The sequence below is a fragment of the Nicotiana tomentosiformis genome, chromosome 6 (genome assembly GCF_000390325.3).
Source record: "Nicotiana tomentosiformis chromosome 6, ASM39032v3, whole genome shotgun sequence".
Classification (NCBI taxonomy): Eukaryota; Viridiplantae; Streptophyta; class Magnoliopsida; order Solanales; family Solanaceae; genus Nicotiana; species Nicotiana tomentosiformis.
The window spans coordinates 28,092,872-28,164,960 of NC_090817.1; the positions used below are offsets into that span (position 1 = coordinate 28,092,872).

Consider the following 72,089-nt stretch of genomic DNA (forward strand, 5'->3'; position numbering starts at 1 on the left):
AGAATACTGTCAAACATTTAGAAATGTCCCAACAAGGAACGAGTCGGTATAAATTGAGACAGGGGACTGCTAGTGATAGATAAGTTTTCTGTATTAAAGAATAGTCGTACCAACTTTTCATCCTAACTGTACCAAAATTTCCTAGAAACCGAATATCTGTTCGTCTGACTGTATACGGACAAAATCGGGCTCATGGTACTCCCGGCCTCCGACAAAATAAGCTAAGCTCGAGACACGATGACAGGGGACCGAAATCGGGGCAAGAGTCTCATCGAGTCATGGTTCGAAATCGGTCCTAACTTTAAATGACTTCGAAGAACATGGTCGGGCAGTCAAGCACGACCAACAGAGGGCCGTTATATCCTGGACAGGCTGGATATACCTCTCGTGCTAAGTCAATAACATAACGCTTACCACCAGAGCCATCGAGATCACGCCACCCGGATTCGGTTCGAGCTCCAAGACCTCGGAAGAGCATTACCTAAAGGTTGCACACGACTAACGAAGGGCCCTAATATCCGTACCCAACCGGATATTACGGTGTGGATCTCGGCCCGTATCGGCAACAGATCAGTGATTAACGAAAAAGAATTTTTTTACCTTTTTTAGAATTGTACTAGGGATGAAACTCTGCTACTATATAAAGGAGATGATTTTTTTTCAATGGCGACATTGTAACAGGCATTCAAAAGTAGTACATTATTATATTCTCTGTGATTAGCTATTCCTCTTGTTCATCAGTGCTGGCTATAGCAAGCCCGGGTGGATGGTAAAAATTTCAATAAATCTGGAATTATCCTCCTCGTATGGTTTGAATCTATTTTATCTTTATTTGTTCATTTTGACTTAATTTATCGCTTTGTATTAAATTAATCTGCATATCTTTAAAACCACTTAGAAATTTAATTGTTATCCGCTTTTGTGGGTAAACAGTTTGGTACCCACCATGGGGCTAAGGATGATAGCGGTAATTTGATAAAAGTTTCCATAACACACCCTATTTTACACTTGTTCTGTGGAGTATCGCTAGTTTCAGGTTAAAATTTGAAATGTCGAACTCTCAGTCTGCCCCTCTAAACGTGGATGCCGAATCCGTCCACCATGGAGAGAACAACAATGCAGCACCCAGTAGCGAGGTGCCCCTCGTCGATCTCAGCAGAGTTCCAGCCACGAACCCAATCGACGTTAGCTCGCATGTGGCCATCAATGCAAATTTGCCTACCAATCCTGAGAACAGCGTCTGTAGGGAAGTTCGATTGATTGCCCAAAATACGCACAATGGTGAAGATGATGGGATCAATTTGTGGGTGATCTTCGAAATGTTACAGGCTCAACAGGCAGCGATAGCCTAGTTGCATAATCAAAGCCGCGCACCGAGCAGAATTGGGCCCGAGCCATCCGGGGAAGTCACCCGCAGAAACGAACCGGTCACAGAGAGACTGAATGGAAATTAATCGGGGACCAACCCCGAGATCATAAAGTTGCTCGAGGAGCTGACAAAACGGGTAGAATCGGGAGAGAAGTAAATCGAAGCCAACGACAAAAAGGTGAAAGTTTGTTCGCCGATATTAAAAGTCTTGGATTCCAAGAAGTTTGTTCAAAAACATTTTCCTCCGAGCGCAGCTCTAAAGCCGATCCCTAAGAAGTTCCGCATGCCCGAGATTCCTAAGTACAACGAAACAACTGACCCAAATGATCATGTGACCTCCTACACGTGTGCCATCAAAAGGAACGACTTGGAGGATGATGAGATTAAGTTTGTTCTACTGAAAAAGATCAAGGGAACTCTGTCAAAGGGAGCTATGATTTTGTATCACAACCTACCTCCTAATTCTATTGGCTCATTTGATATGCTTGCAGATTCCTTCGTAACGAGGCTATCAAGGTCGAAACCAGGAAATCGGACCTTTTCAAAGTGAAGTAGAGGGATGATATGCTCATAGAATTCGTGTTCCAATTTCAAATGGAATGGATGGACCTGCCTCCGGTCGCGGACGATTGGGCCATTCAGGTCTTCACCCAAGGACTCAATGTTCGAAGCTCTTTGGCTTCACAGTAGTTGAAACAAAATTTGGTAGAATATCCGGCTGTTACTTGGGTCGACGTGCATAACCCCTATCAATCAAAAATCAGGATCGAAAATGATCAGCTTGGGGCCTCTTCCAGGCCCATTTAGCCCGTCATAGCCATCGACGGAGTCAAGAGATACGTTGATCGTGAATCAAGATCAAATAGGGATCGGTATTAGCCGTACAATGGAGACCGTAGAAGTAGTGGGGCTAGGCGAAACCCTGTGAGAAGGGAAATAAGGAGTGATCGAGGTCAAAAGAACCAGCGACTCATGAGCAAAACCAATTTCGGCAGGCCCATCGGGCCTCAGGAAGCGCCAAGGTTATCGGAGTACAACTTTAACATCGACATCACCACCATTGTATCTGCCATCAGACGTATCAAAGACACCAAATGGCCTCAACCTCTACAGTCCAATCCAGCCCAAAAGGATCCTAACCTAGTGTGCAAATATCATGGCACTCACGGCCACCGAATAGAGGATTGCCAACAACTAAGAGAGGAAGTAGCCCGGCTATTCAACAACGGACATATCCAAGAATTCCTAAGCGATTGAGCCAAGAATCATTTCAGGAATAGAGATTCTAATAACAGATCAAGCAAGAGGAACCTTAGCATGTTATTAACATGATCATCGGTGGGGTCGACGCTCCCCAGGGGCCGATGCTAAAACGCACCAAATTATCCATCAAAAGGGAAAAATGGACTCGAGATTATGTGCCGGAGGGAACCTTGTCTTTCAACGATGAGGATGCTGAAGGGTTCATACAGCCCCACAATAATGCACTGATAATATCTGTACTTATAAATAAATCTCGAGTCAAGCGTGTGTTAAGTGATCCTGGTAGCTCGGCCAACATCATTAGATCGAGGGTCATGGAACAACTGTCTACAAGATCAAATTGTGCTAGCAGTTCGAGTTCTAAATGGATTCAACATGGCATGTGAGACCACTAAAGGGGAGATAACATTACCGGTAAATACCGTCGGGACCATTCAGGAAACAAAGTTCTCCGTGATCGAAGGGGACATGAGGTACGATGCTTTGTTCGGGAGACCGTGGATTCAAAACATGAGGGCAGTGCCCTCGAGGGTGCACCATGTGTTGAAGTTCCCGATCCCGGGAGGAATAAAAATAATTTACGAAGAACAACCGGCCACAAAAGAGATGTTCGCGGTCGATGAGGTGGTCCCGATATTTGCACTTTCTACACCAAAGGATCTGGGTTCGGTCACCAAGGGAGAAACCAAATATCAACTACTGACACTGGCCCCGTCCTAACCTGGAGCAGGTCGTACTGATCGAGCACTTGCCCGATCGAAAGGTATACCTAGGCACGGGGTTGAGTCCTGAGCGTAGGAAAAAACTCATTCAAATCCTTATAGCTAATATAGATTGTTTCACTTAGTCCCACCTTGATATAACAGGGATCCTGCCGGAAATAACCACTCACAAGCTAAGCCTGGACGCAAAGTTCCACCCGATCTAGTAGAAGAAGAGACCCCATTCCGAAGTAAATCATGCGTTCATCAGGGATGAGGTATCTAAACTCCTTAAAAAAAGGGTCCATCCGAGTGGTTAAGTACCCGGACTGATTAGCAAATGCAGTAGTAGTCCCTAAAAAGGGAAACAAATTAAGAATGTGTGTAGACTATAAAGACTTGAATAAAGTGTGTCCAAAGGACTCTTTCCCTTTGCCAAACATCGATCGCATGATCGATGCAACGACCGGCCATGAGATCTTCAGTTTTCTCGACTCTTATTTCAGGTACAACCAAATTCGGATGGACCCGGCGATTAGGAAAAAACTTCCTTCATCACTAAGTAAGACACCTACTGCTATAACGTGATTCCATTCAGACAAAAAAATGTCGGTGCTACTTACCAATGCCTAGTAAATCGGATGTTGATGAACATATAGGAAAATGAATGGAGGTTTACATTGACGATATATTGGTTAAGTCCCTACGACCAGAGGATCATCTGAAGCATTTGCAGGAAACCTTCAGCATATTGAAGAAGTACAATATGAAGCTGAACATGGAGAAATGTGTATACGGAGATGGGTCTGGGAAATTCCTCGGGTTCATAGTATCCAACCGGGGACTCGAGATTAATCCTGACAAGATCAAGGCCATCGAAGATACCGAAGTGTCGAAGGTTGGCTCTTCGATTGTAATACCTTTCAATTCGTTGCTTTTGGGCAGCCATCCAGAGGAGGGCGGCCTCACACCTTTTATCTAGCAGTTCCAGGATCGTATTTATGGCCTCATCGTTTGACTCTTCGGCTGCATATCGGGACCTAAGACTCCGTTCCCCTACTTTGACCGGTATTAGAGCTTTGGCGGCGTAAACCAATGAGAATGGGGTGGCCCCGGTACTAGACTTCTAGGTCGTACGGTATGCCCATAGGATTTTGGGAAAAATTTCTTTCCATTTTACTTTGGCGTCGGTCAATCCCTTTTTGAGGTTTTGGAGTATGGTTTTGTTGGTGGACTCTACTTGCCTGTTCCCATTAGGGTGGTAGGGTGTTGATAGGATCCTTTTGATCTTACGATCTTCGAGAAACTTGCTTACTTTGCTGTCGATGAACTATTTCCCATTGTCGCACACGATCTAAGCCGGCATTTCAAACCGTCATATTATATGGTCCCAAATGAAATCGATTACTTCCTTGTCTCTGACTTTCTCAAATGCCTGGGCTTCCACCCACTTAAAAAACTAGTCAGTCATAAATAATACAAATTGAGCCTTATCGGGTGCCCACAGAAGGGGGCCGACGATGTCCATCCCCTATTTCATGAATGGCCAGGGTGACAAGACCGAATACAGCAGCTCCCTGGGCTAATAAATCATCGGAGCATGCCTTTAACATTCTTCGTATTTTCATACGAACTCCTTCGCATCCTTTTCCATGTCGATCCAGTAGTAGTTGGCTCTGATTATTTTTGAACTAATAATTCGGCGCCCGAGTGATTTCCGCATGTGCCTTCGTGGACCTCCCTCAGAACATATTTGGTATCTCCCAGTCTTAGACATATTGCGAGTGGGCCATTGAATGTTCTTCTGAACAGGGTACCGTCTTCGGACAAGCTGAACCAGGCCGCCTTCGTACACAGAGCCCTCGATTCTTTTGGATCCGAGGGAAGTTTTCCGATCTTCAAATACTCTATATATTTGTTTGTCCAGTCCCAGGTTAGGCATTTTGAATTTATCTCAGCGTGACCTTCTTTCACTACCGATCTAATGAGTTGCACGACTGCCCCCGAGTTGAACTCATCGCCATCGACTGGCGTTCCCAAATTAGCAAGGGCATCAGCCTCACTGTTTTGATCCCGAGGTACATGTTGTAGAGTCCACTCCTTGAACCGATGTAATGTTACATGCAGCTTATCCAAGTATCTTTGCATTCATTCCTCTCTGACCTTGAACGTCCCATTAACCTGGTTCACCATAAGGAGGGAGTCGCACTTAGCTTCAATCACCTCTGCCCCCCAGCTTTTGGCCAGTTCGATACCTGCAACCATGGCCTCTTATTCGGGCTCGTTGTTAGTCAATTTTAAAGTCCTAATAGATTGTCTAACTACATTGCCTATTGGTGGCTTCAATATGATGCTAAGCCAGACCCTTTTGCATTCGAGGCACCGTCCGTAAAGAGGGTCCAGATTCCCCAAGAAGTCCCCGAGTTTAACAACAACTCTCTTTCCACCTCGGGTATTAGGGCCGGCGTAAAGTCGTCCACAAATTCTGCCAAAATTTGAGATTTAATGGCGGTCTGAGGCCGATATTCGATATCGTACCCGCTGATCTCTATGGCCCATTTGGCCAATCGTCCCGAGATCTCGGGTTTTTGCATTACATTCCTCAATGGGTAAGTAGTTACAACACATATAGGGTGACATTGAAAGTACGATTTCATCTTCCAATAGGCGTTAGCAAAGCGGGTGCTAATTTTTCTAGGTGAGGGTATATAGTTTTGGCCTCGCCTAAAGTCCTGCTAACATAATAAATTGGAAATTGCGTACCTTCCTCTTCCCGGACCAGGACCCCACTTACCGCTATCTCGGATACTGCTAAGTATAGGTATAGTTATTCTGTCTTTGGAGTATGAAGCAGAGGTGGGCTCGAGAGATACCACTTGAGTTCCTCCAAGGCTCGTTGGCACTCCGGTGTCCATGAGAAGTTATTCTTTTTCTTCAATAGTGAGAAGAACTGGTGGCTCTTGTCGGAGGACCTCGAGATGAATCGCCCCAGGGCGGCTATGTGTCCGGTTAACCTTTGAACGGCCTTGACGTCGTCCACAACGGGGACAAGGTATTAAGGAAGGTGATGTTGAGCACCCGGAACCCGAACGAGGGGAAGTTGGGGCCGAATTAGGAAGGTTCATATCGAATTATCGAGATCACCGACAAAGGATCATACAAAGTCGAAGCAATGAATGGTGAGCAACTACCGAACAACTAAAACGTTGTTATATCCCGTACTTTAATACTAGGATGAATCGTTGTAATCCATATGAGCTTGAAGAGATTAAGACCATTCACGAGGTTATAAAGGAATTGTGATTAGGTTATTGTAAGACCCCATAAGTTTAACAACCTTGATACCGTTATATGCATTTGATATGGTATTTTGAATGGAACATTTTTGTAAAAAAAGGTTTGAAAAATATAATTTTATATAGTTATTAATATTACTACTTTCGAATATGCTTTAAATTATACAAAGAATATAAGAATGTTTATGAGATTTTCTTTATTGTAAAGATAGAAATTATTTTCTCACAAGAAAAGAAGGTTATCTTTTTACTATTTTAAGAATTAAGCGTACGAAAATTTGTACTCTTTATATGAGATTAGGAAAATTTGAAGTTGAGAATATATATATATTTTTTACATAAATTTTTTAATGAAATAATAGTGTATGTATTGATTTTATATGATATCATGATTTATTAATATTTTAATAGTAGAACTTTAGGATAAGGACAAGACTATTTTTGAGATTATAAGTATTACGCTATTTCAAATAAGTGATAAATAAATTCGTGAATGAGAGGGTAAGCGAATCGAAGAAAATGAGTTCCGTGGGAGTTTGACAATTTGGGGATAAAATACGGTCCAAGCTATAATACCCGTTATTTATGGACTAGTGCCATACAAGGTACCACATGACCATGATAGTAAGGTGTATAAAGTATGTTAAAAGTGAATAGTATTCTAAGTAATTTGGGATAATTATTAATTATATGGATAATTGAGTAATTAGTGATTTTAGTGAGAGATTAACTAATTAATTAGTTTATTTGGATAAGGTTGATTAATCTCCTTAACGTGGCAGCATGTGTGAAGTTAATCAAGCCTAAATGTGACTAAGGATCTTATGTTATAAAGTGGCATTAGGAGAATTCTTCTTGTGGCTTAGTCATTATTCAAGTGGTCCCGACAAACCCACTTATATAAAAGGCCTCTCAAAACCACAAAATTGAGGCTTATGACTACGTGTAGTGACGGATGGAATTCAAGGAATTCCTAATGAATCCTTTACAATGCTTATTGCAACGTAATTTGCTTCAAGAATTTCATATGAGGTTATAATGCGTAATAGCAACGGGATTTGCAAATTCTAAGGGAGCACGGTATAATCTTTCTCAAGAATATCACACGGATGTTTCCCTACTTCGATCCTTTGTTACATGTTTTTGTAAAAGACATGTGTTAGAGTGATTTTTAAGTGAATCGGTTCAGGTATGTTCAGGCTATCCCTCATTTTCTTTAGGCATGATCCAAGTAACGATATGTAAACGTAATGCTATTCCATAAGTGGTTCTATTCTTAGCAGTTAAGGATGTCTATGTTATTAATTCATGTAAAGTTATATTCAAGTATGTCTAAGTATGTTTCTAGGTATCTATTGAGGTATATGATAAAGATGTTAATGTTTATAATATAGTGATACATGCATCTTCATGCATTTACCACCGTGCTACGACCGGTTGGACAGACATGCATATTCATTTACCACTGTGCTACGGTCGGTTGAGCAGTTATACATTTACCAGCGAGCTACGGCCGGTTGGGCAGTTACACATTTACCAGCGAGCTACGGTCGGTCGGTAGTCATGCATTTAACATAATGCTACGGCCGGTCGGGCAGTTACCACTTATCAGTTAGGCAGTCATGCATCATAGGACATGGATAATTGTTACATCCCATAAGTTAATCGACGTAAGGTCGGGAATGCGATTATTTTGAGATTATAAGAATTATGTTATTTCAAACAAGTGACGAGTAAATTTATGAAGCTGAGAGGGTAAGCAAATCGAAGAAAATAAATTTCGTCAAAATTTGACATTTTGGTATAAAATATAGCCCGAGCTAAAATACCCGGTATTTATGGACTAGTACCATACGAGGTACCACATGACCATGATAGTAAGGTGTATAAAGTGTGTTAAAAGCAAGTAGTATTTTAAATAATTTGTGATAATTCCTAATTATATGGATAATTGGATAATTATAAATTTTTAGTGGGGGATTAAGTAATTAAGATATTTTGGATAAATTCTTGAACACCAAACGTGGCAGTCAATGAGTCTTGGTTAAAATGACTCTTAATACACATTTGAAGGTGGCAAAGTTAGGGTGTTTAGTGGTTTAGTCATCCCAAAGAAGTGGGGGCCACCTAAAGGTTAAAAGATAACCTTTCTAAAAAAATAAATTGTTCAATTATTAAGGGGATGCTTATGTCTCTACAAGGTGAGGAAAGAAATCTTCACCAAAGTATCATACATATTTTGGAATGGCAACGTGATTTCTTCAACAATTCATACAAGGATTCCAACGTTAGCAACGTTAATCCAACGAGATTTCATGAAACAAAAATTCATGTAGCAGTAACGTGAATCTCTTGAAACAAAAATTCCAACCAGATCTCTTAGCATCTTAGCAACGTGAGGTGTTGAAATTTTAAGAGAGTACGGTGCAATCTTTCTCAAGAATATCATACAGATTCTTTTCTACTCCGATCTTACCGATTACATGTTGTCGCAATTGACGTGTATTAGAGGGATTGTCAAGAGAACCGGCTCACGCATGTTAAGGCTAAGCCCTTCCTTCATTTTGGCATGATCTCGTAATTATATGTGTTTGATAGCGAGTCATAAAGAGAAGTTCATACTCCCGAATTTATATGCATTATCCTAGTCTCACAAATTACAGTATTCTCCTTATCGGGACTTCATATTTAATTGAGTATTATCTTCTTTCAGTCAAGAGAGTAGAGAGCCTATATATACAGTATTACAATATTTTCATTACCATCGAGCTATAATCGATGGGCAGGCCCTTATTGGGCAACCTCTGATCAGATAGTAAGTTATATACCGAGCCTACTATGGTCGAGCGCCTATGAGCGAGCTCAGCATGGCCAAGATACAGAGCCTAGTAAGGCCGAGCGCCTATGAGCGAGCCTACTATGGCAGAGCAGTTATATATACCGAGCTTTATAAGGTGGGACAACTATTTTACTTACTATATTGAGAGTGTCGAGTCAGTATCTGCAGGTGAGCATATCTTCAAATTATCTTTGACTCCTAGTTACTTTCAGTTATTATATTATCAGTTCAGTTTCAGCTTTCAGTATATTGCCTTACATATTCGGTATATTATTTTGTACTGACATTCATTTTCTGGGGGCGCTGCATTTCATGCATACAGGTTCAAAAAGACAGACGGGTAGACCTCCTCATTAGGTGTTGCCCGGGTTCAGCTTGATCGGTAAGCTCCATGCCCTTCGATGTTGCCGGGTCTAGAGCATTATGTACATCTTGTGTATATATGTATATATGATATGAGTAGGTCGGGGACCTGTTCCGATCACAGTATATCCATCAGTAGAGGCTTGTAGACATATCCTGCCAGTTAGTGTATTATTTTGGGATTATAGGCCTCTTATGTATATTTTGTTGGTTTGCCAGTTGTAGTAGTTATGACGGCCTTGTCGGCCCAGCATTATATTGATGTTTAGTCAGCATTCGCAATTGGCTTGCAATGTGGACCATGGCCAAAGTATGACATTATATGTTCAGAGTCCCTTAGTCATAAGTTGGTACACAAGGATAGGTGAGGCACCGGGTACCGGTCTCGCCCCCCAGGTTCGGGGCATGACAAAAGTTGTATCAGAGCAGTTCTGTCCTAGGGAGTCTACAAGTCATGTCTAGTAGAGTCTTGTTTATGGGTGTGTTGTGCACCACACTTATAAGCAGGAGGCTACAGGGCATTTAGGACTGCTATTCTTTCTTCTTACTGTAGATCGTATGGTAGAGCTCAATTTCCTAAGCTCTATCTTTTTCATAATACGACAATGCCTACATCCAGAAAGACGGTTGATAAGAGATATAGCTGTGGAAGAGTTGAGTCAGAGGAACTCGATTTTGCATGATTCTTATGATGAGTAAATGTATGGTCTTCAGCAGATCATGCGTGTGCTAAAATGTGTAAGGTTCTTGATAAGGAGCTTTAAGGTAAGAATATTTATCCACTCTTACGGTAAAAAGGTATAAGAGAATCAAAAAGTAGACACAAGTTTCAGCAAGTAAAAGAAACAAGATGAAAAAGGGTACGAGCTACCCAGCTAATGAAGATTATCGCAGAAGAATATAAGCCTTTTGAGTTACCTTCAACAATAAAAAAGGTATATACAATTGGCTATACCCATCTCATTTATGCCCTACGGGGGCTAACAGAAGTAGTATAAGAGAAGGCATGATATCAGGATCTAACTGGGGTTAGGGTAACCCAAAATGGTAAATGGATTATTAGCGCTAGCTGATATTTCTGGAGGATATTCCAAATGTCCTAATAGATCTCCTTGTAAGACACCCAGAGGGTGCACTCTAAAATAGTATAGCTAGATATGAGTACTACAAAGATAGGCACTGGAAGCCTTGAAGGGATAAATATTACCTTAGTCTGTCTCCCGTCCCTAGTAGAGAAAGAATGTTCGGCAACCCGAAGAGCCAGTAGATGAAGCAAGGGGAGCTAAAAGCAAAAGAATGTCTTATTGAAGTTTTCACAAGAAAGGGATAGGCAGAAATATTAGCAGGGAAATGATAAGAGAGATAAGGAAGCATTATGAGTAAGTTGTGATACATGGATAATAACGGTAGATCAAAAACGATGACGGTATTACAAGGTCCATAGTCAGGTGAAGGAAGAGACGAGAGGTGATAGGCCTTAAGACAACAAAAGAGTATAGGACATAAAGTCATATCCTCATTTTGAGAAATAAGTTCGTGACTCTAACGTGATTACCAAAAGGAAAAGTTAAACCCAGAGTGATAGAAATCAGTATGGAATGTTATAGAAAGAGTGCGATAAAAATGAGAAAGGGATGAAATTGCACTTATTCAAATCCTATAGATATGCTACGATTTCAGAACATTATGCAAACACGACGTCAAGGAAATGAAGTAAGGGTTCCTGCCTGGGATGTTATTGATAAATAAGGAGCCAGTGCGAGAGGTAAGTTAAGACAAAGAAAATAAACGAAGAAAGATTTTGCGGGATATTGATATGAGAATGGGTCAACGAGTAATTAGTAGTTGATTCTGGAAGAGCCTAGTCATGGCTAGACAAGAGGTTACTGACAAATCCGCAGATCATGCAAGATGAACATAGTGAACCCCAACATGGGGAATTCAATCTCGCAGATATTACATCGGAACCCTTGAGAAATATTCAGATAGGAGTTGGGGTAGTTAAAGGTATCGTATGAGTATTACGGAAATAAAGGAGAATGCCACTGGGAAGACAGTCAAAACTTCAGTTCAGAAGCAACCGCACGAGCACAAGTGCACAGAGGTATGTAACTACGGATATTTATAGACGAGTAAGAAAATCAAAAACTTCTTCGGGTATACAATATAACAAGGTTGCAACATTACAAGAGTCAGCGGGTCCTCCCTAAGTACTACAATAAAATACTAGCTGAGGAAGTAAGGAGGAAGGCTTCAACCTAAGCTCAGTGACCTAAAGAGGAAGTGATTGTATAACAACAGTCTCACAACAACGTTGTATGCACTCCATAAGAAAGTGACACCTACCATGGCTAATGGACGGGAAGTAAATTCAATATTATATGAGTTGTATGGAATTCCAATATGTATGGGCACTAAGATAAGTTAAGTATGCATGCAACAAGTGGCAGAACAACCAGGAAAAGCAATTGTTTGCATTTAAAGAAAGTTGAGAAGGAATGAAAAGAATTATTCGATTAATGATCCAGAGTTAGTTACGTTATGAACACACTTACAAGTTTAGAGTATTATCCATACATCATATATGTTGACATTCATACATCCGTAGAAGACTCCGGTATAAGTTAAAAGAAAGAATTGAGCCCATGGCTTAGACAAAGGATTGAATTGTTAGAAGATTCTATCATGGATATTCCATAGCACCCATGAAAGGATAAAGTAATAACTAATACCAGGAGCCGCAGATCGGAAGATAGCTTAAGCATACATGAAGGTTGATCAGAAGGAAGAGGAAACTAAAGAGTTTAATCAACTAAGTAAATCAAAAGTCTGATTATTGGACCTAGAGAATTATGCAAATCATGATTGAGAACATGGCAGAATAAATCTTAATATCAGAGGTGCAAGAGAGATAGCACAACAACCATATTCTATAACGGCTCTATGATAAAGCCAATTAGAAAAGTACCAGCCTCATAAGAAGTCAGTATGAAGCTCCAACCGGATTGTGTATGCGCCAGGGGTGCAAGTATTATAATAGAGTTTCAAGTTGTGGATGTAAATCATACCTATGTGGAAGTGGGGTTCTGAAAGAGATAGAGGATACGATGCGAGATTTTATGGTAAGCAAGGTAAAGATGAATAACGTATGAGATACTCAGGTGCAAAAGGTTGTGAATAATCCATACTTCAGATAGAGGCCTAGAAGCGTTGGGATTCAGTATCCAGGAATGATAGCGGTGGCATTAGTGACATATCTTCCAGCCTATGGTTTCTAGGCACCGAGAGATCTATTTAAGAGAGTAAAGAAGAGTTGGAGATGATACAATGTCTCGCTTGATGTTCCAGAATAACACAAGAAAATCCGTGGTGCAAGGAAGTTGAAGGAAGGCTACGAGTAGTATAAATGGATATGTATGGGTCGCAAGCTAAAGTATGATAGAGTGACAAGGTTTTAGGAAAACAAGAGTAAGGACAAAAAAGGGTGAGTGAGAAGGTAACGAGAAATGGATGAGTCCTCGGGATTAAGCCCATAAAAACAAGATAGTTGATGGCTTCTCTAAGTTATAGAAAGCTCAGTATAGCCTGAATGAACTCAAAGGAATCTAAGACTAGTAGCATTTGGAAGAGATAGAATGTTGCCCTGGTAGTAGAATAAAGGTGTAACTGTGATAAAGGATGAAGGTTTAGCCTTCGATTGAGTAATGATTTGAAGAGGATTTCATGGATTGTATGGAATTAAAATTCCCATGTAAGGTGAATCACATTGGGATGCTATAAAATACAATTATTGAAGTACAGTATCCCCCTAAGTGGATCAGGAAAATCACTTCAAATATTCCTCGATGCAATATAAGCCTTAGTGGCAATGTATTACGTAAGAAGTTTTAAGTTATCAGTGGTATATTGTAGATGAATATTGAGGCATATCATAATGGATGGACAAAAGTCACAGAGTATGAGCTGAGATTAGATCGTCATTCTTAAGATGAATAGTAATGAGGAAGCATTAAAAGACTTAGCTTTATGCATATAGGATAAGCAACAAGAGTAACCTGGAGTTTGGCCGCAGACCTCAGTAACAATAAATCAAAGTAAGAGTTATGGTATAGTATGGCCTACTTAGATGTAGTAAAGCTAATGACGCCCAGAGGGACAATTTGACATAATTTTGTATATGTTCACAAATTGAGGCCTAGAGATTGGCTAAGAGCTGGAGGAAAGTCGTGGTATGAGAAAGAGGACTAAAGGGAGAATGGGGGGAGAATGCCCTGGCCTTTGGATTTATTCAAAGAACACTTGCCTAAATGGCAAGGAGAATATTAAAGTATTCGCAAGAGCTATGGGTTATGAGAATGATAAGTGCATCAGTCAACATTCGAGGACGAATGTTCCAAAGGGGGGAATAGTGTTACACCCCATATATTTTTGTACTTGAAAGTACTCCATAAATAAATTGATGAAAGCTCGGAAATGAGATGTTACATCCCGCATTTTTGTACGTTAAAGTTTTGTCGTAAGTTAATCGACGTAAGCTCGAAAATGAGATTATTTTGAGATTATAAACATTATGCTATTTCAAATAAGTGACGAGTAAATTCGTGAAGGTGAGAGGGTAAGCAAATCGAAGAAAATAAAGTTCGTCGAAGTTTAACATTTTGGGATAAAATACGGTCCGAGCTAAAATACCTGGTATTTATGAACTAGTACCATACAAGGTACCACATGACCATGATAGTAAGGTGTATAAAGTGTTTTAAAAGCAAGTAGTATTTTAAGTAATTTGAGATAATTCCTAATTATATGGATAATTGGGTAATTATGAATTTTTAGTGAGGGATTAAGTAAGTAATTAAGATAATTAAGTAATTAAGAAATTTTGGATACATTCTTGAACCCCAAACATGGCAGCCAATGAGTCTTGGTTAAAATGACTCTTAATACATATTTGAAGGTGGCAAAGTTAGGGTGTTTAGTGGCTTAGCCAACCTAAAGAATTGGGGGCCATCTAAAGGTTAAAAGATAACCTTTCTAAAAAATTGAATTGTTCAATTATTAAGGGGATACTTATGTCTCTACAAGGTGAGGAAAGGAATCTTCAGCAAAGTATCATACATATTTTGGAATGGAAATGTGATTGCTTCAACAATTCATACAAGGATTCCAACGTTAGCAACGTGAGGTGTTGAAATTTTAAGGTAGTACGGTGCAATCTTTCTCAAGAATATCATACAGATTCTTCCCTACTCTGATCTTGCCGATTACATGTTGTTGCAATTGACATGTATTAGAGGGATTGTCAAGAGAACCGGCTCAGGTATGTTAAGGCTAAGCCCTTCCTTCATTTTGGCATGATCTCGTAATTACATGTGTTTGATAACAAGCCATAAAGAAAAGTTCATACTCCCGAATTTATATACATTATCCTAGTCTCATAAATTATAATATTCTCTTTATCGGGACTTCATATTTAATTGAGTATTGTCTTCTTCCAGTCAAGAAAGCAGAGATCCTATATATACAGTATTAGAGTATTTTCATTACCATCGAGCTATAATCGATGGGCAAGCCCCTATTGGGCAACATCTGATCAGATGGTAAGTTATATACCGAGCCTACTATGGCCGAACGCCTATGAGCGAGCCTAGCATGGCCGAGATACAGAGCCTAGTAAGCCCGAGTGCATATGAACGAGCCTACTACGGAAGAGCAGTTATATATATCGAGCCTTATAAGGTCGGACAACTATTTTACTTACTATATTGAGAGAGTTGAGTCAGTATCAACAGGTGAGCATATCTTCAGATTATCTTTGACTCCCAGTTACTTTCAGTTATTATATTATCAGTTCAGTTTTAGCTTTCAATATATTGCCTTACATACTCGGTAAATTATTTCATACTGACGTCCCTTCTCTGGGGGTGTTGCATTTCATGCATGCAGGTTTAGAAAGACAGATGGGTAGACCTCCTCATTAGGTGTTGCCCGAGTACAGCTTGATCGGTATGCTCCATGCCCTTTAGAGTTGCCGGGTCTAGAGCTTTATGTACATATTGTGTATAAATGTATATATGATATTAGTAGGTCAGGGCCCTGTTCTGATAATAGTATATTCATCAGTAGTGGCTTGTAGACATATCCTGTCAGTTAGTGTAGTACTTTGGGATTGTAGGCCTTTATGTATATGTTTTTGGTTTGCCAGTTGTAGTAGTTATGACGGCCTTGTCGGCCCAGCATTATATTGATGTTTAGTCAGCATTCGCAATTGTCTTGCAATGTGGCCCATGGCCAAAGTATGACATTATATGTTCAGAGTCCCTTAGTTGCAAGTTGGTACGCAAGGATAGGTGAGGCACCAAGTGCCGGTCTCGCCCCCTAGGTTCGGGGCGTGACAATAATAGTCTCAAGGAGAAGAATTATATATATAAGTATACTAAGTATGCTTATATAGTGGTACTTCAGAGATTAAGGTTGATTCTTATATGTCTTTAATTAATGTTGACTTATGAATATGTTTCAGTTCTGCCTTACATACTCGGTACATTATTCGTACTAAAGTATTTTTGTTGGAGACGCTGAATTCATGCCTATAGGTATAGATAATCAGTTTGACAAGCCCTCATAGTAAACGAGGTCAGCATTCAGCGAAGGATCGGTAAGACTCCACCTCATTCGGAGTGCAGCCGAGTCTATAAGTCATCGTGTCAGAGTTTTGCTACAGACTTATGGGTAGGCCGGTACCCTGTCCCATTTGATGTCAAATAATCTTAGAAGCTTTGTAGACAGAGGTTCATTTTGTATAGTATGTCAGAGGCCTTGACGGCCCATATGTATTCATGTTTTAAGAAAGATGGTTCATTGATACAGTGTTTTTCCACTTAGAATTGTACATTATGAGTTATGGCCATGTGGGCCCATGATAGTTACAAAAGGAATGGGTTCAGCTAACACGACCTATGTATGTTCTAGTTTTTGTCGAACAATCATGTGTTACAGAGTGGTTCGCTCGGGCCAGCACAGAACCGGGTACCAGCCCGCGCCTCCCTAGGTTTGGGGCATGACATAAGTGGTATTATAGCAAGTCGTGTCCTAGGGAGTCTATAAAGTCGTGCCTAGTATAGTCTCACTTATGGGTATATTGCGCACCACATATTTTTAATTGAAAGGCTATAGGGTATTTAGGAAATGTTACCCTTCTTTTGTTTCTAGATCGTGCCATAGAGCTGAGTCGTAAGAAGTCAGTATGAAGCTTTCACCAGATTTTGTATACACCAGAGGTGTAGATATCACAGTAGAGCTTTAAGGCATAATTTTCACCTATATGAAAGGGAGGTTATGAAAGAAACAGAAGATACAATGCGAGATTGAAAGGTAAGTAAGGTAAAGGTGAAGAAGATACGAGATACTCAAGTACAAGAGGTTGTGAATAGTCCAGACTTCAGATAAAGGTTTGGGTTTAGATTAGTTTACAGAGGAGACCCTAGAAATTTTTTTGTAAATCTCTAAGAGTTAACATTCGAGGACGAATGTTTCTAAAGGGGGAAGGATGTTACATCCCGTACTTTAATACTAGGATGAATTGTAGTAATTCATATGAGCTTGAAGGGATTAAAACCATTCACGAGGTTATAAAGGAATTGTGAATAGGTTATTGTAAGACCCCGTAAGTTTAACAACCTTGATACCATTATATACATTTGATATGGTATTTTGAATGGAATATTTTTGTAAAAGAAGGTTTGAAAAATATGATTTTATATAGTTATTAATATTACTACTTTCGAATATGCTTTAAATTATACAAAGAATATAAGAAAGTTTATGAGATTTTCTTTATTGTAAAGATAGAAATTATTTTCTCACAAGAAAAGAAGGTTATCTTTTTACTATTTTAAGAATTAAGCGTACGAAAATTTATACTCTTTATATGAGATTAGGGAAATTAGAAGTTGAGAAAATATATGTATTTTTACATGGATATTTTAATGAAATAATAGTGTATGTATTGATTTTATATGATACCATGATTTATTAATATTTTAATATTTTAATAGTAGTACTTTAGGATGAGGACAAGACTATTTTTGATATTATAAGTATTACGCTATTTCAAAATAAGTGATAAATAAATTCGTGAATGAGAGAGTAAGCGAATCGAAGAAAATGAGTTCTGTCGGAGTATGACAATTTGGGAATAAAATACGGTCCAAGCTATAATACCCGTTATTTATGGACTAGTGTCATACAAGGTACCACATGACCATGATAGTAGGGTGTATAAAGTATGTTAAAAGTGAGTAGTATTCTAAGTAATTTGGGATAATTCTTAATTATGTGGATAATTGGGTAATTAGTAATTTTAGTGGTAGATTAACTAATTAATTAGTTTATTTGGATAAGGTTGATTAATCTCCTTAACGTGGCAGCATGTGTGAAGTTAATTAAGCCTAAATGTGACTACGGATATTATGTTATAAGGTGGCATTAGGAGAATTCTTCTTGTGGCTTAGTCATTATTCAAGTGGGTCCCACAAACTCACTTATATAAAAGGCCTCCCAAAACCACAAAATTGAGGCTTATGGCTACATGTAGTAACAGATGGAATTGAAGGAATTCCTAATGAATCCTTTACAATGCTTATGGAAACGTAATTTGCTTCAAGAATTTCATACGAGGTTATACTGGGTAATATCAACGGGATTTGCAAATTCTAAGGAAGCACGGTACAAACTTTCTCAAGAATATCACACGAATGTTTCCCTACTTCGATCCGCCGTTACATGTTTTTGCAAAAGATATGTGTTAGAGTAATTGTCAAGAGAATCGGTTCAGGTAGGTTAAGGCTATCCCTCAATTTCTTTTAGCATGATCCAAGTAATGATATATAAACGTAATGCTATTCCATAAGTGGTTCTACTCTTAGCAGTTAATAATGTCTATGTTATTTATTCCTGTAAAGTTATATTCAAGTATGTCTAAGTACGTTCCTAGGTCTCTATTGAGATATATGATAAAGATGTTAATGTTTATAATATAGTGATACATGCATCTTCATGCATTTACCACCGTGCTATGGCCGATTGAGCAAATATACATATTCATTTACCACTATGCTACGGTCTGTTAGGAAGTTACACATTTACCACCGAGCTACTGCCGGTCGGGCAGTCATGCATTTACCACCGAGCTATGACCGGTTGGGCATTTACACATTTACCACCGAGCTACAACCGGTCGGGTAGTCATGCATTTACCACCACGCAACGGCCGGTCGGCAGTTATCACTGATCAGTTGGGTAGTCATGCATCATACGATATGGATAATAGTCTAAAGGAGATAAATTATATATATAAGTATACTAAGACTGCATATACAGTGGCACTTTAGAGATTCAGGTTGATTCTTATATGTCTTTAATTAATGTTGACTTATGAATATATTTTAGTTCTGCCTTACATACTCTGTATACTATTCGTACTGACGTCCTTTTGTTGGAGACGCTGAATTCATACCTACAGGTATAGATAATCAGTTTGACAAGCCCTCATAGTAGACGAGGTCAGCATTCAACAAAGGATCGGTAAGACTCCACCTCATTCGGAGTGTAGCCAAGTCTATAAGTCATCGTGTCAGAGTTTTTCTACAGACTTATGGGCAGGCCGGTACCCTGTCCCATTTGATGTCAAATAATCTTAGAGGCTTTGTAGACAGAGGTTCATTTTGTATAGTATGTCAGAGGCCTTAACGGCCCATATGTATTCATATTTTAAGAAAGATGGTTCATTGATACAATGTTTTCCCACTTACAATTGTACATTATGGGTTGTGGCCATGTGGGCCCATGATAGTTACAAAAGGAATGAGTTCAACTAACTCGACCTATGTATATTCTAATTTTGGTAGAACTATCATGAGTTACAGAATGGTTCTCTCGCGCCAGCACGGCACCGGGTGCCAGCCACGCCTCCCCAGGTTTGGGGCGTGACAAACGTGGCCCACTTAAAACGATACTACTGTTGAGGTACGACACCATTCATTTGTTTTCATTACATATTAGACTAAAACTTGCAGGTAACAATTCAGGGAGGATATGACTATTAGGTCTGAAAGCACGCGTTGCACTCTTTTTTCCTTAGACCGATTTTATCCCAAATGGGTTTTCTGGCAAGGTTTTAATGAGGCAATGGTGGATCGTGATAACTTAGAATTAAAGACCAGAGTCAAGGACCACATTAGTAGTATCTGAGGCCTCTCTATGATCGGGCTCCGATACTGGGGGCCATCACCCTCGGATAATAATTTTGGCAATGAGAGAAACTTTATGCTGGAACTACCTAGGCTCGGTAGATAGGATTTATTGTAAGGGACAAATGGTCAAATGAACTGTGCCCACATAGAGCACCCAAGCTTTGACACGAAGCATGTGCGCATTTGTAACCCTGTATAGAAATGAAAGAAAGTTTCTTCTTGCGGATAAATATTTTGTCCCTTAAATATTTCTACATTCGGTCCCTTAAAAATACCGAGCCCAAGGGCATTCTCTATCCGGATCCAAGAGGTCACCCTCACTCGGTGAATATCATCCAAGTTAGGCTCGGGCAACCCAGGGTATCGAAGCTCTGAGGCACAAAGCTTATTAGGCAGTGCTCGAACTCTAAAGGCCACGACCATCCCCATTCGAAAGTATCGTCCTGGGCAAGGCTGGATAACTCGGGGTAACGATACCATTGGGCAATACCTGAACTTAAAAGGCTACGGCCGTCCTAGAACAGCTCGGAGACGTCCGAGATCCGTAACCAAAACATAAGTCCTTCAAAATTTCTAAAGCGGTTTGAAGGCTATCCTCGGCAAATTTATAAAAAATCCTAAGTGAACATTTAGGGGAAAGCTTCCGGCCATACCAAGCCCCCCACTAGCCTTAAACAAAATAGTGTAGAATTTGAATAATGTTCGAACCTCCAAATAAGACCTAATTATGACCTGCTAAGGCATCCGAAATCTTTGCAATTATAAAGAAAAAAGCAAAAACAATCAAGCTTGAAAATTGCCGAAGGGAAAAAAGCCTATATATATATATATATATATATATATATATATATATATATATATATATATATATATATATATATATATATATATATGCAAATTTTCACAAAGGCCAAACGACCTCAACAAAATACAAAGGTACGAAAGCAAAAAATTACAAGGCTCCTAAGAAGCCAAATCCTCACCAGAGCCCGCCTCATCATCGGGCCGTTGGAATCTTCCACGTCCTCGGACCCGTCCGAACCTTCAGAATCTTCTTAATCCTCAGGGTACGCCAACTTCTTGACCTCGGCCTCGAGCCTCTTAACATTTTCAAGCTCGACCGATAAATCGAACCCCCGGGCTTGAACCTCTTCGAGAGCCTCCCTCCGAGACTACCACTTCGCATGATCGACTATGGCTTTTAGGCACTCCTGAGCAGCCTCATCATCAGCTTTTTATTGGGCCACCATCTCATCGACATCGACCTAGGCTATCTCAGCCACTGACTTGGCTGCTTTAAGCTCCTTGATGAGGGTTTCCCGATCGGCAACAGCCGAGCTCAGTTGAGACTGGAGCTTGTTAATTTTCTAGGATCGTGCCTCTGCCTTCTCCTTCATCGATCAAAGTTGGGCCTCCGTCGAGGCCAATTTCTCCCGGGTTGTTTCCTTTGCAGAAGCCAAACGGTCCATCTTGCCCTTCCACTCTTCGGCCATGGCCTTGACTTCGTCTATATCAGCCCGGAGCTGCTCAACCCGATCTATCTTTTGCTGGACCTGTGGATTCTGACCGTTAGACACCGTGTCTAGCTCATCATCACCAACTTTAATTTTTTTTACATATTCCAACAGGTCGACATGTTCCTTCTCAGCCGCATCCAACTCGGCTCGGAGGCTCTTAATTTCACCCTCGCGTTGCTCGCTGAGAAGTTTATACATGTTTCGTTTCTCAGTAAGCTCTTTGGCTTCGTCCTTGAGTTGACTCAACTCATCTTTGTATCGGAGGAAGATCTCATGGTGGAGCACCGAGGCCTGCAAATATGAGGAAAGATATTAGAACTATCAAAAAATTAGTTCAAATATCAGAAGAAGAATTGGAGTCATCAAGGATTATCAAGGATTACCCAGTTCAGCGCCCGTTGTGCTTCGTTAAACAAGCATAGCGAGTCTACCTCATTAGTTTTAGCCTAGTCTTCCTCAATCACAAGGCACCGGAGGTAACTGGCTACCCCTATGGGGGCGAAAAAAACCCGAAAATCCTCCGAAACGATAATGATAATTGACCGCTTCCAACCATGATCTGCACTCGGGGTAGGGATCCGATTGACCAGTCATGGGGTCGAGTTAGGCCCACCTGCCCCCGAGAATGGAATTTTCCTCGGTACCTCTAAGTTACCTAACCTGGTGACATCCTCTGTGATGGTGGAATCCACGCCATCAAAAACACAGCGGAGGGGATAGTTTGCTCCGTGGGCCCCCTCGTTGGGTCGTTCTTTCACAGTTTAGGACTTGTTGTACATAGACTTGGTAAACGAGGGTGACTCGGTGATGTCTATCACACCAAGTTCCTCCTTTGAGGCACTACCCGTATCCCGGGAAGCCTCAGCCCCGACCTCCTCATCGACCTCCCTGGACTGAGGCAGATCGGCCTCACGGGTCTCTGTTTCGACGGCCTCCTACTCTTCGAGGGGTGACGACTCGCGAGCCACAAAAACAAAAGGCTCTTCCTCATCGGGCTCGTTACTAAGCCGATAGAGCAAGTCCGAAGTAGGTACTCGGGAGCTGGTGTTTTCCTTTGGCTTGCGCACCAGCCTTCTCCTTGTTTTTTTTTTTACGAGCTCGGGGAACTTGGAGCTCTCCTCCTCTTTCTCTCTCCGACTTTCCCCAGAGTACGAGACTCAACGAGAAAGTCCTCGCCCCTACCGAAGGTCTAAGCTCAACGTTCTTAGGCCAACCTGCAAAGTAAAATAAAGGAGATAAGGACGCGATGTTAGAAGAAAAAGTTCACTACGACTTGTTGGGGAAAAAAACCTTACCATGGGAATGGGCCTTCCAATGGCCTTTTGAAAGTTTACACCATAAGCGCTCGGAGTAGGGCATCTGAGACAGAATGCCCTCGACCCACTCCTTGAGTCGAGGGATAGCATTCGTAACTCAAGAAAGGGCAACAACATAACAAGCACCGATAAGAAAAGGCAAGATAAGTCATAAAATCGACGCTTAAAGGGAATACTTACTTTATGCGTTCCACCTTTCGGGGAACAGCCTCCACTCGGCCGGTACCAGGTGGACGGTCCTCACTTGAACAAGACGTCCTTACCAATCCCGATCCTGGTCCTCGTCGATGCTCAAGAACAGGGCTTTGCCCGGCGTACTAGCTTTATCAGTCCACCACCCCCAGAAGATTCGGGGATTATATAAGAGAAGTATATGATCGATGGTGAACGAGAACCCATCGATTTTGTTCATAAAAAATTGGAGGAGGATCACGGTCCTCTTTAGCGATGGATGAATTGGCTTAGGCACACGTTGTACCTCTTGCAAAAGTCGAAAATGATCGGGTCTACCGAGCCAAATGTAAAGGGATAAGTGTAAACACTTAGATATCCCTCGACATGGGTGGTAATGGCCTCTTCGGGGTCGGGAACCACTATGTATTTGTCGACCCAGTTGCAGTCTTTTTGGACCGTGGGGAGGACCTCTTTGGTAATTGAGCAGATGTATGTTGAGGCCTCCTCACACCGACCCTGTACAGAAGAAGGCTTCTCAACCTTAAAATTGTCGGTGACCGAACAACCACCGGGAATGAACATCTTCAAGGGGGGTTCTTCCGTTGGTCCATCAACAATCGTATCGGAGACGGTCTCCACGACCTCAGTGGTCGGTCACGAGGAAGAAAGAGCATCCTTCTGAGGAACAGATTTTGAGGGTTTTGCCATTGTTATGGAAGAAACAAAGATTGAAAAAGATAGAGAAAGAGTGAAAGTTGAAAGATCAGACTTGTTGGGCTTGAGTAGGAGATGATTAAAAGTTTTTGTAAAGTACTGAAGAACCTTGGGTAATGGGGGTAAAAACGCAAGATTATATTGAAATCCTGAAGGTACGAAGGTAGAAGATTTGGTGTAAAGTGAAAAATGAATAGAAGAGAGGGCATTTATAGGAGTTCAGCGACGTTTCACGTCCAAGGACGGCCGACCGGCGGCTGACATGCATTTAATGACATTATGACTTGACTGACGTGACGTTTCAGATGTTTTGTCGTTTCTGCCGTGATGTGTCGAAGTAAGAATCAGGAGCTCATGTCATTTCTCGTCGTTTACTCTCCGATAAACGAGGGGACTATCTGTATACAGGTAAAATCAGGCTTATGGAACCCCCAGTCTCCAACAAAATAAGCCAAGCTCGAGACATGATGACAGGAGATCGAAATCGGGGCAAGAGTCTCATCGAGTCATGGTTCAGAATCGGTCCTAGCTTTGAACGACTTCGAGGAACATGGTCGGGCAGTCAAGAACGACTAATGGAGGGCCGTTATATCCTGGACCGGCCGGATATACCTCTCCTGCTAAGGCTCGAACAGAGCGCTTACCATCGGATCCATCGAGACCACGCCCCCCAGATTCGGTTCGAGCTCCAAGACCTCGAAAAAGCACTACCAAACGGTTGCACACGACTAACTAAGGGCAGTGATTTTTATATATAAAGGATATGATTTTTATTCAATGGTTACATTGTAACAGGCATTCAAAAGCAGTACATTATTATTTTCTCTATGATTAGTTCTTTCTCTTGTTCATCAGTGCTGGCTATAGCAAGCCCGGGTCGAGGGTAAAAAATTTAATAAGGCTCAAACTATCCTCCTCGTGTGGTTTGAATCTATTTTATCTTTGTTTGTTCAATTTGACTTAATTTATCGCTTTATATCAAATTAATCCACGTATCTTTAAAATCACTTACAAATTCAATTGTTATCCGCTTTTAAAGGTAAACACTAACAAAGTAAACCTCAGTTTGGTATCTGTGACTTTTTTCGCCAATTTATTTATTTGATTTGTTTCCGTGCAAGTTCCTACATATAAGAAAAGCGTCATGAACATATTTTTACTTCAAAAGCGGTGTGAACTCCCGCAACTCACCCAAGAAATAGTGCACATACACACTCAAAATATGCACTTTTCATCCTTTATTAGTGATATACTAGGATTTTGTTAATTTCAACAGATAAAATTGGAACATTATCAAATGTAAGGTAGTATTTTGATGGCTTTATGGCAAGACTTTTGACTTAGCGAAATAGGCAAGAAACTATCTTTCATTCACAATCAATACTATTGTTAAGTTAGACAATGGAAACTTATACTAATATTCTTTTGTCAAACCTACCCCTCGCAATACTATATTTAGTATAATGCAGTAATGCACTTCGAAATTTCTAAATTTATGTCGATATATACTCAATTTAATTATTAAGCTAGTGTATTATGTATAGTACTATTTTATCTACCATACAAAGAACTTGTGACTTTGTTATTTTTATGTCAAAAGGTGATTCTCTTTCACTTTTTTCTTTTTTCTTTCTCCACCTCTGTTCATCTCTTCTTTTATTTCCATTTTGACTCTGCGGTATTCAAAGAAAGTACAAAAAAGAAATTCCCTTTGCTCTAATTTGTCTCGAGTTAAGAGTTAAAGGTGCTGCTTTTTTCTTAAGCTCTAACACTCATCATTTTTATAGTCGTCATAATCACTATCACAGAAGCTTTTCTAGCCAACCTGTTCGCGAGCATCTCAGCTGTTAAATCTGCATATGCTCAGTTGCAAATCGCTCAATCTCCATATGACCCCGAGTTTATTCAAACTGCTGATGAGGTGATCGTGTCCGAGCTGAAAAGTCTGTCCGAATTGAAAAATTGCTACTTAAAGAAGCAATTTGATGAGTACTATTCCCTGGAGACAACTCCGGTTTTAGCAGAAATTAAGGAGCAGAAAAGTATTTTCAATAAAGAGAACAAATTGCTTGAAAAGAGATTAAAAATGAGTGAGCAAGTCTCTGATCTTGACAATCTTCAGTTGACAAAATTAAGCCCCAGCCATTTTACTATGTTCCTTCAGCAGACAATTAGGTCGATTCGGGGGGAATTTAGATGCTGCAGCCTTGTCTATTCAACCTGGTGTTATGTTCTTGAAATCAAGTGACAAATGTTATGCATTTGAATCATTTGTTTGCCGACAGATGTATGATGGTTTCAAATTTCAATTATCCACACTTCTCAATCTCAAAGGAATCCCAAACAGTGGAGAAGAAACAACAGAAGTTATTTTTCAACAGATTAAACTGAGATCTGCTAACAGGGGCGGATTTAGGGGCGGAAGGGGTTCACCCGAACTCCCTTCGCCTAAAAATTACATTATATATATAAGGCAAAATCTGTTTTTTACCTCTATATATTACGTTTTGAATCCCTTTGACATAGCCCAAAAGTGTAGCTTAGTGGTCAAAGGGGTTCAAAACTTTTGTAAGGTCATAGGTTCAATTTCCATTAGCTATAATTTTTTATAAATTTTTTCTTTTTGAACCCCCTTCGTGGAGATCCTGCCTCCGCTACTATCTGCTAATGCATCAGATTACTTAGCCTTGAAGCCAAAATCAACATTTGCAAGATTTTGTCGCGCGAAGTACTTGAAACTCCTTCACCCCGAAATGGAGAGTTCTCTTTTTGGCGATTTGGATCATAGGAATTTACTAAATTCTGGTGAGTACCCAGAGACAGCTTTGTTTTGCACGTTGCGGAAATGGCAAAGCGCATTTGGCTACTGCATTGTCTTGCCTTTTCTTTCGACCCCGAGGTTGCTATGTTTCAAGTGAGCAAAGGATGTAGATTTACCAATGTTTATATGGAGAGTGTGAATGAAGAAGCATTCTTGATGTCTAACGGATCACCAGTAAATGAACCCCGTATAGGATTCACAGTGGTTCCAAGGTTCAGGATTGGTAAAACTGTTATTCAATGTCAAGTTTATCTCTGTTAATGAAACTAGTTAGATGGAGTTTTGGTGAATCAAAGGGTATTTGATTCTTTTGTCGAAATTTGACGCTTAATTCCAAGGATTAAACTTGAGGCAAGAGGCGGATTTAGATTGGTTATGTGGTTCAAATGAACTATTGCGATCATCTCTAACTACATATGCACATGTAAAAAAATAATAATTACATAACATAAGATGATACATATTCTATATCAATTGATTCTGAATTTAGTTCTGTTAGGCTTTCTGTTAGACCAGCAGCTTCAGATTTTGGTACTTTTATTTCGAAAGGAAAGAAGATGGAAACTTAGGGTGTGTTTGGTATGAAGGAAAATATTTTTCGGAAAATATTTTCCAATTTTCTCATATTTGGTTGGTTTAAATATTTTGAAAAATATTTTCCTCCAATAGGAGGGAAATATTTTCCCTATTAAGAAAAGGGAAAATATTTTCCTAAACTCTTCTTCAATATTTTCCACCCTATTCCTCATCCCCCACCAACCCATCCCACACACTTACCCCCAACCCCGCCCCCAACCCACCCCTACCTCTACCCCTACCCTAACAACAACAACAACAATAACAAATCCAGTAGTTTCCCACAAGTGGGGTATGGGGAGGGTAAGATGTACGCAGCCTTACCCCTATCCCTAGAAGGGCAGAGAGGCTATTTCTGATAGACCCTCGGCTAGAGAACGACTGAAAAAGAAAAGGTAACTGCAACAAGTAGGAATAACAGCAAGATGAAATAAGATCGAATCCAAGAATGCAGTCAAACTCTAGGTAGTAATAGTCGTCTATGGATAAAAGATATCATACTAATACTAATGCTAGCGAATTGAGTAAGACAAAGAGAAACATTCGACTACCTACGAACCTTCTATCCTAATCTTTGACCTTCACACACTCCTTTCTAGGGCCATATCTTCAGTCAGCTCCAGCTGCGCCATGTCCCGCCTAATAACCTCTCCCTAAGACTTCTTAGGCCTACCTCTACCCCTTTTATTACCCATTGAGGCTAACCGCTCGCACTTTCTAACTGGGGCTTCTATACTTCTCCTCTTAACATGCCCAAACCATCTCAACCTCGCCTCCCGCATCTTATCCTCCACAGGGGCCACTCCCACCTTATCCTGAATAACTTCATTCCTAATCTTATCCAACCATATATGCCCACACATCCACCTCAATATCCTCATCTCAGCTACTTTTAGCTTCTGGGTATGAGAGTTCTTCACCGGCCAACACTCTGCACCATTCAACATAGTCGGTCTAACTACAACCTTGTAGAACTTACCTTTAAGTCTCAGCGGCATATTCTTATTACACAAGACACTGGAAGCGAGCCTCCACTTCATCCATCCTTCTCCGATACGATGCATGACATCTTCATCAATCTCCCCGCTACCTTGTATTATAGATCATAGATACTTGAAACTACCTCTTTTGGGGATGACTTGCGTATCAAGCCTCACCTCGATATCCCCTTCCTGGGTACCGTTGCTGAACTTGTACTCCAAGTATTCCATCTTGGTCCTGCTCAACTTGAAACCCTTAGACTTTAGGGTCTGCCTCCAAACTTCCAGCCTCTCGTTAACACCACCCCACGTCTCGTCAATTAAAACTATGTCATCAGCAAATAACATACACCATGGCACCTCACCTTGAATGTGTCTCGTCAATGCGTCCATCGCCAAGGAAAATAGGAATGGACTAAGAGACGATCCCTGGTGCAAACCCATCATAACCGGAAAGTTTTTCGAGTCTCCTTCCGCTGCCCTTACCCGAGTTTTAGCTTTATCATACATGTCCTTAACCCTAATGTAGGCTACTGGGATCCCTTTAGCCTCCAAGCATCGCCAGAGCACCTCTCTCAGGACTTTGTCATATGCTTACTCTAGGTCAATGAACACCATGTGCAAGTCCTTCTTCATCTCCCTATACCGCTCCACCAATCTACTAACAATGTGAATGGCTTCTATGGTCGAACGCCCCTGCATGAAACCGAATTGGTTCTCAGAACTGGACACACTGGTCCTCACCATCACTTCAACCAACCTCTCCCAAACTTTCATAGTATGGCTTAGCAGCTTAATCCCCCTATAATTATTGCAACTTTGGATATTGCCCTTGTTTTTATACATAGGAATCATCGTACTCCACCTCCATTCATCGGTTATTTTCTTCTTCCTAAAAATGACGTTGAACAACCTAGTGAGCCACTCCAAACTTGCCCTACCCGTATTCTTCCAAAATTCCACAGGTATTTCATCTGGCCCGATAGCTCTACCCCTATGCATCTAACACATAGCCCCCTCGACCTCCTCTACTCTTATGTGCCTACAATACCCGAAATCTCGGCGCATCTCGGAGTGCTCCAAGACGCCCAGCACAATGTCCCTATCACCCTCTTCGTTTAGGAGTTTATGGAAATATGTCTGCTATCTTTGTCTAATTTGAGCCTCTTCCATCAAAACTCTACCTTGCTTATCTTTGATACACTTAACTTGATCGAGATAACATGTCTTTCTCTCTCTCACCTTGGCTAGCCTATATAGCTTTTTGTCCCCGCCTTTGGCCCCAAGCTCTTCATACAAATGTCCAAACGCCACAGTCTTAGCCGCAGTAACCTCTAACTTCGCCTCCTTCTTAGCCTTCCCATACCTCTCTCTGTTCATCCTCTTCGCTTCCTTATCCATGCTCTCTATAAGAGTCAAGTATGCCACTTGCTTCGCTTCAACTTTCTCTTGTACCTCCTCACTCCACCACCAGTCACCTTTGTGGCTGCCAGAGAAACCCTTCGAGACCCCTAACACTTCTCTCGCAGCTACTCTAATACACTTCACTATGGTAGTCCACATACAGCTCGCATCCCCACTACCTCTCCATGCTCTCATAGCCAACAACGTCCCCCCAACTTCTGTGCTTTGTCACTAGTCAAATAACCCCACCTGATCCTGGGTTGACCATACACAGCCCTCTTCCCCACGATTTTTATGTCCATCACCAATAATCTATGTTTAGTCGTGAGATTCTTGCTTGGTATAACCTTGCAATCAATGCACAAAATCCTATCGCACTTCCGGAGGAGTAGATAATCAATTTGAGTCTTGGCAAAACAAATTACGGAATGTAACCAAGTGTTCCTCCCTTTTCGGAAAACACGAGTTGGCAATCACCAAATCAAAGGCTTTAGCACAGTTCAATGAAGTACCTCCTCCATTCCTAACTCCAAAGATAAAGCCTCCATGCACGCCGTCATACCCCGCAGATGTCGCCCCAATGTGACCATTGAAGTCCCCTCCTATGAATAACTTCTCGGTGAGCGGAATGCCACGTACCAACCTATCAAATTCTTCCCAGAATAGCCTCTTAATCTCCTTGTCCAAACCCACTCGAGACGCGTAAGCACTAATCACATTTAAAATAGACCCTCCCACAACCAGCTTAATAGCCATCAACATGTCGTTCACCCTCCTAACTTCTACTACTAGCTCTGTCACGACCCCAAATCCACTAGTCATGATGGCACCTAACCCAACCCGCTAGGTAAGCCAATAAACCACTAACTAATTCCAATAACAATTAATAAAGCAATTAAGTAAAGAAATATCTAAATCTTATACATTCCCCAAGGACTGGTAGTACAAATCATGAGCTTCTAAGAATAGAGTTTACAAAGCGGAAATGAAGTAAATACATCATCTGTTTGAAAAACACATTAACAGAGTTTTATAGATCTAAGGCTACCATGAACAAGAGGCAGCTACAACCGGGACGCAGGTACAATTTCTTACCTCTGAAATTCGTGGCCTAATGTATTCTGGGTTACTTCTGTGTGCAGCCTTGTTAGTTTTTGCACTTGTTTGAACCTCTTTAGCATTTGATTTTAAATAAAGCTGTCAGTTCTGATATATGTTATTTGAATATGCTTCACCTGAATAATTTAGACCCTCTTAAGCTTAATGTGTTTATACCTGAATGTCTATATTTGCTGTTTGACAATAGATTTGTTTTTCCTACTCTGTTCTGCATTCCTGCAATGACTAACTCGCATCTGTAATATGTTCACTGTTAACTATGATCCGCTCCCATGCTAGTTTTGACACTTTGTTATGTCCTTGTTTGCTGAATCTCATATCCTTTAGTGATTATTTGAACGTTTAGAGTAGCTATCTCAACTTGTGTTTCCTTACCATGTTTGATATTATTTTGCTTCATGATGTAAGTTAACATGTTTGTCTTTTGCTATTGTGATGGATACTTAACATGATTTGGTCCCCTAGGTTCTAATACTTTAAGTTAATGCTCTACTTCAGACTCGTTTAGTATTATGCACCTTTGTATGTCAATTTTGTAATCTTAGAAACTTGATGCCCTTGTCTTTCATAAAAAATGTTTTCTGCCCAATATGCTAAGTGTTTGAATTGTGATAACAACCTGCTCTTTGAGTTTTGTTGATTCTCTTTGCTTGTATGTCACCCTTGTCATGTCTTCTTTCTAAAATACAAATGCACCTCTTCAAATATTGTCCTCTTAATCATTGTTCCCTCACTCTCATTTGTTACCAACACTATTCTGAATATACCACTCTTGGCCAGCTGAAAACCAAGGCTACTAAGACTTCTCTATTGATCACCCTAGTGTGAGCACTACTCGGGGTCCATTTGAGACCCTTGTGAACTCTGACACATTAGGATTTGGCGTCTTCTAGCCACTCTCTTTACAACTGAGACCTGAGCTATCTCTAACACTCAGATCTTTCTTCCTACTGTCTACTGAATATGTAAACTAGCTGGGTAATATTGGTCAATCTAAGGCTGTTTGGCTTGGCTTGAGTTGTTACACCCTATATTTTCGTACATAAAAATGCATCGTAAGCAAACTAATGTAGGACCAAAAATGAGATAATATTTAAAAGTATATAAAGTAATTTAATCATGTTACCTCTGAGGTTACAAATATTGAAGATCATGAACAACAAGTACAAAGAGGGTTGGACGGTTCAAAAGCTAAAGCAATTGAAGAAAATAATGTTTCGTCGAAAGTCGACAAGTTGGGAATGTTATAACATATACCTTTGGGGTGAGACTAGGGTACTTAACATGATAAGGAGATTATGTTATGATTTATATTAGTCGTATGACATCCGTGTGTTATGTTTTGAAGTCAAGCGAGTTGTGGAACAAAAGTCGATGAAAGTCATCACAATTTACATTCATAAGTTTTACTGAAACTTTGGGTCAAATGTAACTGCGATTTTCTCCCAATATACTTAGAGTTATAGGGTGTTCCACCCATCAAATTAAAGATCTATGAGTCTATTTTCCAACGCATTAAACCGTTTGTCAATACGACATTGGAGTAGAAAGATATGGGCATTTATGCGATACTGCACAAGCTGCTAGGTGACAAGTAGGTGTGTCACCTACTTACTTAAATGAGAGCCCAAAAAAATGGGCCATTTCGGGTCGTCCAAAGAGGACTTTTAAGGGCCTATTTTCTTCATATATTAGACTTAAAATAGAGCATAATAACCAGACATAAGATCTGCAAAGAATCCACCCAAAAATTTTCCACAAACCCTAATTGATTTTCTCTCCCTTTCAAGTTCCAATTGGAGGTAAAACCTAGAGTTTGAAGAACCAAGATAAGAGCTGAGTTATCCAACAAATAAGGTGATTTTACTGCTCTCTTTCATCCAATTTTTCTTCTGTAAATTCATGGTAAGTCGTTCTATACTTGTAAGAACTCACGGGACGGTGATCGGAAGCCGTGAGTTTGAGTTATTCACTTGTAGCGGACTGTTTTGTGGACTGTTTTGTGTTGCTGTTGGGCTGCGTGTTTTACTACTATTTTGTGGAGTTTTGGAGGAGGAAGGGGGTTTATAAACACCATATAAATGTAGGATGGTTGGCTGTTCGTTCGTCATAACATTTTCGGGTCGTTTGACACTACTACGGTGGTCGTTTTGTGTATGAAGAGATTGGGGTGTGTTGGGCTGTTTTGTAGTATTTGATGGTGTATATAGGGCTGGAAAATGATGTATATATGTTGTTATTGTTCTGTTCTTGTATTGTTGGTGTTATCTTGAATTTGGAGGAAGTAAGGATTATAGGGGAGATGCTGCCCGTTTTAATACAAAATAGGTTTGTCGTTCGTTGTGCGATAGTTGTACCTTTCGTAACTTAACGATAGTATTATTATCATTCTTGTAGATTAAGGTGCGAAGAGGTGAGTTCAACTTGGTGATTGGAAAGATTGTGATAAGGTATGTTAAGGCTAAGCCCTTCCTTCATTTTGGCATGATCTCGTAGCTACATGTGTTAATAATGAGACATAAAGAGAAGTTCGTATTCATGAATTTATTCACATTATTCTAGTCTCATAAGTTACAATATTATTCCTTATCGGGACTTCATATTCAGTTTAGTTTTGTCTTTATTCAGTCAAGAGAGCAGAGGGTCTATATATATATATACAGCATTACACTATTTTCACCACCATCGAGCTATAATTGGTGGGCAGGCCCCTATTGGGCAACCTCTGATCAGATGGTAAGTTATATATACCGAGCCTACTGTGGCTGAGCGCCTATGAGCGAGCCCAGGATGGCCGAGATACATAGCCTAGTATGGCCGAGCGCCTATGAGCGAGCCTACTATGGCAGAGCAGTTATATATACCGAGCCTTATAAGGCCGTACAATTATTTTACTTACTATATTGAAGGAGTTGAGTCAGTATCAGCAGGTAAGTATATCTCCAGATCATCTTTGACTCCCAGTTACTTCCAGTTATTATATTATCAGTTCAGTTTCGATTTTCAGTTATGTTATTGCCTTACATACTCGGTACATTATTTCGTACTGACGTCCCTTTTTCGGGGACGCTGCATTTCATGCATGCAGGTTCAGATAGACAGACGAGTAGATCTCCTCAGTAGGTGTTTCCCGAGTTCAGCCTGATCGGTAAGCTCCACGTCTTTCGGAGTTGCCAGGTCTAGAGTTTTGTGTACATCTTATGTATATCTGTATATATGTTATGGGTAGGTCGGGGCCCTGTTCCGATCATAGTACATCTATCAGTAGAGGCTTGTAGACATATCCTGTTGGTTAGTTCAGTATGTTGGGTTTGTAGGCCTGGTATGTATATTTGATGGTTTGTCAGCTGTAGTAGCTATGACGGCCTTGTCGGCCTAGCTTTATATTAATGTTTAGTTAGCGCTAGTTTCCATTCAGTTTTATATTTTGCTTCTCAAATTGTCTTGCAAGGTGGCCCCATGGCCAAAGTATGACATTATGTGTTCAGAGTCCCTTAGTCGCAATTTGGTACGCCAGGTTAGGTGAGGCACCAGGTGCTTGTATCGCTCCTAGGTTCGGGGCGTGACAAACTTGGTATCAGAGCAGTTCTGTCCTAGGGAGTCTACAAGCCGTGTCTAGTAGGGTCTTGTTTATAGATGTGTTGTGCACCACATTATATAAGCAGGGCACTACAGGGCATTTAGGAGTTGGTTACCCTTCTTTGAAATCTAAATCGTGCTACAGAACTGAGTTATAGGAAATTTGAATTAAACTTATGTGTTGGTGTTTGCATGCACAGATGACGGTGACTAGGAAGACTACGGCTAGCCAGAGGAGAGATACAGCAGTAGGTGAGGGGACCAGCAGGGTACCCCCAGTAGATGGGGCCCAGTCTGAGGCTCAAGGTGAGACCCCTACTCAGCCATTACCGGCTCCTCCACCAACTACGGAGATTCCTAGGGAAACCGCACATCCAGTTCCCCCTCCACTTCCATCAGATCAGGACTTGAGGAGTGCAGTGCATTTGTTGACACAGTTGGTAGCTACCCAGCAACAGGCTAGGGCATCAGCTAGTGCAGGAACTTCTGAGGGGTCTGGGAGTTCAAGGGTCCGAGAGTTTATTGCTTTGAGTCCCCCAGAGTTCACGGGGACAGATCAGAGGGAGGACCCGCAGGATTTCATAGATCAGCTTCACAGGATCTTTCGTGTTATGCATGCCACGGAGAAAGAGGCAGTTGAGCTAGCAGCTTTTCGACTCCGAGATATAGCCATCCTTTGGTACGAGGGATGGGAGAGGTCCAGGGGACGTGATGCACCTCCAGCTATTTGGGAGAATTTTTCAGATGCCTTCCTTGACCAGTACTTACCACGGGAGATCCGACAGGCTCGAGTCGATCAGTTTCTAGCCCTCAAGCAGGGTAATATGAGTGTTCGAGAGTATAGTCTCCGTTTTGACTCATTGGCCAGATATGCACCATCCATAGTTGCTACTATGCGGGACAGGATTCACAGGTTTATAGCAGGGTTAGCCCCAGAGTTAACCGAGGCATGTGCCACCGCTGCATTGCAGGATAGTATGGATATCTCCCGGATTCAGGCATTCGCCCAGAATATAGAAAGGGGTAGGCGTCGGCAGCAGGGTACAGAGAGGGCTGAGCAAGGGCAACGTAAGAGGATGAGATTTCCGAGGTCTCAGGAGCAATATCAGGGTAGTTATAGGACCCAATACTTCGGACGGCCACCTAGGCCTCCGCCACCTCAGTTACAGGGTTACAGGTATGACCGCTATACTCAGTCAGGACCAGGTGAGAGCTCACGGGCGTCGGGTTTGCAGCGACAGCGAGGATCTACGCAGACATGGTCATTTCCTCCATGGTGTGACATCTGTGGTAGAGGACACTTGGGCCAATGCCGAGCAGGTTCTGATGCTTGTTATACATGTGGGCGTCCAGGGCATATGATGCGGGATTGCCCAAATAGAGATTCGGGGGGAATGGCACAACCAGCGAGTTCAGTAACAGGATCATCTATGTCCGTGCATCCTTCAGGGCGCGAGTCTCAGTCTTTGGCTGGTAGAGGTCGGGGCAGAGGTAGAGGTTCCAGTTCAAGTGGTAATCAGAACCGTATCTATGCTTTAGCGGGTCGACAGGACCAGGAGTCTTCACCAGACGTTGTGACAGGTATATTAACCATTTGCTCTCACGATGCTTATGCTTTGATAGACCCAGGATCTACTTTATCGTATATTACCCCATTTGTCGCGAGGAAGTTTGGTATAGTGCCTGAAATACTAAGTGATCCTTTTGCAGTATCTACACCGGTCGGAGAATCGATTATTGCTAGACGGGTTTACCGAGGTTGTACGGTGACAATTTGTAGTCGTCAGACCTCAGCTGACCTAGTTGAGCTAGAGATGATGGATTTTGATGCTATCATGGGCATGGACTGGTTAGCAGCTTGCTATGCCACAGTTGATTGCCGAGCAAAGGCAGCCAGATTTCATTTTCCGGGTGAGCCAGTCCTTGAATGGGTAGGTAATACACCAACACCCAGAGGTAGGTTTATTTCCTATCTGAAGGCGAGGAAAATGATCGCAAAAGGGTGCATTTATCATATTGTGCGAGTTAGAGATGCAGATGCTGAGATACCTACACTTCAGTCTATTCCCGTAGTCAAAGAGTATGCAGATGTGTTTCCAGATGAGCTTCCAGGTATTCCTCCAGAGCGAGAGATTGATTTTAGCATCGATTTGCTTCCAGGAACTCAACCAATATCCGTCCCTCCGTATAGAATGGCACCTGGCGAATTGAAGGAGTTGAAGGAGCAGTTAAAAGATTTGCTGGAGAAAGGTTACATCAGGCCCAGTACCTCACCTTGGGGTGCACCAGTACTATTTGTGCGGAAGAAAGACGGCTCGCTGAGGATGTGTATCGATTATAGGCAGCTGAACAAGGTAACTATTAAGAATAAGTATCCACTTCCAAGGATCGATGACTTGTTTGATCAGTTGCAGGGGGCTAGATGCTTTTCAAAGATAGATTTGAGGTCGGGGTACCACCAGGTCAAAGTTCGGGAAAAAGATATTCCAAAGACAGCCTTCAGGACCCGATATGGCCACTTCGAGTTCCTTGTCATGTCCTTCAGGTTGACTAATGCACCCGCTGTATTTATGGACTTGATGAATAGCCTATTCCGGCCATTTTTAGATCTGTTCGTGATAGTATTTATTGATGATATTCTGGTTTATTCCCGTTCAGAGGATGAGCATGTGGACCACCTGCGAGCGGTACTCCAAACCCTCCGTGATCGTAAGTTGTATGCTAAGTTTTCTAAATGTGAGTTCTGGTTGAAGTCTGTAGCATTCTTGGGGCATATTGTATCAGATGAAGGGATAAAGGTGGACACTCAGAAGATTGAGGCCGTGAAATCTTGGCCTAGACCTACCACTCCGACAGAGGTTCGTAGCTTTCTAGGTTTAGCAGGATACTATCGGAGGTTCGTAGAGGGTTTTTCTTCCCTTTCGGCACCATTGACGAAGTTGACACAGAAAGAAACTAAGTTTCAATGGACAGAGGCTTGCGAGCGGAGTTTCCAGGAGCTTAAGAACAGGTTGACCTCAGCTCCAGTTCTAACACTTCCAGAGGGTCTAGAGGGTTATGCCGTGTATTGTGATGCATCAGGTGTCGGGTTAGGATGTGTCCTGATGCAACATGGGAAGGTAATTGCGTATGCTTCAAGGCAGTTGAGGAAGCACGAGAGGAATTATCCGACCCACGACCTCGAGTTAGCTGCGGTTGTCCATGCACTTAAGATATGGCGGCATTATTTATATGGTGTTCATGTTGATGTATTTACTGATCATAAAAGCCTACAATATATCTTCAAGCAGAAAGAGTTGAATTTGCGACAGAGGCGATGGCTTGAGTTATTGAAAGATTACGATGTTAACATTCTCTACTATCCAGGGAAAGCTAATGTTGTAGCAGATGCCTTAAGTCGCCGATCTATGGGTAGCTTAGCACATGTAGAGCCCAAGAAAAGACAATTAGCTAGAGAGATTCATCAATTGTCTTCGTTGGGGGTTCGGTTAGTAGATTCTGAGGATGGTGGAGTTGTACTCCAAAACACTACAAAATCATCCCTCATAGCGGAAGTCAAGGAAAGGCAGTACGAGGACCCAGAGTTGGTCGAGCTGAGAGAGCGAGTTCCGCAGCAGAAGAAGCCACTGTTAGAGCTAAAGGGAGATGGGGTTCTCAGATATAGGGGTCGTTTGTGTGTTCCAGATGTAGCAGGGCTACGAGACAGGATTATGTCAGAGGCACATTATTCATGGTATTCCATCCATCCTGGGTCGACGAAGATGTATCATGACATTAAGGATGTGTACTGGTGGAATGATATGAAGAAGAACATTGCTGAGTTTGTCGCCCAATGTACTAGTTGCCAGCAAGTGAAGGTAGAGCACCAGAAGCCTGGAGGGCTAATGCAGACTATAGAGATCCCGACATGGAAATGGGAGGCGATAAACATGGACTTTATCACGGGTTTACCTCGTTCTAATCGTAAGTTCGATTCCATATGGGTGATAGTCGATAGGCTCACGAAATCAGCTCACTTCCTACCGGTCAGATCTACATATACAGCAGAAGATTATGCAAAGTTATATATTAAGGAGATAGTGCGGCTACACGGAGTACCAGTTTCTATTATATCTGACCGTGGGGCTCAGTTTACAGCACATTTTTGGAGGTCATTTCAGAGAGGTCTAGGGACTCAGGTGAATCTCAGCACAACTTTTCATCCACAGACTGATGGACAAGCCGAGCGCACAATTCAGACGCTCGAGGATATGTTACGAGTATGTGTGTTGGATTTTAAAAGAAGTTGGGATGAACATCTACCTCTTATCGAGTTTGCATATAATAACAGTTACCACTCCAGTATTCAGATGGCTCCGTACGAGGCTTTGTATGGGCGTAAGTGCAGATCTCCTATAGGGTGGTTTGATGTTGGGGAATCTGGGTTATATGGGCCAGACCTGGTTCAACAGGCCATAGAGAAAGTAAAGCTTATCCGGGAGCGACTGTTGACAGCTCAGAGTCGTCAGAAGTCATATTCTGACGTGCGGCGACGAGACTTAGAGTTCAGGATTAATGACTGGGTATTCTTAAAGGTATCACCTATGAAGGCTTGATGAGGTTTGGCAAGAAAGGCAAGCTTAGCCCACGGTATATTGGGCCTTATAGGATCATTCAGAGAGTGGGCCAAGTAGCTTATGAGTTAGAGTTGCCCTCAGAATTGGAGTCTGTCCATCCGGTTTTTCACGTATCTATGCTACGGAAGTGCATTGGCGATCCTACCCGAGTGGTGCCCACGGATGATGTACAGATTACAGAGGACTTGTCATACGAGGAAATTCCAGTTGCCATCCTAGACCGACAAATCCGCAATCTACGAAATAAGGAGGTAGCTTCCGTAAAGGTTTTATGGAGGAGCAAGAATGTAGAAGAGATGACGTGGGAATGGCTCGTCATCCGATTCAAACTGAAGATATGGCTCGAGATGGGATGCTACAACACAGCTCTATTCAGGCTAGCAGGTCAGCAGGTAAGCTTTTATTTTTCACTTTTAGTATTTATGATTTACGGTTGGTGAGGCAAAGTGTTGCTATTTATAAACATTGGCCATGTGTGGCATGCATAGTATGTTTTCTGGCTACGTACAGGTTGGTTTTAACCTAGTGTACGAAGGATACTCTGGCAAAAGTTTCCAAAGTCTCTAAGAGTAAACATTCGAGGACGAATGTTTCCAAGGGGGGAATGATGTTACACCCTATATTTTCGTACATAAAAATGCATCGTAAGCAAACTAATGTAGGACCAAAAATGAGATAATATTTAAAAGTATATAAAGTAATTTAGTCATGTTACCTCTGAGGTTACAAATATTGAAGATCATGAACAACAAGTACAAAGAGGGTTGGACGGTTCAGAAGCTAAAGCAATTGAAGAAAATAATATTTCGTCGAAAGTCGACAAGTTGGGAATGTTATAACATATACCTTTGGGGTGAGACTAGGGTGCTTAACATGATAAGGAGATTATGTTATGATTTATATTAGTCGTATGACATCCTTGTGTTATGTTTTGAAGTTAAGCGAGTTGTGGAACAAAAGTCGATGAAAGTCATCACAATTTACATTCATAAGTTTTACTGAAACTTTGGGTCAAATGTAACTGCGATTTTCTCCCAATATACTTAGATTTATAGGGTGTTCCACCCATCAAATTAAAGATCTATGAGTCTATTTTCCAATGCATTAAACCGTTTGTCAATACGACATTGGAGTAGAAAGATATGGGCATTTATGCGATACTGCACAAGCTGCTAGGTGACAAGTAGGTGTGTCACCTACTTACTTAAATGAGAGCCCAAAAAAATGGGCCATTTCGGGTCGTCCAAAGAGGACTTTTAAGGGCCTATTTTCTTCATATATTAGACTTAAAATAGAGCATAATAACCAGACATAAGCTCTGCAAAGAATCCTCCCAAAAATTTTCCACAAACCCTAATTGATTTTCTCTCCCTTTCAAGTTCCAATTGGAGGTAAAACCTAGAGTTTGAAGAACCAAGATAAGAGCTGAGTTATCCAACAAATAAGGTGAGTTTACTTCTCTCTTTCATCCAATTTTTCTTCTGTAAATTCATGGTAAGTCGTTCTATACTTGTAAGAACTCACGGGACGGTGATCGGAAGCCGTGAGTTCGAGTTATTCACTTGTAGCGGACTGTTTTGTGGACTGTTTTGTGTTGCTGTTGGGCTGCGTGTTTTACTACTATTTTGTGGAGTTTTGGAGGAGGAAGGGGGTTTATAAACACCATATAAATGTAGGGTGGTTGGCTGGTCGTTCGTCATAACATTTTCGGGTCGTTTGACACTACTACGGTGGTCGTTTTGTGTACGAAGAGATTGGGGTGTGTTGGGCTGTTTTGTAGTATTTGATGGTGTATATAGGGCTGGAAAATGATGTATATATGTTGTTATTGTTCTGTTCTTGTATTGTTGGTGTTATCTTGAATTTGGAGGAAGTAAGGATTATAGGGGAGATGCTGCCCGTTTTAATACAAAATAGGTTTGTCGTTCGTTGTGCGATAGTTGTACCTTTCGTAACTTAACGATAGTATTATTATCATTCTTGTAGATTAAGGTGCGAAGAGGTGAGTTCAACTTGGTGATTGGAAAGATTGTGATAAGGTATGTTAAGGCTAAGCCCTTCCTTCATTTTGGCATGATCTCGTAGCTACATGTGTTAATAATGAGACATAAAGAGAAGTTCGTATTCATGAATTTATTCACATTATTCTAGTCTCATAAGTTACAATATTATTCCTTATCGGGACTTCATATTCAGTTTAGTTTTGTCTTTATTCAGTCAAGAGAGCAGAGGGTCTATATATATATATATATATACAGTATTACACTATTTTCACCACCATCGAGCTATAATCGGTGGGCAGGCCCCTATTGGGCAACCTCTGATCAGATGATAAGTTATATATACCGAGCCTACTGTGGCCGAGCGCCTATGAGCGAGCCCAGGATGGCCGAGATACAGAGCCTAGTATGGCCGAGCGCCTATGAGCGAGCCTACTATGGCAGAGCAGTTATATATACCGAGCCTTATAAGGCCGTACAATTATTTTACTTACTATATTGAAGGAGTTGAGTCAGTATCAGCAGGTAAGTATATCTCCAGATCATCTTTGACTCCCAGTTACTTCCAGTTATTATATTATCAGTTCAGTTTCGATTTTCAGTTATGTTATTGCCTTACATACTCGGTACATTATTTCGTACTGACGTCCCTTTTTCGGGGACGCTGCATTTCATGCATGCAGGTTCAGATAGACAGACGAGTAGATCTCCTCAGTAGGTGTTTCCTGAGTTCAGCCTGATCGGTAAGCTCCACGTCTTTTGGAGTTGCCAGGTCTAGAGTTTTGTGTACATCTTATGTATATCTGTATATATGTTATGGGTAGGTCGGGGCCCTGTTCCGATCATAGTACATCTATCAGTAGAGGCTTGTAGACATATCCTGTTGGTTAGTTCAGTACGTTGGGTTTGTAGGCCTGGTATGTATATTTGATGGTTTGTCAGCTGTAGTAGCTATGACGGCCTTGTCGGCCTAGCTTTATATTGATGTTTAGTTAGCGCTAGTTTCCATTCAGTTTTATATTTTGCTTCGCAAATTGTCTTGCAAGGTGGCCCCATGGCCAAAGTATGACATTATATGTTCAGAGTCCCTTAGTCGCAATTTGGTACGCCAGGTTAGGTGAGGCACCGGGTGCTTGTCTCGCTCCTAGGTTCGGGGCGTAAAATGGGTTCTCCTATGGTTTCTAGGTTGTGCTAATGAATATAGTTCCCTGTTGGGAATCTGGGTATGCTATGTGAGAGTTGTTGAAGGCCCAGGCAATGCTGGGTATTTCCTTTTGGGGCTGATGTGGCCTACTATCATTGCTTGCATAATATTTGGTAATTACGTTTATCATTGGGTCTGTAATAACTCTGTAATGAACAATTGGGGTGATAGTAAAATTGGGAACGGGTATACTCTGATATTTGCATGCAAGGGTAGAAAACATGCCCATAGGATTCATGTGATTTACTTGTTATCCGACTTGCTGTATATGCCATTTTACTTCCACTGGTAGAAATCATGCCTTTAGGAAACTCACACACTCACATAACTTGTCTACCATCAAAGCACTGTTGTAAACCCTCTATTTATTCTACTTCTATGTGCTACTAGACAGCATACAGGAAATAAATGCCAGTGAACTTTCTTTCGATTTGTATGATTATAGCGTATTCATTAGATACCCTGCCTATAGGATCTCACCAGCTTATGTTCTATTTTCACCTAGAAGTCATGCCTATAGGACCTTGACTAATCAATTAGCTATTGTTATTGTTATTACTCTGCCCAGATAACCTGCTCATAGAGGTGAAGTGTTATAAAATCAAGGTCTGATTGTCAATTGTTAGAGATCATGCTTATAGGATACTGTCATTCGCTTAAAATTGTTTACCTCTTTGTCAAGGCTGGGTTCCCAGAACTATTTTCATTTGCTTAACTATGCCACTATTCGATATCATGTATGTAGGACAATGTTACCTTTCTAAAACTGGTATCTAAAACCCGCGTTAACAGCAAATGGTTTACTGCTTCCTCGTCTAGGCCACTAGAAGCAGCAATGTCACATATGCACGTTTGAATCCAAGATCACATAGGAGGATGTCTATAGGACTTAAGGACTTTAATTCATCTTAATTCTGAAATTTGTCTACTGTCTATAACATGAACTTGCTCGCGTGCATTTGTTGCTTACATGTGGAGGCCAACTTGAGCCATTTATTGTCTTTATGTGCAGTCCTACATATTTTGAATGTCGCTTTAGATTTATCATTTTTGAGCAACCTAAGTAAAGTCTAGAATCATCCAAATAGTTTTTTCAAAGCCTTCTGGGCCATAGGTATGAGACGGGTAGTGCATGCGCAAGACTCCTTTAAAAGAGTTGTCACTTATCGAAGCCCGCTTTCGCGAGAAAGAGAAAAAAATGGGGCGCGATAGCATGGCGACTCTGCTGGGGATTTACACTTAGGCTCTTACCATAATGAACTTGGCTTATGTGGATTACTTTCTTTGTTACATGCACATCCTTTCCCCTACTCACCTTTATTTGTTTAAATCCGCTACGACATGCACACCCCTTCCCCTACACATCTTTATTTGTTTAAATCTGCTATGACAGGCACATCCCTTCCCCTTATTCACCTTTACTTGCTATGACTGCTCTTTTATCTTGTCAAAATTACTATATCATGCCTACTTCCTTACCTGCTTTATTACATTCTCACATATATTTTTATGAACTAAACTAACTCCTTCCTTTTGTTTTTTTTCTATATTCTTTCCATGTTTACCTTTGCTATATTATTTGCTGCTTTTACATATCATGCAAATACTTGACAACGTGTTATTATTACTACATAAAGCATGCTCCTCATCATACTCCACTTGTGCCAACTATCATCATAGCGGCACTTGATGAGTATCCACGCTCTTCCCAAAATTACCCTTTTAAATCAGAAAGGCTTATTTGCGGTAGACTAGTCGATCAGCGGTGCAATCCACGGTCCCGTGCCTTTCCCTCTCAAGTTGTCCACTTGGGAGTACCAGTCTAGACCATTATAGAAACCCTACTCCAACTTGAAATGTACATGCATCATGCTAAACCTAGTACGGGTTGAAGCGTTATTAATGTAACAACCCACTAAGATGAACCTCGTCCAAAGTCCGATGGGATTTCCACAATCCCAATGGACGCTATTATACTATGTGCATTACTTGGAGAAAAATATGCCAGCGTGTTGATCATTACTGCGTAAACATTTTTCGCATTAATGAAATGACGCAAATGTTGGCATCAATTTTCTCTAAGTCTACGTGTCTCTTAGGCCTACCTCGGGCATAATGAGGTCCCCAAATTAGGACGCGAATTATTGCATGACTTTGTGAAACATGTTTTAATATCGCAAGCACTCTTTTAATATTCCTTACTAACTTGGTTACCTTTTGCTTTTTCTTTCTTTTGATTATTCCGCTGCCCAAAGGTTGGTTCGTGCATACAGGCATCTTTTTAAGAACTGGACCGCTGCACCATCCCGGGCCCGTCGAGTTCATGCGTAGCCTGGCAAATTAGCATGAATTACTTTAAAAAATAGTTTTGAGCATTTGAGACATTTTTCAGTATTCTGTTTTGAAATAATTGCTCGAGCCATCAAGACGCACTTGTTGACGTTTTTAAGATTTTTTTTAATGCATTACTGCTTTTCGTATTTATTATTATTTTTACATTTTTCTTTTCAGCATTATTATTACCTATCCCGATGAACCTACGACTATGACATGTAATGAGACAACGCAACATGAGGATAGTGATTCAGTCAATCATTACTAACAACGTCGCCAATTTAAACAGCGATTTGATGAAACTCATGTGTGAAACGTTCAAGATCAAGCATAGGAACTCCACGGCATACAGACCGCAAATGAACGGAGATGTAGAAGCTGCCAACAAGAACATCAAGAAGATACTGAGGAAAATGGTAGATAATTATAAACAATGGCATGAGAAACTGCCATTTGCTCTGCTCGGGTATCGTACCATGGTTCGCACATCAACTGGGGCAACTGCCTACTTATTGGTTTATGGTACTAAAGCGGTTATTCCCACCGAAGTAGAGCTCTCTTCTTTAAGAATAATACAAGAAGTCGAACTTAGTGATGCAGAATGGATACGAAGTTGTTATGAATAACTGGCTCTCATTGACGCGAAAAAAATGAATGCAGTATGTCACGGTCAACTTTACCAGAACAGAATGTCCAGAGCTTTCAATAAAAGGGTCAGGCCTAGACAATTCACACCAGGGAAGTTGGTGCTAAAGCGGATCTTCCCGCATCAAGATGAAGCCAAAGGGAAATTTTTACCCAATTGGCAAGAGCCCTACATGGTTCACAGAGTACTAACAGGAGGAGCGCTCATACTTGCAGAAATGGACGGAGAAATTTGGCCAAAACCTATCAACTCAGACGCAGTCAAGAGATACTATATTTAGATTATTTACATTTCTTCATTTGATATAACTGAACTATGCTTGACCTGATTCCCGTTTAAGAGGGGATACGTAGGTAGCCTTGTGGATTCGGTCACATCTCAATAAGATCTTTATTTTGCCATGGTCAGAAACTAGGGCAAAATTTTGAGGAGGACCCTCAAAATTCTGAAGCAAGTCCAGCCAACTTCGTCATACATAGAATGGTCAAAGAATTGCTTTTAACCTGTGGCAGAATTTTGAGGAGGACCCTCAAAATTCTAAAGCAAGAAAGTCGCAATATCTCTAAAATATGTCACAGTCATTGGTTCATCTAAATTACTTGATATTGCATACTACTATATTTAAATAACTACGTTCATCAAATGCACGTATATTTTTAGAAAACTTTATTTTTATAAACAGCCAGATGCTGCCAAGGGTAACTCAAACAGGATCTCAAGACAGGAGCAAAAGCAAAGCGAGAGGGCAAAAGCACGGACCAACCTTCCCCGCAAACTCACGATTTTTCTTTGGATGCAGGAACAATGAACATAACAGGAATATGTGCAAATACACACACACATTAGAATCACTACCTTCATAATGAAAAAGTTGCCAAACGCAAACACATCGTCACCTAAGAAATACTCTTCTTTCTCACTATCACTCCTTGTTTTTCTGCATGAGGCTAAGCTCTGCCTCCCTAATTCCACAAGGCTAAGAATTGCCTCCTTAACTGCATAAGTCTAAGCACTGCCTTTCTTTGCATGAGACTAAGCATTGTCTTCTATTTGCATGAGGCTAAGCATTGCCTCCTTAACTGAATAAGGCTAAGCACTGCCTTTCTTTGCATAAGACTAAGCATTGTATCCTATTTGCACGAGGCTAAGTATTACCTCCTTAACTGCATAAGGCTAAGCACTGCCTTTCTTTGCATAAGACTAAGCATTATCTCCTATTTGCACGAGGCTAAGCACTGCCTCCTTAACTGCATAAGGCTAAGCACTGCCTTTCTTTTCATGAGACTAAGCATTGTCTCTTATTTTCACGAGGCTAAGCATTGCCTCCTTAACTGCATTAGGCTAAGCACTGCCTTTCTTTGCATGAGACTAAGAATTGTCTCCTATTTGTATGAGGCTAAGCATTGCCTCCTTAATTGCATAAGGCTAAGCACTGCCTTTCTTTGCATGAGACTAAGCATTGTCTCCTATTTGCATGAGACTAAGTATTGTCTCCTTATTTGCACAAGGCTAAGCACTGCCTTCTTTGCATGAGACTAAGCATTTTCTCCTATTTTGCATGAGGCTAAGCATTGCCTCCCTAATTCCACAAGGCTAAGCACTACCTTTTCCTCGTGATTAAATGCTATCTCCATTACGCCATCTAAGACCTAGCATTATCCTCTACTCACCCAGGGCTAAGCATTGCCCTCATCTTACCCAAGACTAAGCCTTGTCTTGTCTCATCTTTGCATACGGCCAAATATTATATTTTGCATCTCATGGGCTGAAATATCGCCATTTTGTCCAAAAGCGTCATGGTCTGGAGGCATCATCCTCATAGCCGGAAGACACCATTCCATGGCCCGAGGATCTCTTAAAAGTGGACATCATTATTCAAAGGCGTCATGGTTCAGAGGCACCATTTTCATGGCCCGAGGACATCATTTCATGGCCTGCGAATTTCTTATCACATGATTCATGGCCCAGGACATCATAGTCTAAGGACACCATCCTCACCGTCCAAAGACAACCCTCATGGTCCGAAAGGAATCTGCATCATGTTTAAATTCTCGCAATAATCTATATATACTTGCATGCATCGTTTTTTAAGTTTTGCAGGTAATCCAGCAGGTAACCGTTCTCCTAACAGGAGTAATTTTTGCTTCGGTTTCCGTTCAATGTTCACATCCTGCTATTATTTCAAACATAACCGACCACCATCAATTGCCCGCCTTTTACACTATGACCGTTCAGACATTTGCTCAGTGATACATCCATAACGTTTCAGATTCACATCGATGAATTCGCATAAATTCATCTAATACTGTCCTACCCCAAAATAACCTTTTTCGAAGCATACGACCATCCCTATAACAACCCCATTGGTTCAGTTCACTATTGGATCTAGAACTACACACGGCCTAATTCCTGTAACACCAGGGATATGTAGGCAATTCAGGAACCAGGGTTTGGCCTCCATTTTTTCAAATCACCTCATTCGGTCAAAATCGGTCATCATTTTCTTTACCCGACAACTTTTTCATCATTCCCGGGTAAAGAAGGGCAGTTGTTGATACCCAATTTTGCCCTCATACTTTTCAAATAATATATATACTTTCAAAACATCATTTTTTGCATCATTGTTTAGTTTACAATTCTATACAAGCATTTTCTATAATTTTCCATTATTTTAGAGCTTTAAAATTGATTTTTCTGTATTTAAATTGCTTGAATAATTATTAATTACTCCTTCAAATTATTTTTGTGATGACTTAGTTACCTAAAATTATTATTTTCACCTATAATACATGTTTTAAATATTTTTACTTCATTTTATATAATTACATTAGCATTTTTGAGCTATTTATCTAATTTTGCAATAATAGCATATATTCATGTACAAATGCTCCTTATTTATACTATTTGTGCCAAAAATAGCATTTTACATTTTTATAATGCTAAATCTATTTTTAATCATTTTAGTGCATAAAATATTTTTTACTCATTTACTAATTATTTTTATAAATTATATGTGTTTAAAAGGCAGGCCTAATTTTTGAGTGATTTTTCGGACCAAATTGGCCCAACACCTTAGCCTAGAACCCCAGCCCAAAGCCAAATGACCTTTCTTTAAAACAACAGCCCGGTCGGGACCCGTTTTGTATGACCCGCCCCATCTTTCTTCAATCTTGGCCATTGATCTCAGAGATCAACGGCTCACAAGCCACCTCCCCTTTTAAATCCATTAAACCTAAACCCTAACCCCATTACCCGCCGCCTCTAAACTCTGTCTGTCTCACCTCTCTCTGAAGTACACTAATCGCCGCCCTTCACCAATCCCCCTTTCTAATCCCGTTAGCCATGGGATTCTCCCATTGTTTACTTACCATATTAGTGTTCCTCCGCTACTAGGTATTTTTTTCATGGTATCACTTAGTACTTGCCTAAATATGGCAAGTACTACCTCTTAGATTCTAAGCCGTTCAATGTCAATCACCTAAATCTGGACGATATCTCATCCATATACATCATGGCCAGGCTATATTGGGTCCGATTAGCCAAGATTTTCGGTCAATCTTCCATTTCTGTCGAATTAAGGTTCAGAATTTTATACTTTTCCTTTTACCCGTTCCATTATAGATAGCATGTGGTACTTTCTTTCTATATTTATGTTTGATTTATTGTTTTCCTTGTTTGTTCGCTTGATTCCTACTACTATATAAACCCCTCCATATTCCCCTTTAAGACAGACTTTTAATCACCCAGATTCATTAAAAAATCAAAGCTATTACTCTATTGTTCTCTTATTATCTTGCTATATACTCTGATTCTCGACCGGCTAAAAGCCAAGGCTACCGGATTTTGATTTTTCAACTTTTCTTGGTGCGAGCACTGTCCGGGGTTTATTCGAAGCCCTTGGGAACTCTGATGCACTAAGATTCTAGGTTCTTGCTCTTTGATTGATATTCAGAGTATTGTGGAGTTGGTTCTTTCTTGTTGTCTGTTTTTGTTAACTGATAACTGGTAAGTCTTTTGGCTTTTACAATTTTGTTCTTTTGTGTTCACGATTTGTATATTCTTACCTCTAAAATTCGTGACCTAATGTGTTCTGGGCTACTTCTGTGTGCAGCCTTGTTAGTTTTTGCACTTTTTTGAACCTCTTTAGCATTTGATTTTAAATAAAGCTGCCAGTTCTGAGATATGTTATTTGAATATGCTTCACCTGAATAATTTAGACCCTCTTAAGCTTAATGTGTTGATACCTGAATGTCTATATTTGCTGTTTGACATGAGTTTGTTTTTCCTACTCTGTTCTGCATTCCTGTAATGACTAACTCGCATCTGTAATATGTTCACTGTTAACTATGATCTACTCCCATGCTAGTTTTGACACTTTGTTATAAGTCCAGGAGTTAGTGCATTGGATTCCTGGGCAACTGCATCTAGTCAACCTCTCTAACTAACATACGATACAATTTCACTTCACGGCACGGCCAAAAAAAAGAAAGAGCTTCGCTCGGTTGGCCTTCCTACGCTGACGGGTAGAGAGATTTTTTTTTCCTCTTCAAAACTCATAACGGTGATATTGTAGGTTCGAGCCCTACTAAGCCTACCACCCCCCCGCTTCGTGTATATAATGAAATTTTGAAACAAGTCTGTGAAAAGGCTGAGAAATAAAATACGAAGAGGGGCAGCTAGACGTTCATATTCCGGATTGGGTTCATCCCTGTAGTAATCGAATGAATTGAGTTGTCAACATGAAAGCGTAAGAACTCAACGGAAAATCAGCAAAAAAAGCTCTTTTTGAATCGGATATTGGATAGGCTAAGCTAGGTGTAGCCCGCTCTCTCTACGGTTTTGCGATCAGCCATCTTTTATAATCCCTATGTCATTTGCCCACCGAAAGTCGGTAACCTTCGTCACCGTCAGCATTTGGTACTCTCTCGATAGCTTCAATAGTTCACTGAAAGCCAACGGACGGACACTTTGATCTTGATCGTGCAATCTAAGTCGCAATGAAGGACTATCGTCAATGCGGCTGGTATCGATCCGGTGAAGAAAAGAGAATTTAGTTGATAGAGACGTTAGATCTGGAGGAAGCATCTGGTCACATATCCCAAAACCTTCACGGGAAAGGAACGGTCCGCTACGACCCTTAGGCGAGCTCCTCCTTGCCCCCCTACTTAAGAATCCAAAGGTCACCTTTGGATGTTATCGTGACGCCGACTACTATAGGCTAGCTACTTCTAGCTTCTATACTGACCCTTCCACTGTTATTACTTTTGCAGGAGCTATGACGTCATTCCTTGCGGCAACCACTGGAATATTACAGAAGCAGTTCACACTTGGGCAAAGACGACTGACTTTGGAAAGCTCTCAATCAAACCTTTGATCTCACGCCAAATTTGCTTCATCCTAACCAACTATACCTGATATAAAGCCGTTCTATAAAAATTCAAGACAAGAAGAAAGCAAGAAAAGGATAGCGATCGCCATCCTTTAAAAATTCATTCCAATCCATCGAATTATTCGTAAAGTACCTTGCACCTATGAATGACTGCACTCGAGTAGGACCCCTTAATTAAATTCAAGTAGTTGTCTGTTATTTTTTGATACTATGTGCCTACCTATTCAGCTTATATAAAGAGAGAGTTTCTTCTATAATGGTCTTTATCTTGCTTTCGCAGAGGTCAAAGGCGCATAGAGGGTTTGTAGGAGAGGCAGCAAGCGTTGCGGGCAGAGCAGGAAGCGCTCATTGTTCATGGAGCACTCTTTGGAAGGTTTGGAACCCTCGATTCATCCGACTCAAGGAGAAAAAGGCTCGCTTCGCTTCTTCAAGCTCCGCCCCTTCTTTCAAAAATCAAAAAACAGGGCTAACGGCGTATCCACAGAAGAGAGAGTACGGGCCCTTGCCCAACATTTAATTTAGACGCGGCTCGAATGCCTTTATGCTATAGGCTGTGTTAAGCATGCTTCTTTGACAGAAAACGTATTTCGTTCATTCCATCGGTATGCAATTCTTTTTCACATTCAACCATGAGAGGGCAACTTGAGCAATCAAAGCTACGCCCTTCGGCTTCGATTCGTTACGCTCAGAAGCTCCAACAAGCCCTAAAGTCTCTTGCCGCCTAAAACTGCGGAACGGGCATGGAGAAAAAGAAGTGTGGAGGAGAAGCAGCCGAGCTCATTCCCTTCGCATTCTGACATCACCACAGAAAACTTGGTTCTTTCTCTCCTTGCTGGCGGAGCGGGTAGCACCACTAGATCTTCAACAAGGTGGAAATTCTCGTATTCCTCCTTGTTTGCTTAATCTCATATCCTTTAGTGATTATTTGAACCTTTAGAGTAGCTATCTTAACTTGTGTTCCTTACCATGTTTGATACTGTTTTGCTTCATGATGTTAGTTAATATGTTTGTCTTTTGATATTGTGATGGATACTTAACATGATTTGGTCCCCTAGGTTCTAACACTTTAAGTTAATGCTCTAATTCAGACTTGTTTGGTATTATGCACCTTTATATGTCAATTTTGTAATCTTAGAAACTTAATGCCTTTGTCTTTAACAAAAAATGTTTTCTGCCCAATATGCTAAGTGTTTGAATCTGTGATAACAACCTGCTCTTTGAGTTTTGTTGATTCTCTTTGCTTGTATGTCACCTCTGTCATGTCTGCTTTCTAAAATACAAATGCACCTCTTCAAATTCTGTCCTCTTAATCATTGTTCCCTCACTCTCATTTGTTACCTACACTATTCGGAATATACCACTCTTGGCCGACTGAAAACCAAGGCCACTAAGACTTCTCTATTGACTACCCTAGTGTGAGTACTGCTCGGGGTCCATTTGAGACCCTTGAGAACTCTGACACATTAGGATTTGGGGTCTTCTAGCCACTCTCTTTACTACTGAGACCTGAGCTATCTCTGACGCTCAGCTCTTTCTTCCTACTGTCTACTGAATATGTAAACTGGTTGGGTAATATTGGTCAATGTAAGGCTGTTTGGCTTGGATTGAGTTCTTCTATGGTTTCTGGGTTGTGCTAATGAATATAGTTCCCTGTTGGGAATCTGGGTATGCTATGTGAGAGTTGTTGAAGACCCAGGCAATCTTGGGTATTTCCTTTTGGGGCCGCTGTGGCCTACTGTCATTGCTTGTATGATATTTTGTAATTACGTTTATCATTGGGTCTGTAATAACTCTATAATGAACAATTGGGGTGATAGTGAAACTAGGGAACGATATACTATGATATTTGCATGCAATGGTAGAAAACATGCCCATAGGATTCATGTGATTTACTTGTTAGCCGACTTGTTGTATATGCCATTTTACTTCCACTGGTAGAAATCATGCCTTTAGGAAACTCACACACTCACATAACTTGTCTACCATTAAAGCATTGATGTAAACCCTCTATTTATTCTACTGCTATGTGCTACTAGACAGCATACAGGAAATAAATGCCAGTGAGCTTTCTTTCGATTTGTATGATTATAGCATATTCATTAGATACCCTGCTTGTAGGATTTCACCAGCTTATGTTCTATTTTCACCTAGAAGTCATGCATGTAGGACCTTGACTAATCAATTAGCTATTGTTATTGTTATTACTCTGCCCAGATAACCTGCTCATAGAGGTGAAGTGTTATAAAATCAAGGTCCGATTGTCAATTGTTAGAGATCCTACCTATAGGATACTGTCATTCGCTTAAAATTGTTTATCTCCTTGTCAAGGCTGGGTTCCCAGAACTATTTTCATTTGCTTAACTATGCCACTATTAGATATAATGTATGTAGGACAATGTTACCTTTCTAAAACTTGTATCTAAAACCCGCGTTAACAGCAAATGGTTTACTGCTTCCTCGTCTAGGCCGCTAGAAGCAGCAATGTCACATATGCACGTTTGAATCCAAGATCACATAGGAGCATGTCTATAGGACTTAAGGACTTTAATTCATCTTAATTCTGAAATTTGTCTATTGCCTATAACATGAACTTGCTCGCGTGCATTTGTTGCTTACATGTGGAGGCCAACTTGAGCCATTTATTGTCTTTATGTTCAGTCCTACATGTTTTGAATGTCGCTTAGATTTATCATTTTTGAGCAACCTAAGTAAAGTCTAGAATCATCCGAATAGTAGGTCTAAAGCCTCCTGGGCTATAGGCATGGGACGGGTAGTGCACGCGCAGGACGCGAACTGGAATTCAACATAGAAATCGGGTAGCATGAGATGATAGTCTGTGCCCGCTGAATAATATGAGCAATTCCTATCTAAAAGGAGTAGCGAAGTATTATTTATGTTGCACGGGGTGATCCTTTAGGTTAAAAAACTTAGGACCCCCTCCTTTATATGTTGCTGTTAGATCTAAATAGCTATACCTCCCTATTCAAGATTTCTTTGTAATAAAATTCTTAGATTTTGTATTCTCTTTTCTTACTTGACCATATAGACTAATCCATATAATTTAAGTTCGGCTGGGACCCATAGTTGCGGACCTCTAGGAGTGCCTAACACCTTTTCTTGGAGGTAACTTGAGCCCTTACCCGATCTTTGGTGGCGTTGACTAGTTAAAACAGAGTCTTTTGCAAGATAGATGCCCTAACGCACCTTAAAATTTGTTAGGTGGCGACTCTCCTCTTTTAATAACCTCCTTTAAAAGAGTTGTCACATGTCGAAGCCCGCTTTCGCGAGAAAGAGAAAAAAAGGGGGCGCGACAGTATCTGCACGCAAGGTGCAGAAGTGTAGTATGAGTACAACCGACCCCATGTACTCAATAAGTAACAAACCTAACCTTAGATTGAAATTAGTGACGAGCTAACAAAAAGGTCGGATCCAATACCAATATTCCACAACAGTTCATAACAGCATAGTACATGTAACATACGAGTATCTCAGAAATAAAAGGCTCAGTTCGTTCACAGTTCCAGAGAAATAGGCATTTCTTTTCAAGTATCTCAGTGAAAACCCAAATCTTTTACCGAAAAAACCAAAATACGAGTAAGTTTAAAAACTATGATTTTTCCCAAAAATCCTTTCAACAATAAATAAGATGTTTCATTTTTCTTTCAGATAGCAAGTGTAAGATGCTTTCTATGCCCATATGTAAAAATGTATGAGAAGTCATAAATGACGTGATACTATACAGCATGAGAAAAAATGCATCTCTATATTTGTATGTCAAGTGTGCATGCCAAATGCGTTGCAAAGCAGTGATAAAGCTCATATGCATACTCTCAGAGTATGAATTCACCCAGTCCTCCCAGTCACTCGGCACTCGCACACAGCACTTGCACTCAGTAGGTACCTGCGCTCACTGGGGGTGTGCAGACTCCAGAGGGGCTCTTACAGCCCAAGCGCCATAATCCGCACGGATAACTCACGTGCTGCATGGACAACTCACGTGCCATAGTATCAATATCTGGAAATGCACGGACAACTCATGTGCTGCACGGACAACTCACGTGCTATAGTAAGCCAATCTGACCTGCTGTGGCGTGCAACCCGATCCCATAATCATCCTCACAATCAGTCCCTCTGCCTCACTCAGTCATCAATCTCTCTAGTCTCTCAGGCTCACAATGTCATGATACCAGCCCGAAAACAATGATAGGATACATAAATAAATAACAACAGAGACTGAGATATGATATGCATGTGAATGCGTATGACTAAGTATGTAATGCAATGAAAGCAGATTACTCAACAACAGAAATAACCGCAGTGGGTCCCAACAGGATAAGCATGTAGCCTAGACATGGTTTCTAATATAATCACAACTCGATAACTCTAGTACATATAGATTTTATGATTTCAGACAAGTTCAGGTAACTACACAGTACCACAAAAATAACGGAAATCACAGTTCACATGGTGCACGCCCACATGTCTGTCACCTAGCATGCACGTCACCTCAAAAATCAAATACATAACTCGTATATCCAGGATTCATACCCTTAGCTCCAAGATTAGAAGAGTTACTTACCTCGAACAAGCCAATACCAATGTCGAGCAAGCCAAGCGAAGCTCCAAAAATTCCATCACGTGCGTAGCGACCTCCGAGCGGTTCAAAACTAGCCAAAAGTAACTCAAGTACATCAAATAAAGCCCAAGGAAAAAGTTCCAAATGATAAAGATCAAGTCCTTAATCAAAACCCAAAACCGGCCAAAAATCACACCCGGCCCGTGCCTCGGAACACGACAAAACTCACAAAATCCGACAACCCATTCAATTACGAGTCCAACCATACTAGTTTCACTCAAATCCGACTTCGAATCAATGCTCAAAACTCAAACATTCACATTATAAAACTTTAGGCTAAAACCCCCAATTTTCTCTTTAAAATTCACAATCCAATTATCCAAAACAAATATAGATTCATAAAATATAACCAAAACCGAGTAGAGAACACTTACCCCAATTTATATGGTGAAAATTGCTTCAAACATCGCCTCATTCCGAGCTCCATAGCTCCCAAAATGTAAAAATGTCTGAAACCTTCGAAATACAGTACTATATACACTGCCCAGACGTCCTCTTTCACGAACGCGGGAAAACCATCGCGTTCGCGATGAACAAAATATCAGTTACCCAAAAATACTCTATGCGTTCGCGGCACAAGTCTCGCAAACGCGATACACACCGGGGACAGAACTATGTGAACGTGATGAATAAAGGCCTCCAGCTCCAGCTCCCAGCTCAACCCTACGCGAACACGATCCCTCATATGTGAACGCGAAGAAGACTTGCCCCAACTCTACTCGAACACGGACCAATATTCGCGAACGCAATGAAGAAATGCCACTGCCATCAAAATTCACTACGCATTCACGATACATGCCACACGAACGCGAACGCGATGAAGGACTGAGACACCAGAAACCAGCAGAACACATTAGTGAAAACATGAAGGAAATTAATCCGAATCAATCCGAAACACGCCCGAGCCCCTCGTGACCCCATCCTAACATACCAACAAGTCCTACAATATAACACGGACCTACTCGAGGCCTCAAAATACACATAACAATATCGAAACGATGAATCACACCTCAACTCGAAATCAATGAACTTCGAAACTTCAAAATTTCCACAACCAATGCCGAAACCTATCAAATCACGTTCGATTGACCTCAAATTTTGCACAAACATCACATTAGACAGTACGGACCTGCTCCAACTTTCGGAATCGGAATCCGACCCCGATATCAAAAAGTCCTCTCCCGGTCAAATTTTTTAAATTTTTAACTTTCGCCATTTTGAGCCAAATTCAGCCACGGACCTCCAAATCATAATCAGGACGCGTTCCTAAGTCCAAAATCACCCAACGGAGCTAACGGAACCATCAAAATTTCAATCCGAGGTCAAATACTAAAAAGTCAAACTTGATCAACTGTTTCAAATTTAAAACTCCCTGGTTGGGAATCATTCTTCCAAATCAGTCCCGAATAACCTGAAAATAAAAATCGATGATTCACACAAGTCAAAATACATCATACGGAGCTACTCACGCCCGTAAACTATCAAACGAAGTACAAATGCTCAAAACGACCGGTCGGGTCGTTACAAGCTCCCTGTCAACCAAGATACCTACCCCATTCTTACCCCTCTCGCATCCTGAGACCAACAATTTAAACCCATTAGCAGCTCGAGCCTTCGAACCCATGCATCTAGTCTCCTGGACACAAGCTATGTTGATCTTCCTCTTCTGGAGGATTTTCGCTAACTCTATAGACTTCCCCGTCAAAGTTTCTATGTTCCAGGACCCCACTCTCAGCTTAGAGACTCCCTTGCCCCCTTTGCCTGCCCGCCCCCCACCCCACCCGGGGACATGACCTTATTCCACCATCACTCACTCCAGCCACTATAATATACGGAAAATTATGCTAGAACCGTCGCTAAAACAGACAAAGGATAAAAATAAAGGAGGCGGGTCTAACACTTATGACTCTAACCATTAGAAATGCATACATATAAGACAAACAGACAAGTAAGAATTAAACCAGTGATAACAATAGATATCTAAAAGAAGGCTAACATAACACCTACTAAAAAATCAAATTACAGTCTATAAATCCCTAAACATTTACTAGCAAGAAAAATATCCAGGCAGATGCACTAAATAATTATAGGCAATCAAGAATTAGGCTTAAAATAACATAAACTAATTGTATACCAACAAGGGAAGACAGAGATATTAACTAGGAACAGGAGGTACCAATTCCCGATTAGTGTGAAACCTGGGTGAATCATCGTAAATGTCAAGGTCGTGCTGTCGTAGTAACCTTAGTCAATTTTCCACTGCCTCCAACCGATTTTGACATCCGTTGCACGATCTGATCCAGTAATAAATACCTGCAAAAATAGAATGGGGAACCAAAGGAGAAGAAGAACAGAGGTATGCCAAGAAAAACCCAAATAGCAATTCACTAAAAAGATTGCATTTTTAAATTCAGAAGGAAAAATAGTGGAAAACAAAGTGATTGATTTCAGAAAAGGATCAGATTTACTGAAAAATCTGGAAAATATTTCAAGAAATGAATATTTGGAAAAAGAAGTAAAATCTCAAAGCCAACTAATAGAAAAAAAATCATAAATTCAAACCTCAAGAAACCAACAGTGATACTAAAATAATTTACTCAATATTGGGATATAATTGATGGATATATTCCAAAAATAAAGATTATACTGGAAAGATTTCAAATTACTTATATTGAAATCAAGATGAATTGAAGCTTTTACTTTGGAGATTTGATACTCCTATTAGGGTTTTGGGCTAAATAAGAAAATTACAAGAAAAGGTAAAGGAGAGGAGCAGAAAAATTAGGCTAGACGGCCTTACTGAGTTTAATTCAGAGATCGTCAGAGAAAGAGATCGCCGGCAAGAGAAGAAGAGAAGAATAATATACAAGTGAAACAGAACAATACTGAACCATACAAGTAAACTTCAGAGGCAGCACATTTCAAACAGATGTGAATATGAATCAAATCGGATTGCAGTGAATTGTGTTTATCAAATTGAAAAACGATGAATTGAAGATTCAAGAATGGATCTGCGAATGGGAGCGTTACCTATTCTTCTCAATCACAGAGTTAGACTTAGAGCCATATTCAGTCAAAATCACAAAACACTAAACCTCGAAATTTTACATTGAAGATTGAAACATACACATGGCTTAAAACAGAGGAAAATCGAAAATTCACGAATGAAATACACCAAAAACAAAACAAAAAAAGAAAGAGGAAGAAGAAGCAGAAGAAGAAAAAGAACCCGTTGGAGAACTGAGCAAAGAAACAAAAATTTCTCCTCTTAGATTCAAATTCTTCTATTGAAAATAGTGAAGGCTCAATTGGAAAAGAAAGAGCAATGCAGGCAAAATCAATAGAAAGAAGACGGTATGTCCCTACCCCTACCCTAAATAAAAATATTATTAATAGTACTTTCTTTTCATGCTATAGATAGACTATTTCTTTTTCATTTCAACAAATGATTATTTTCTTTTCATGATGTAAAAAAATATTTTTTTTTTTAACGAAAAAGTACCTTTTTTTTCATAACGTAGAAAACTATTTTCTTTCATTTCAACAAAATGATGTAGTAAAAAGTAATTTCTTTCATTTTAACCAAAAAGGTATTTTCTTTTTATGATGTAGAAAAAGTATTTTCTTTCATTTCAACAAAATGAGTATTTTCTTTTCATGATGTAAAAAAAATATATTTTTCATTTCAACAAAACCAGTACTTTTTTTTCATGATTTAAAAAATGTATTTTCTTTCATTTCAACAAAACGGTACTTTCTTTTGTTGATGTAGAAAAAATATTTTCTTTCATTTCAACGAACTAAGTATTTTCTTTTCCTGAAATAGAAAAAATATTTTTTCTTCTAGCAAAATGAGTACTTTCTTTTTATGATGTAGAAAAAGTATTTTCTTTCATTTCAACAACGCGAGTACTTTCTTTTCATGATGTAGAAAAAATGCTTTCTTTCATTTCAACAAACTAAGTATTTTTTTTTACTGAAATAGAAAAAGTATTTTTTTTCCAACAAACCAAGTACTTTCTTTTCATGATACCAAGTACTTTCTTTTCATGATATAGAAAAAATATTTTCTTTCATTTTAACAAAAAGAGTACTTTCTTTTCATGATGTAAAAAAAAGTATTTTCTTTCATTCAACAAACTAAGTATTTTCTTTTCCTGATATAGAAAAAATATTTTCTTTTATTTTAACAAAATGAGTACCCTCTTTTCATGATGTAGAAAAAATATTTTCTATCATTTCAACAAACTGAGCATTTTCTTTTCATGAAGTAAAAAAAGTATTTTCTTTCATTTAATAAAATAAGTAATTTCTTTTTATGTTGTACAAAGAATACTTTCTTTTTCAAAAAAATAAAGTATTTTCTTTATAGTTATCGAGCTCAAATTTTAACATTGTTCTTGTATGAAAAAGTAAAGTAGAATATTAGCTCCTTCGAGTTTGTGAGAATTTTGAAAAAATAATTAAATTCTTGAAAGTAGCATAAAAATGAGAATTTTGGGGAGGTGGGTTGATGAGAGTAGCATAAAAACTATTTTCCTAAATATATTTTATACTCTCTAACCAAATACTAGAAAATATTTTTCGAAAATTTTTTTTCACTCACCAACCAAACAAGGAAAAATAAGTGATAAAACCACTCATTTTCCTGAAAAATATTTTCTATGAAAAACCAAACACACCCTTAGTTATGAAAAATGAGGGCAACCGACAATTTCCTTGGAGTAGGTTGAGAATGTCCCTTATATTAGTGCAAATAATACCGCGTGGATTGAAGTGTTAATGTGGGAACATGTAAAGTCACGACCCAAAAGTAACTATAGGCGGTGATGGCCGTTAGGCAAGCCAACGATGAACCTTCAAAATAATTATTCTTTTTGTTACTTTGAAATCATAAGTTTTATTAAGAATTTACGCATTGAAAATCATAGGTACATACATAGTTAGTAAGATATAAAAATAAAAGATGACAATATTATGCAAATTCATAACCATCAAGTAGAATATCCCAAAATTCGGTGTCACAAGTACATGAGCGTGCAATAATAATATAACATATGTCTGGAATATAAAATAGACAAGATAAAATAAATAGATGTGATGGAGACGATGTGGGTTGTGGTTCGTAGCATAGAAAACAACTCACCATAAAGTTTTCTCAGCAGTTGCGCCTACGTGCCAAGATGACCACCAAATGAACCTGTCAGATCCTGCACATTTAGTGTAGAAGTGTAGCATGAGTACGTAAATCACGCATATCCAGTATGTATATAGCCTAACCCCGAAGAAGTAGTGACGAGAGGTCGACATTGACACTTTTTAGTGGTCCAACAAATCAATTATAATAAAGTAGACAAATATGAACCATGGTAAGTAAACTGTGAGAACAGATATAGGTAAATAATACGGTCTATGACTGAACAGTGAACACAAAACAGTGAACACAAAGTACTCAAATACCGAATACATCCTCAAATGGAATACGTAATGGTCAACAACAAATCAACGGTCACATCTCAAGTCAGGAAAACTCATGAGTATGTGGACTCCATAGGAGTGTTTCATAAAACTACCAAGGCGAACGACTCAATCCCATAAGAGTGTGATATATAATCCTGCGGAGACGAACTGCCCGATCCCATAAGAATGTGATACATGATACTGCTGAGGTAAATGACCCGATCCCATAAGAATATGTTACTCTTCCGAGGCGAATGACCCGATCCCATAAGAGAGTGTTACATGATACCACCGAGGCGAATGACCTGATCCCATAAGAGTGTGATACATAATCCTGCCAAGTCTAACTTCGTGGTCAAAATCTAAAAATACCAAATTCTAGGTTTTCTTCAAAATTTCATAATTTTCACAAAATTTTATGTTTAAATCCATACATAACTCATGTATTTAGCTCACAATGTGTAGGAATTCACTTACCACATGATGAAATGACACATAAAATCGCTCCAAGCTCAGCTCCCATGGAAGAATTAAGATAAAATGAACCAAATCTAGTTTTTCCAAACTTATACACCACCCAGTCGACCCTTCTTCGCGAATGCGCCAAGTCCCCCGCGTTCGCCAAGTACAATCAGCTTCTGCTTTCCAATTCGTCTATGCGAATGCGAGAAAGGAATCACAAACGCAAGCTTTACCAAGCTGCCCATTACGAACACGGCCTCACCTATGCGAACGCGAAGGCCAAGCCCAAGCCCCCCCCCCCCCCCCCCATGTTCCTCCCCTTCGCGAACGTGATGCCCAGTCTCGATGTCACGACCCAAAATCTAACCATGGTCGTGATGGCGCCTCTTGTGTTACAAGGCAAGCCTATTTCCTAAAATATTACTACTAAATCGATTATAAGAATTTAACAAAAATATTTCCAATATTTGAATTTCTCATAAACTAAACCAACTCTAAATATAATATACAAAATACGGAAACGAGCCCCAAACATCGGGGTGTCACTAAGTCATGAGCGTCTAAATCTATGAACTAAGAAATAAAACTGTCTAACTGTCAATACAGTCCAAAAGAGGAAATAACAAAAGGAGTAACAAGGTCATGCGGACGCTAGTAGCTACCTTGCAGTCTCCAACGATAGTCGGCCTGAACTCAATGATCACCGCACTCTAACTCACCTATATCTGCACATAAAGTGCAGGGTGTAGTATGAGTATAACCGACTCAGTAGTAACACAAATAACTAAGGAACTGAGTAGTAGTGACGAGCTAAGTAGAACAATTCAATTATTTATTTTCACAATTTACAATAAACAGGTAAATTTCATAAAACCAACAAATGGCACAAAGAAATTAACAGGTAAATGCAGCAACAACAAAAGTAAATGCAACCTCACAGCAATGTCACTCCATCACTCAGCACTCGGCTCTCGGCACTCGCACTCAGCACTCAACACTCAATAGGTACCTGCGCTCACTGGGGGTGTGTACAGACTTCGGAGGGGCTCCCAAAGCCCAAGCGCTAAGCACAGACAACTCACGTGCTGTACGGACAACTCACGTGCCATAATATCAAATCCCTGGATCCGCACGGTCAACTCACGTGCTACGCGGACAACTCATGCGCTATGGTATCAATACCTGGATCTGCACGGACAACTCATGTACCTCAATCAAATACCTCACAACAGGCCCTCGGCCTCACTCTGTCATGTACCTCTCTAGCTTCAGCATCATCAACAAATAAGGGAAACACAACCCACGTCAAGTATCACAGCATATCTGATAAATAATAGGGTCTGAGGTAAACATGTACAATAATATCTATGACTGAGTGCAAATAATGTGAGTATGAATAAAGCCTAAGCATGATCTCTAACATGAAGGCAAATAAGTTCAACAAAAAATAAACACATAACCACAGATAATAGTCATTAGGCCTCACAGCCTCACGGGACCAAGTCTCAATCCCTCGCGGTGCACACCCACACGCCCGTCACCTAGCGTGGGTATCACTTCCAAACATTCACGTGATGTCAAATCTCCGGGTTTATACCCCTCAAAGCCAGAGTTAAAACTGTTACTTACCTTAACAACGTAAAATCCTACTCTAGGATGCCCTCGTCTCTGGACTCGGTCTCCAAAAGCTCCGAATCTATCCATAATACGAATAATACTATCAACATAGGCTAAAGAATCGAATTCCACAATAAGAACTACATAAATAGGCCAAAATTCTGAAATCAGCCAAAACCTGGCCCCCGGGCCCACATCTCAAAACTAGTCAAAAATGGCAGAATAATAATCCTCGTCCTCTCCCGAGTCTAACCATATAAAATTCATCAAAATCGGACTCCATTTGATCCCTCAAATCCTCACTTAAAACTCTCTAAAACTCAAACCCTAACTCCCTCAATTTTACCCTAAACCCCTACTAATTTCATGGCTAATCAGCGAAAAATCATTAAAAACACGCGTAACTAAACCCAAGTAACTTACCTTAGTGATATCTCTTGTTTCTCCTTTGGAAAACACTGTCCTAAGCTCAAAAACCGGCCAACAATGGTGAAGAAAGGGCAAATATTTGCGAAGGGTTAGTTTAATAGGTTTTGCCCCAGGGGTTCCGCACCTGCGACCCTTTTCTTCGCATCTGCGCGGCCGCATTTGCGGTCCCATATGCACACCTGTGCATTCCACTTAACCGTCCAGGCTTCGCACATGTGGCCAGGCCTTGCACCTGCGGGCTCACAGGTGCGATCCTCTCTTCGCATCTGTGACTAAGCCCCATGCCTCCAACTCCGCATCTGCGAGCCTCCCACACACCTGCGATCATCGCGCCTGCGGTTCCCCATCCGCAGGTGCGGAAACACCAGAAAAATTACACCAGCAGTTACATCACTTCTCCAACTCCACAAACCACTCCGCTAACCATCTGAAACACACCCGAGGCCTTCGGGACCTCAACCAATAATTCCAACAAGTCATATACCACTACCCGAACTTAGTCGAACCTTCAGAACACCCAAAATAACACCAAAACACCAAAAAAACCTCGGATTCAAGCCTAAGAACTTCTAAACTTCAAAATTCGCCAACGACACCGAAACCTATCAAATCACGTCTGAATGACCTCAAATTTTGCACAAATGACACTACAAACCTACTCCCACTTCCGAAATTTCATTCCGACCCCGATACCTAATTTTTCCTCTGCCGATGAAAATCGCCAAATTTTTAACTTTCGCCAATTCAAGCCTAATTGTACCACGGACCTTCAAATTATATTCCTAACACACTCCTAAGTCTAAAATCACCCAACGTAGCTAACCGAATCATAAAAATCCAAATCCAAATTCGTTTACTCATAAGTCAACTTCCGGTTGATTTTTCTAACTTAACTTTCTAACTAAGAGGCTAAGTGTCTCATTTCACTCCAAAACTACTCAGGACCAAACCTAGCAACTCGATACAATTAAATACAGCTGAACAACACATAAAGAAGCAGAAATAGGGGAAACGGAGCTACAACTCTCGGAACGACCGACTGGGTCGTTACATCCTCTCCCTCTTAAACAAACGTTCGTCCTCAAACGAGTGAAAAGTTGTTCTCAAAACCATCAAACAACCGCTTAACCTTACCTTGCACATACCCGGGGGTGATCCCATGCCACCCCTATCCAATGTAGGTCCGATAACACAACATAAGTGAAATTTCTCAATTCAACCCAACCCACCAGCCTTGGAATCAATTTTTATAAGATCTGAATCCTGTAACCTATACACTGTATAAGTCTGAACAAGCTGTCTCCAGTCATAGCCATAACCCAAGATGAAATCACATGCTCCTCACGCCAGTAGAAAATACACATCTCTAACCGTGATAGAAACCTTCAAGAACTCTCTCCGAACCCCAATGGCTCAAAACCAATCCATCAGGACTGAATCCTTATAACTCAACCAAGCTACGCAGGCCACCAAAAACCTAAGGACATTGCCACAAAACATCTGTACAACTCATTACCTCATACACACCCAAAGAACTAATCATACCCATTACCATGCTGATCCAACCTACTACCAAGATGTCCTATCTATCTGAGTCCCTTCTGAATTACCTTCAAACTGATACTTCGCACCGCCATAACACCACAATCCTCAACCCAGACTTACCACACGAGACCCAAACATAAAACCACACCGCCCTAAGGCTCATAAACCGCTGAATACTCTCTTAAATATCCCCAAAAGTACCACAAGCATGCGCTCACACAATCAACACCTCAGTGCTCAAGCTACAGTCAAACCCCAGCCTCAAGTCCTCCAGACTGGCCCAACATCAACACACAGAAATCACATCTCGCACCTCATCCAGGGAATCACAAGCCGTCGAGGCACAACTGATACCGAGCACTCAAGCGCGCATATGAATACGTGTAAGGAATTCAAAGAGTTACACTTCAAGTTGAATCAATACCGCACGATAAGAATCCAAGAATGTGAAATTTCCTAAGGGTTCTGCAGCCTCTCGAAGATAAGTACAGACGTATCCGTACCGATCCGCAAGACTCTACTAAAACCGCTCATGACTCATGAGACCTATGTATCCTAGGCTCTGATACCAACTTGTCACGACCCAAAATCTAACCATAGTCGTGATGGCGCCTATCGTGTTACAAGGCAAGCCTATTTCCCAAAATATTACTACTAAATCGATTATAAATATTTAACAAAAACATTTCCAATATTTGAATTTGTCATAAACTAAACCAACTCTAAATATAATATAGAAAATACGAAAACGAGCCCCAAACATCGGGGTGTCACTAAGTCATGAGCATCTAAATCTATGAACTAAGAAATAAAACTGTCTAACTATCAATACATTCCAAAAGAGGAAATGATAAAAGGAGTAACAAGGTCCTGCGGACGCTAGCAGCTACCTTGCAGTCTCTAACAATAGTCGGCCTGAACTCAATGATCGTCGCGCTCCAAGTCACCTAGATCTGCACATAAAGTGCAGGGTATAGTATGAGTACAACCGACTCAGTAGCAACACAAATAACTAAGGAACTGAGTAGTAGTGATGAGCTAAGTAGAACAATTCAATTATTTATTTTAACAATTTACAATAAACATGAAATAAACAGGTAAATTCCATAAAACCAACAAATGCCACAAAGCAATTAACAGGTAAATGCAGCAACAGCAAAAGTAAATGCAACCTCACAACAATGTCACTCCATCACTCAGTACTTGGCTCTCGGCACTCGCACTCAGCACTTAACACTCAATAGGTACCTGCGCTCACTGGGGGTGTGTACAGACTCCGGAGGGGATTCCAAAGCCCAAGCGCTAAGCACGGACAACTCACGTGCCATAATATCAAATCCCTGGATCTGTACGGTCAACTCACGTGCTACGCGGATAACTCACGCGCTATGGTATCAATACCTGGATCCTCACGGACAACTCACGTGCTGCACGGACAATTCACATGCGTCAATCAAATACCTCACAACAGGCCCTCGGCCTCACTCAGTCATGTACCTCTTTAGCCTCACCATCATCAACAAATAAGGGAAACACAGCCCACGTCAAGTATCACAGCGTATCAGCAAAATAATAGGGTCTGATGTAAACATGTACAATAATATCTATGACTGAGTGCAAATAATGTGAGTATGAATAAAACTTAAGCATGATCTCTAACATGAAGGCAAACAAGTTCAACAACAAATAAACACATAACCACATATAATAGTCATTAGGCCTTACAGCCTCACGGGATGGACCAAGTCTCAATCCCTCGTGGTGCACACCCACACGCCGTCACCTAGCGTGGGTATCACTTCCAAACAATCACGTGATGTCAAATCTCCGGGTTTATACCCTCAAAGCCAAAGTTAAAACATTACTTACCTTAACAACGTAAAATCCTACTCTGGGATGCCCTCATCTCTGAACTCGGTCTCCAAAAGCTCAGAATCTATCCATAATCAGAATAATAATAATATCAACATAGGCTAAAGAATCAAATTTCACAATAAGAACTACATAAATAGGCCAAATGCCCCCGGGCCCACGTCTCAAAACCAGTCAAAAATGGCAGAATAATAATCCTTGTCCTCTCCCGAGTCTAACCATATAAAATTCATCAAAATCGGACTCCGTTTCATCCCTCAAATCCTCACTTAAAACTCTCCAAAACTCAAACCCTAACTCCCTCAATTGCACCCTAAACCCCTACTAATTTCATGGCTAATCAGCGAAAAATCATTAAAAACACGCATAAATAAACCCAAGTAACTTACATCAATGATATCTCTTGTTTCTCCCTTGGAAAACACTGCCCTAAGCGTAAAAATCGGCCAACAATGGTGAAGAAAGGGCAAATATTCGCGAAGGGTTACTTTAATAGGTTCTGCTCCAGGGGTTCCGCACCTGCGACCCTCTTCTTCACACCTGCGCGGCCGCATTTGCGGTCCCATGTGCGCACCTGCGCATTCCACTTAACCGTCCAGGCTTCGCACCTGTGGCCAAGCCTTGCACCTGTGGGCTCGCAGGTGCGATCCTCTCTTCGCATCTGAGACTAAGCCCCATGCTTCCATCTCCGCATCTGCGAGCCTCCCACACACCTGTGATCATCGCACCTTCGGTTCCCCATCCGCAGGTGCGGAAACACCAGAAAAATTACACCAGCAGTTACAACACTTCTCCAACTCCACAAACCACTCCGCTAACCATCTGAAATACACCCGAGGCCCTCAGGACCTCAACCAATAATTCCAACAAGTCATATACCACTACCCGAACTTAGTCGAACCTTCGGAACACCCAAAACAACACCAAAACACCAAAACAACCTCGGATTCAAGCCTAAGAACTTCTAAACTTCAAAATTCGCCAACGACGCCAAAACCTATCAAACCACGTCTGAATGACCTCAAATTTTGCACACACATCACAAATGACACTACGAACCTACTCCCACTTCCGAAATTTCATTCCGACCCCGATACCTAATTTTTCCACTGCCGATCAAAATCGCCAAATTTTTAACTTTCGTCAATTCAAGCCTAATTCTACCACGGACCTCCAAATTACATTCCGGACACACTCCTAAGTCTAAAATCACCCAACGAAGCTAACCGAATCATAAAAATCCAAATCCGAATTCGTTTACTCATAAGTCAACTTCCGGTTGATTTTTTAACTTAACTTTCTAACTAAGAGGCTAAGTGTCTCATTTCACTCCAAAACTACTCAGGACCAAACCTACAAACTCGATACAACTCAATACAGCTGAACAACACATAAAAAAGCAGAAATGGGGAAACGGGGCTACAACACTCGGAACGATCGACCGAGTCGTTACACTCGAACACAATGCTTTGCTTTTCAAACCTTTGCGAACACGAGGCCCAATCGCGAACACGTAGAACAGATCTCCACCAACTACAAATACTTCTTCGCGAACGCGATATTCCCTACGCGTTCGCGAAGAACAAAACCAGAACCAACAAACCAGAAACAACAATTCACCCAAACTTGGTTCGAAACCATCCCAAAATATCCCTGAGGTCCCCGGGACTCCGCCTAATCACACTAGCTAGTCCCAATACCTTATCAAAACTTATCCAAAGGCTCAAAACTCCACGAACAACATCAAAACTACGAATCGATGATCGAAATCCTTCTTTTAACTTTCAAACATCAAACTTCGCCGAACGCATCTGAATCATACTTAAATATTCCAGAATGATGCCAACTTTCACGTACAAGTCATAAATCACGATACGAACATATTTCAAGGCTCGGAATCCCAACCAGATGTCGATAACACCAAAGTCCTCTTCAAACCAAACTTAGGAAATTCTAAGACCTTTAAAATGCCAACTTTCTACAATAAGCGACGAAATGCTCCCGGACCACCCGATACTCAACCCGAACATACGCCCAAGTCCGAAATCATCATACGAACCTTTTGGAACCTTAAAATCTCAATTTCGAGGACATTTACTGAAAAGTTAAACCTTGGTCAACTCTCCCAACTTAAAGCTTCTGAATTGAGAATTTTCCTTCCGAATCAACTCCGAACATCCCGAAATTCAATTCCAACTTTGTGTACAAGTCATAATACATAAAGTGAATCTACTCAAGGCCTCAAACTGCTGAACGACGTGCTAGAACTCAAAATGACCAGTCAGGTCGTTACATTCTCCCCACTTAAACATACATTCATCCTCGAACGTGCCAAGAACCATTCCAGAGTTTCCCAAAATCGCTAACTAACACCTCATGCACCTACCCGTGTCACCACAACCCATGTGAGCACATTAGCTTGAGCTCAACTGAAGATCCTTCCTGCTACCTTAGCCCACAAGCCTTAGAACTAAATTCCAACATCCGAAATTCTCTATCAGGTCTGATTCTAACATACAAACACTGTATACATCTCAACACGCTGAACCAAAACATGATATTGTATGCATATTGTAGCCACACAATGCACCAAAAAATTCCTTTGCCCATAAAAACTTCCTCCAACCACAATAGATGTAATTTCACGAACATGATGTCCGTAATATGCCTCATAATGCATAGAAGCCCAGATTCAACCCTCACAATACTGCAACGATGAAAGCGAAGCATAGAAACTCATAACCACCTGCCAAATCAATAAATCACGGAGTCACTCCGCTTGACAAGGAACATTTCCTCATTCTAAATTGATTAGTGGCACTTTATCTTTAATATACATTACACAAATCCGATCGCAATGATTTTAGGTCCAATAACCTCGTCTCACCCAGTACAAGCTGCTCAGGCAGCAAGCCACCCCGAACACCATCTAAGATCTCACACGACGCCATTAATGCATCAATAAGCCATAATTCGAATATGACCAATAAGGGAAAGAAAACTCTGGTGAATAACTAAACAGCACGTGTAACGAATAGGACAACCAACCAAATACTACAAAGATGATAAATAGAACACAGAAGGTACATACAAGGAACCGTAACCAACATGATACCATTGCGGCGCGCAACCCGATCCGAACATCATACCCATGGCGGCGCACCACTTGATCCACACATAATCAATAAGGAAATACCTATCAAGCCAAACTGCTCATACCCACGAAATGCCGAATATCGACCACAAGCATGGAAAATGTATAAACGCAACCCTGGGGACATGGATAGCGCCATGTGCTACAAAATGCCAAGCATGACTAAGGTACATCAAACAACCAACATCTCGAGACCCATCTTGCTCATATAATACATCAATTATGCAGGGTCACAACAAACATGTGAATAATCAAGCCATCTCACAAACCACATGGCATACGAGAGTAGCACCTAAAATAGACGAAGGCAGGAATATCATCCACCACACCCGAAGACTCATCCATAAGCAATGCTATGCCAAAAAGCATATATCTGATTTGGTGTAGAATATATATTCACATTAGGTCCACCCACGGACCTCCAAGCCGATTCCAATAATCCCAAAATAGGCCGATAACCTTCCAAAGATCCACAATGACCCTATCCATGACACATATGATTGAGAGTCGAATCCAAAAAAAACTTCCACTATCTACAACCAAAGGAATAGAGCATCTCTCAGACATAAACTCTCCAATCCGCAACAGTACCAAAATCTCTATCCCTTATTTAAATCTTTAATCCTTAAATGACTAACACATCACACTTATACGATTATCCCGTGGGATATACTCCCACAGCCTTTTACACCAGGTAGTAAAACTTGCACATCCATGGCTACCAACCATACTATTTATGTAATGCAAATCATGAACCCGAAATTCAATACACAATGCCTTTTCCACAAAACACCATTCTCAGGTGACACTAAAATAGCGCCAGCATAATCTAAAAGTATGAAATCTCTGTCGCTTCTTTGAACTCGTGACACCCTCGACAAAACTAAACCGTAATCTTGACCTTTCATCCCCAATTCCATACCACTCACTGCACCTATCATACTGTTACGCAAAAATACAAGAATCTCATCATAACCCCTGAACCACCAGTAGAATAAACACTTTATCGGCTCGAAACCTTTCGCTTAACTCATTTCGGAAGAAGAGTTGCCGCATGCAACCAACTACCCATAACCGTAGAAAATGCAAACCTCAAGTCGTGGTCTAAACTGTCATAACTCTTCCGGGATCAATTTACACATAACCAAGCCATCAAAATCAAATACCTTCAAATAAATCAAATCACGGTGGCTGTCAAGCCCGCACATACATCCACGAATCACATGTATAGTCTTATCTCCCTGAAGGAACTGATTATTTCCCCAATCATGTTGATTCAAACCATTACTAACTAACTCAACCTCTTCCAATTTGCTCTTGACTTGCCTTAGAAATAACAGCTATATACAAACACACAACGAAGCTCCAACAGCACTCATCATGTGTCACCCAAATCACGAGACCAAGCCGTCAATGCCCATAAGCCATTTCATACCCTCCCCATGCAGTCTGTAGTAACTCTAATTAATACACCTGCACTGATTAGATCTTCTGCTAATCCGAAGTCGTTTCTCCCATTTTCCTAACACTGCATCGCAGACCCGTTGATAACATAGAAATGCTCCAAGTACCCTTCACACTCTACCGCTAAGCCCAATCCTCATCCACATAACAAACCTCAAAATCCTTAAGCACCACACCTAAAATATCGAATCCACTAGAACCACTATTGAGAGTCACCCACTCTAATCCAGTCCCGATTATTTAACCAAACCACTAGTGCTCTGTTAGCACATGAGCGCTCCAATGAAGCAAATGGATCCTTTCCCTTGTACATCACATCCGTCAAATCCCCTGCTCAAATTACCCCTGATGTTTTCTTCTTTTAGTGGTAACTAAGCCACCAACGTAACGATAATCCAAAACTGCAAGGCACATCACCACGTGACCCAATAATAGAGCGTAGGCTCCCCCACTTAGCTTTAAGTCACAATTGCATAAATCTAGAATCCACAATGACTCCTCCTTCTCAGTTTTCATGACCTCGCACAGTTGCTCAACCAAATTCCTCATAAGTTCTTGTTGCACTAATCATAACACATCCCGAATTATCAACCACAATCGCACATTCGACCTCCTGACAGTCATACCATATTCTTCAACCAATCCAAACTCACATCGCAGTACTTGCCTCTTGCTAGGTAGGAAGTAGAACTCTTCGCAAGAACCTCATCAAAATCACGCAGCCGCTAACCTGCTCACAAGAGATAGCCCGCCTGTGTAACCTCATATCGACCTCCTCCAAGGCAACTGCCATAGTTACATCCATCATGAAATCAATTAATCTCCATGGATCCACACTCATCCGCCGACCGTAAGAATCCCTTCATCCATTAACATCACCCGAAGGTCCAATAATACATTTGAAACTCGAAGACATTGCATCCCAAGCAATAACAATTTTTTCCTATTTTCCTACATTCCAATCAAGTCCTCATTGTCAC

General features: G+C 40.7%; 1 protein-coding gene and 1 long non-coding RNA gene across 4 annotated transcripts; both read right to left on the bottom strand.

Moving 5' to 3' along the window:
- Positions 1-21,481: 21,481 nt before the first annotated feature.
- Positions 21,482-23,313, bottom strand: LOC138893726 (uncharacterized). The gene is made up of 2 exons (XM_070178380.1): positions 23,233-23,313; positions 21,482-21,889 (listed from the first exon to the last, which is right to left on the bottom strand). The coding sequence occupies exons 1-2, from the start codon at positions 23,311-23,313 to the stop codon at positions 21,482-21,484; spliced, it is 489 nt and encodes a 162-aa protein (XP_070034481.1).
- A 2,373-nt stretch (positions 23,314-25,686) lies between these two features.
- LOC138893297 (uncharacterized) lies at positions 25,687-58,453 on the bottom strand. 3 transcript variants are annotated; one of them, XR_011408462.1, is made up of 4 exons: positions 57,283-58,453; positions 55,481-56,517; positions 55,050-55,137; positions 25,687-25,801 (listed from the first exon to the last, which is right to left on the bottom strand). It is a non-coding gene; the product is annotated as an uncharacterized lncRNA (long non-coding RNA). The 3 variants fall into 3 exon arrangements; XR_011408463.1 differs by lacking the exon at positions 57,283-58,453 and having other exon boundaries at positions 55,481-55,931; positions 56,116-56,870; XR_011408461.1 differs by having other exon boundaries at positions 55,481-58,453.
- Positions 58,454-72,089: the final 13,636 nt, after the last annotated feature.

Coding starts and splice junctions, on each gene's coding strand:
- LOC138893726 (XM_070178380.1), bottom strand. CDS start 23,313: ATGGGTTCTCGTTCACCATCGATCATATACTTCTCTTATATAATCCCC. Junction 21,890..23,232: donor GTGGTGGACTGATAAAGCTA/GTACGCCGGGCA, acceptor TCATATTTGCAG/GCCTCGGTGCTCCACCATGA.